Genomic DNA, 72,089 nt, shown 5'->3' on the forward strand with positions numbered 1-72,089 from the left:
TCTAATAAGCCAAGATAGAGTGTTTCAGAGAAACTGCTGTAGCAATAGTTTAATAAATTGACATAATTAGGGTACTCATTTTCTGGACTTTTCATTAATGTATTACATGTACACTGACAATAAAAGATACTTAGCAATAAGTACAAAAAAAAGGGCAAAAGCCAAACCCAAGTAATTCACAATTTAAAAAACTCTGTGGGCAACTTTAAATCACTCGATTTCATATTAAATTATGCATTTTACAAGATAAAATGAATTAACACACTTCTTTCTAAGAACATACGTATCAAAGTAATGTAGACCTGAAACAAAGGTGACCTGTAAGTCAGAACACTTTACAATGGGAATTTTAAAAAACACATCAGTGGAGAGATTTCTTCTGAGCCTTTTAGCTCACCGCAGAGTTATCTAAGAGTTTGGCTTATCACAATTAAAGACTACCTCTGATTCATCAGATAATTAGCTGTAGATGCAGTAAATTTTTTACAGCCCATGTGTAACCTTTTTTCTAAATATTTTTCATACTTGCCCCTTTATTCTCTGACCCAGGTATCCACATTTTCCACTTAGAAGGCATTTTTACTAACCTTTTAACTTCATCTAAGCCTCCAACCTGGTGTTTCCAGACGAATATTACTTGTCTGGATCTGTTTATAAATAGACTGACACATATCAGTAAACTACTGTTTCAACAGAGACAGACAGGTAAGAGATGAATGGATTCCTTGATGCTTGGTTTCCTTGATGCTTCAGTTGTCAAGGCTAATTATTTGTTTTAATTATTATGTTTTAGTTTGATTAAAGTTACTGGTGGATGGAGTAAATCGAAATGTTTTTAGTGTTGCTACACAAGTCTGTGTGGACTTCACATTAGTGTGACTCTCTCACCTAAGGTCCAAGCTCAACTATATATACATAGTCCACCTGAAGTGGTCAACCTTGACAATAAAGAACAAATAAAGTTCTAATTCATTTGTTATTTATTTTTGAGAACTCTGGCCTTTAGCTGCCTAACATTTTGTATGTATACAAGCCTAAGTTTAAAATAATAAAATTAACTTTCTTGGGTGGTTTATAGGATGATTCTCAATGTTACAGTCAGAGTTACACAAATTGTTCATCCAGATTTTAATCTCTTCTTTTATCCTCTATGTTGCTATTCAGGGATATCATATGAGGAATCTGGGTTTTAATCTGATAGGTTATTAGAAGACTAGAATTTCTTCAGGAGAGTTCAGAGGTGTGGTATCAACAGAAGTGTTCTCCCCTGTTTCACAAAGTAGTTAAAAATCATCTTCATTTCTGCCCGCCCCTTGAAACTAGACTGCAAAATTTCCACTGTTAAATTAATTTCCTGCTAGTAATGCTTTTATTTAGCTGCAAGAAACGTTATTTTAAAATATGAGCTTGGAAGCCTAGTTTACGACTCAAGCATGAGACATTTATTTGTGAGTTAGCACTGGCAGTAATGTGTTTTTGTGAATTTTTGTATCGTGAGGGCAGTGGGGAAGGGAAAAGCTGCTGAAGAATGACTGTTGCGCACACAAATGTCTGAATAGGGCCCCTCGGCCAAGCCCTTCTCACTCTCACAAGTAGACACTGCTCTGGCCTTTACTATTATTAGAATTATTGGTGGCAGCATCTCTCACCATCAGTTGGTGGGCTTCTGCGGGGCAGGGACCATGTACTCCCCTTGGCATCCTGGGCAACAGGCACGTACCTGACCGTGAACTGTGCACTGGAGTGTTTGAATGAGAGTGAATGGAGTGACTGGTGTAAGCAAAAGGATCACATTCATTGAGCTTTTCCGATAGTTTTAAAATTATTTAAGGGAAAATGAAGCAGTCTCTTATTTTTCACTTTTATCTTGTTAGCTAAACATCAGTGAATGGGTATGTGGTTTTGTTGGGTACCTGGTAAGGAAAAAATGTATATATCATAGGACTCTAGCTAATCATTGTCTTCTACGTGAAGGTCAGTTTGGAAAAGTGAAAATAAATTTCACCTGTTTGGGGAGGTGGAGCTGTTATTCTTTCTCTCCCTATAATTTCTGTATTCAAAAATCCCCTTAAGGGCCTCCCAGTGGCACAGCTGGTTGAGCGCAGCGCTGTGAAGCTGACCGCAGCCTCTGCAATGCGGGTTCAATTCCCAGCCGGCCAGGGAGATTCCCACATGGCGTGGCAGACCTCTCCTGTCTCGCCCACTGCTCCCCTCAGCAGTGCTTTCAGTCCCTCTGCCTGTTCTGCTCCCCACTCTGTCTCTGGTGAATCCTTTCACCCTCCCGTGCCTCTGACCTGTACCCCAATTCTTGTATAAAAATACATAAATCTTAAAAAAAAGACCTTAATTTTTCAAACTTAAACTATGTATTGCATAATAGAATGTCAAAGAGAAAACTAACACTGCTTTTTAGCCACTAAGATCTTAATATGAGCAGTAAATACTGGTAGCTTTTTGCTCAGGCCTTGAATTTATAAAGCACTGCAGAGTCCACTAGTAAGATCATTTGCATTATCTAATTTCAGCCACCAATTCAGAGACAGATGATCTTGTCATCTCCCTTGACAGATGAGCAGATGGAGACTCAAGTGAGCTAGGATCAAGAAATGTAGAGTGGGACCCACCCCATATAAGGTAACATCCCCTGAGTACCTGGCCTATACCAGGGAGATGAGTGAAGTGTCTGCTCTCCCATCACATCAATCTCCTATGGAGGTAGAATCTCCTTTTGGTTAGGGAACAGTGAAAAATCCCATACTGAGCAACCCCACAGTGGGTTCCCTCCACGGCCAGATGGTGGCAGACTGTGTGCACAAGATCTCTGAGCAGCCAGTCCATGGGCTTTGCCACCAGACTGTCTGCTCCAGCCTCCATAGTTAAGATTGCCTAGCACCGCCTGAGTTCATGTGCCTGAGGAATGTTTTATACCAATTATTTTTCAGTTATGTATAGACCTAAGTGATATACTCTATCTAAATGTAGATGCAAGATCATATGCATGCTTTCTTAAGACCTTTTTTTCTTTTCATTTTTCACCCTCCTATCACATTAGCTACAGCCTCCTCAACCCATAGTTTGTGTGTGTGTGTGTTTGTGTGCACATGCGCTATATAGCTCTCTGTATTATACACTTTTCTACATTTTGCTTTCTTCCTTGAGTAGTTCCTTCAGCAGTCTCTTTAGATCATCTGACAGAACTCCAATCTATCCTTTTTAATGAGTGCATATACATAATTTACCCAGCCATTCTCCTGCTGATAGGCATTCCTTCGTGCCCAGTCTCTTGGCCATTCTAAATTAGCACTGTAATAAACATCCCTAATACATATAACTTTACATATTGCAAATACAACTTGTTTTACAGAATAGATTCCCAGAAATCTCTGATTGCCTATTTTTAATTAATACATTGCCAGAATGCTTTCCTAAAAGCTTTCATAGCCCTCCTAGTAAAGCATGAGTAATAAATCCCTTTTTCTGACTCCCTTTTAGCTTTAGTTGGCTGATCTTTATATTTTTGTTACCAAGATGGATGTAAAACAAGACCTCATTGTTACTTCAACAGCACTTTCTGTACATAAATGATATTGTGTCTATTCACAAATTTCCGGCCATTTGATTTTGCTCTTAGGTCATCTGGCTACTCATATTTTTTGCCCATTTTCCATTTGGGCTGTTTGTCTTTTTCTTGTCAGTCTGTAAGATCTCTGTGTATTCGGGTTATGGCTGAAGAGTGTAAAACTCTCTGAGCCAAGAAGGCTAAAAGAAGGCTAACTACGCGGCTTCTCTCCCACCACACTGGAGGGGCAATTTAAATGAGCTTGGGGGTATGTTTAGCAGAACTGGGTAGGCTGTTATGCCCCGCAGCCACAGACTGCTAGTCTCGCTGTAGATAGTGAATCTGAACAGAAGACTGTAAATGGAGCCAGACTGCAGCTGTGTGTGGAGGACTGAGAAGGTGAGGCAGTTGCGTACCGTGCTGCCTTCCACTGGTTAAGACCTCCAAGAGCGAAGGCCTGCCAAAGCAGAGGATGTCCCTCTGCCGCCCTCAGAGGGGCAGCACTGTGCTGGCCAACAACTGTAGTGCTGCCTGTCCCTGGCGCAGATGAGGCCTTCCACCAATTCTAAAGGATTCAGACATCAGAATCAGAGCTTCTCACCCTTCTTTCCACGTTAACACTTCTAAGAGATGGCATCCATGTATGTGCCTCTTACTAGGACATTCCAGATTTGAAGAAACCAGAGACATCTTACAGGGAGGTAAAGCATGACAGTTATTGTCACCTTTGGTACTTTTACAAGAACATCAGTAATGATTATTCTCAGATTGTGACACAGGTAAGAGAGTCTTTAGGTTTTGTGCAATTTTTAATACCCAACTCAAGAATGCAAGGCCAAACTCTTGATATTATGCAAAAACTTTAAATCTCTTCTGATTTAGAAAACAGAGGTTCATTATATTATTCTCACCATGCTTATGTATATTCAGCAATAAAAAAAAGGGACCTCTGGAAAGATAAGATTCAAATGTAGAAGGAAATAAAATTCTATTTTAAAAAAAGTAAGTGTAGAAAATAATTTTAGTTAAAGTTTGGCCACAAAAAATATTTTTAAGACCAAAACCTTGTCTGTTTAATAACCATTTCACATAACCATTACAAGTTATTCTTAAAGGTGCTCTGAAACTCCCCTCTTCATCCCACCACTCCTACTTTGGGGACTTTAGCAACTTAATATACCCATAGGGGTAAATCTAGCCTTTATTTTATAAAGACCTTTTCTACTAATTGTCGTTATGAGTAATCATATCCAAATCAATGCATACTGTATCAGAAGATATGTACCTAGCTATTTCCTTTGTTAGAAAACAACTGGCATTTGTCTTTTTTGATAATTCTGGTAAATTTACTTTTTGTTTAATGTGAGAGATGAAGTTGAATGTCCTGCCTGATCCTGAGTGGACTTGCTTGATGGGAAAAACAGGATGAGGTTTAGAAAACTAGAATGCATCTGAAACAAGACTTACCAATTGAATTAAAAGCTCACACTAAATGCTGTTGTAATTATTATAACAACTTATTTTTCCTGTTGTTTATCTTCATTCATTCCAAGTGACATTAGTGAGATTCTGGAACTTTGTCATCTCCACTGCTACTGGTTCAAAACTTGACAGTATGAGTGGACACTGGTTGTCTTCATTGTGCATCTTCCCTCCATCTTGCCTTGATTTTCCCCTTGAAATAAATTCTCAGAAGAGCTCCAAGAGTCTGTCATATGTTCTCTTATTTTAAAGTTTCAAAGCAAACTTGCCTAGAATCACACATTTGCTCCTTTTTGAAGTTATTTCCCAAGGACAAACTTTACCTTTGTCTGTCACCCCTTGTTTGATAGGGTCCTGCAATGGCCAGTTGTTTTCCTAATAAAGAATTTTGTTGCTTCATACAGATCCCTTTAACACGTACTGTATTGAGTAAAGAAAGAAGCTATTACTCCTCTTTATTTTTCTAACTTAACGAAAAGTATTGACTAGGCTTTGTCAATGTGGCTGGGATGAGCAATACAGAAAACTAGTTTTATTTGTTTTATGACTCAAGCACCTATGAGAAGATCACAAAAAATGAACACCAAAAAGGACAGGTGCTAGTCAGTATTGCTAGTACCTATTTTAAGGCTGTTTGATTGAATTTCTCTTACTCGACTGCCTGTCCTCTGAATGTACTCCTAGTACTGCTGATGGTTCTTCAGAACTCAGGAGTCACTCTGCAGTGTCTCTACCAGAGCACTAGGGTTGGCTGGATACCCTGAAGCACTGACAGGGACCCGATGGCCGTCATGACATGGCCCACCATCTAATTTAAAGGTAAAAGTTTAGACAGCTGCTTTGTATATTGCTATTTCCTAAATTAAAAAAAAAAATTAATGGCCTGTACTGCCAGTTTTCTCATTAGCACATTGTTTTTAAAACAAAAAGATTTTCATCTTGAAAAAAGTTCCCTCATTGAAAGAAAGCTTGTCCTGCTGCTCCTAAAGTGAAGAAATCAGTTTTTCACTCCTGAAGCTTTACTTTCTGCTTGTTGTTCTGCCACGTTAAGGGAATGCATGATTCGTTCTTATTCCGAGAGAAATGACAGTAACTCTTTTTTTAAGGAGAGCAAAGAGTAGGTAAAATTGATTTATCTATACAGCGCTTACTTAGCTAGTTCTTCCCATTTAAGAAAATGTGTCTTCCCATTTTTAGCAAAGCACTTGCTAACTGGGGAACCATCTGATTTTGAAGAGAATTCCCAGTTAAGAAAAGAAAGCCTAGACATTCTAGACTTTCTCCGCTCCGCCCGCCCCGCCCCCCCCCCCCCCCGAATAAACAGTAAATACTGAAAAAGAAACTCAGGCACCTTATCCAAACTAACCATTGGAATTTTATCTGTTATCAAAGGAAGGTGAGGTTTCCTCTTGACCTACAGTCACAGAAGTTGCGCGTCTGAAATAAATTCTCAGCTGAGCACGGCGTGCGTATGTGTGTACACGTAACCCTGTCCTTACCTCTGCAGACGCTGCAGACAGAATGAGGAGTGACGAGCTGGCCGTGACCATGGACGAGACCCGCGGGCCGGAAGACGCTGCGGCTCTGGGCGGCCCGTGCGCGGGGCTGGCGCCGGCGCCTCCCGGCCGCCTGGGGGCGCCATACTCCGAGGCCTGGGGCTACTTTCACCTGGCGCCCGCGCGCCCGGGACACGCGGCGGGCCACTGGGCCACCTGTCGGCTCTGCGGCGAGCAGGTGAGCCGCGGCCCGGGCTTCCACGCGGGCACGCCGGCACTGTGGAAGCACCTGAGGAGCGCGCACGGGCGGGAGCTGGAGAAGAGCGCCGCCCGCCGCTCGCCGCCCGCCGGCCCCTGCCCGCCGCCGCCGGCCCCCGGCCCCGCCGCGGCCGCGGAGGGCGACTGGGCGCGCCTGCTGGAGCAGATGCGCGCCCTGGCCGTGCGCGGGAGCCTGCGCGAGCGCGAGCTGGCGCGACGCGAGGCGGCGGTGGAGCAGGGCGAGCGCGCCCTGGAGCGCAGGCGGAGGGCCCTGCAGGAGGAGGAGCGCGCGGTGGCCCAGGCCCGGCGGGAGCTGCAGGCCGAGAGGGAAGCGCTGCAGGCGCGGCTGCGGGAAGTGAGCCGCCGCGAAGGCGCCTTGGCCTTGGCGCTTGCCCCGCAGCAGACTCCGCTTAAAGAGGAGCCGGACGCGGAGAGGGATGGCTGCATCATCACGAAGGTCCTCCTGTAGGCTCCTGCACCCTGGTCCGTGTCTTCACCATCACCTGGGAGCAGAGTCTCGGGCCTCCTGCCGCCTCGCGTCATCAGGCTCTCCAAGTGCGAGGCTTCCAGCAGCTCTTGGGAAGCAAGAGTAGAACCCAAATTACGCTCTGGAGTTCGGGGCGCTTGGAGCACAGGCTCCAGTGACTGTAGGCTTTCCGTGGGCATCAGTGTCCCAGGTGGCTTTCCTCTGCCTTTGAGAATGAGAGTCCCGGCAGCCTGTCAACTAGATTTCATGGAGCCATAGCCCCTTATTCTGTGACTTTTAGAAGCTTCCTTATCCAGGGAGACTGGCACATCACGTGGCCATATACGAGCCCGGGCAGCCACGAAAATGAGGATAAAGCATTTTACCCTAAAAGAGAAGTTTACTCATTTCCTAATGAATGTTTGTCCAGTGCCAGGTTCCAAAAAGGGGACCGACATTCATTAGTTTCATGACAGCTTTTTACCCGTTATCCGTGCCTCATCAGGGCAGCCTGGGAGTACCCCTCTGTTGGCGCCCTTCCCGGGCTTGCCCAAGTGCACCCTTTCTTACCTCAGCCATGTTCTTTCCCACTTCAGACCCAGTGGCAGCTGTAGTGACACTTTCCTGTCTCACGCCTCTTGTAGCAGGACTAACAATATGTGACCTCATCCCCCTGTTGCTAGGAGTGGTGCTTCCTTTCACATGTGTCTCTACAGTCGTTACTTCTAGGCATCCCTCCCATCCTTGGCCAACTTTTCATCTCTGTTCTCACCCATTCCTCTTCCACCTTTACTGGGCCCTTCCTCTATTAATGTACCTCTTTTTCTGGCTCATTCCCTCCCTTTTCCCAGACACTCTCAGTAAAATTCAGTCCTCCTTGTACTGAAAAGACAGACTCCCCCAGCCCAGAAGCTGCTCACTGACAACCACCCAAGAAGAGCCTAGTTTGTACTTTCTCCTTATTCTTTATCCTGCATTCCATGGCCAGCAGGTCACACTACACTGGTTTCTAAGAAGCCACCACAGTCTCCCAATGGCCAAAGATGGTGATTTATTTTCAGCCTTCATTATGCTTAATTTCTCCTCTTTTGAAATTTCTCATTTGGTAGACAGAACTTACCTTTCCTCCAAAGAACCCCTTTTCCTGGTAGAACCCCTTCCTCCAAAGAACCCCTTTTCCTGGTTCCCAATTTTTCTTCAGGTTCTTTTTTCCCTCACTTTTTATTGAAAACTTTCAAGCATTCAGAAAAAGTTCAAAGGCAAGGACAATGACTATCCATATAGAACCTCCACTTAGAGGGAACTGTTAACATTTTATCATATTTACTTTTTCTTCACCCCATATGTGCATGACACTTCATCCTTAACTATTTCAGCTTCTATCTCTTAAGAACAAGGATATTGTTCTACATGTTGTGATATGACTATCATTTCTAAGAATATAATTGCCTAAGGTAGAATCCTTGCTCAAAAGTTCTCAATTGTCCCAACAGAATCTTTTTGTCTTTTCTAAAAAACAGGGTTTAATCAAGGTTCCTACATTACTTTTGATGTCTTTAGTCTCTTAGTTTGGAACAGCCCATAATTTTTTCCATGACACTTTTTGAAGAATCCCTGTCATCTGTCTTATAGAATGTCTTCTAGATTTGTTTGTTTTCTTAGGCCTATTTCTGACTCATCTATCTGTACAACCATAATAATCACCTCTGTGCCAATGACTCGTGACTACCTCCAGCCTTGACTGTCCTGTCTGGGTCTTTCCTTCATCCTTCATGTCTAATGCCCTGTTGCATGTCTCTTCTCTACTTCTATCTCCTGCTACGGAAGGTGTACGTCAACTCGGAGTCCCTGCTCTCCACCCAGTAACTAACACCGGTTGCTGAAAATGTAGCAGGCATATACTGTACATTTTGCATGTGTTGCCCTTATTCTCATAGCAGCTCTATGGAGAGGTATTAGTACTATACACATTTTACTACTAAGGAAACTGAGATAGAGGATTAAGCAGCAGATCACAGCTGATTAGTAGTAGTGGAGCTGAATACAGGCCTTACCTCCACAGGCCATGCTCCCAGCTGCTACATTGTCTCCTTTGTTAGCAGGAGCTGACACTTGTTTTCCTGCCCAGCTCCAACCCCATATAGAACAATCAGTGGCATTTCATGTACTGAGTATTTACCAAGTGTGCCAGGATTATGCTAAATGTGTTATAAGAATAATTGCATACCACATGGGAAGCCTATAAGGGTGCTTAAGCCCATTTTGTGGAGGATGAGACAAGTTTAGGGGAACAAAGTTCTTAGTACATAGCTACTTAGAGGCTAAGATTTGAATTCAGTCTCTTTGGCTCTTAGGTCCCTGGTTACTGAGTATATTTCTACAAAATATCACAACTTTCATCTGATGCCATATACCAAAAAGCTTAGGCCTCAATTATCTTTCATTGGGGGTTCATCTTCCTCATCCTTGTTTTCCCTCAATCCCCTTACCTGATGTTAAATTGGCCAAAGGAACTGTCCTAAGCCAACATTGATTATATCACTTTTCCTTCTCAAAGCATACCCGCTCCACACCCCCATCAAATTACCCATTAGCTATAAGCTTTGACTTTGCAGCTTACATTTAAAACCCCCACTCTGGTGCCAGTCTTATGTGTCCACTCCCCTACATCTAATGTAGCCTCCAGCCTAACAGACTCCTTATTCTTTCTCATGTGCCCTGGTCTTGCTACCTCTACGTCTATTGTTATCCTTCCCTCCACTAAGTCTCTGACCTCTGAGTATGAAAAATCCCACCCATTTTTCTAAGATCAAGCTCAAATTCAACTGTTTTTCATTAGAGATGATGCTTGTCTCTGCATCCTTAGCATTTTGCAACAAATCCCTTAAAAACAGAACCTTCCGGTATTAGATGGGGTTCTTGTTTTATCTCCCTTGCCAAACCTTGACCCCTTGAGGATTGTAATGGACTTCACTCATCTGACACCTACAGTGCCTTGCATATGATAATTGCTCAATAAATATTTAATGCACTGAACCCACACAATGAGTTTAAGAATTTTTATGGTACAGTTCAGATAATTATGGATTTATCTTTAATTCTGAGATTTTATAACAGAAATAAAAATAACCTAAAAAAGAAATAGCAGTAATAGTTTTTAAAAGCTGTTTAGTCAATAAAGATTTAGTTTGGTGTTAGTTATTGCGCTGATATCCAATCAACTACTCTAGCATGTCCTTATCAGGAATGGTTTTCTTAGAACTACCTTTTGTTTCACTACATGAATAACACAAATGCAATCTAGAAAGAAAAGGACTGTAGTCCTGTCACCTTGGTAAAACAACTATAAACATTTTAGTATATTCTTTTGTCTTTTGCAGTTTTTACCTTTTATAATAGTGTAAGTTACTTCCCTTAAGTACTGAAATTTAACTTCTTTATGTGGGTAAGCTGAGCTGGAAGATATGAATTGACTTTTTAGAATAAGAAAAAAATCATCTGTAAATGTCACTCTTCTATTTCACCAATTGTTAGAAACATTACAATAAATCAAAGATTTAGAATCTTAGCTGCTCCCTCAAGAAAGCTATTGGGGATCTAAATAGCCCGTTGAGGGAAACAACAGAACAGTTGGTGTGACCGATGACTGAGTGCTGGTGTGACAGTTAAGGGACTTTCTTTTATACACTTCTTCGTTGTAATTTTTCTATACCAAGAATGAATTATTTTAATAAAGTAAAAATTGGCATCTTGCAACGGAAAAATCCTCACCATCAGTATTTAGCTTCCTTAGTGAAAATAAACAAAATCTCTAATACAAGGACTGATATAATCCCACTTCCAGAAAAACCTAGAAAGAAATGTAACCGTTGTCTAGTCCACCTCCATCATATGGAAAGCTGTAAATTTGTGTGATGATTGGATCCTGTTGACTAGGAAAGCCAGGTGTTGATGTGGGAGGGTTTGATCAAGCTTGTAGAATCAGATGTGAATTAAAATCTAAGCTTTCCATCAGGTTAGGTGTCAACTTGGTAACCACCTTAACTTGTCTAAACCTACTTTCCTTATCAGTAAAATAAGGACAATATATACCTTATAGGGTTGTTTTAAGAACTAAGTAAGACATTTAGGCAAATTCTGACACATAGTTTAAACTCAAAAACTATTACCTTCTATTGCTCTTACCTGAATCGGAGCTTGAACCCAATTCAATGGGCTCCAAAAAGAGTAGGATGGGATGATTCCTGAGTAGCCGTATGTAAACTACAAAAGCTTGCCTAGTCATTTTTCATGCTAGAACTTTTTTCTATCAGAACATAAATTTTATACCTGATTTACCAAATGACTCGCTACAGTCAAAATTCAGTATGACCTGTGACTGTAATCTGACAAATCTTACAAGTAAATATATCAAAATAAATATCCACCTAAGTACTTTTCCATTCAAAGTTGTCACCTTGAAGTACTATATAATAATCTCTCCAGGAAAGATTGTTGTTGAAAGTGTTATACATTAAGCTTAAGTAAAGGGGGCCTCCCTGGTGGTGAAGGTGTTTGAGCGCAGCCCTGTGAAGCTGTCCGCAGCCTCTGCAGTGCTGGTTCGATCCCCACTGGCCTCGGAGCAACCCACATGGCGAGCAGACCTCTCTTGTCTCACCCGCTACTCCCCTCAGCAGTGTATTTTGTCAGTCTGCCTGTTCTGTTCCCCGCTCTGTCTCTGGTGAATCCTCTCACCCTCATGTGCATCTGGCCTATACCCCGGTTCTTGTATAAATAAAAAAAAAAAAAAGGTTAAGTAAAGGTAGCACAGTAATAATAGAGATTAAAGCTCACTTTAGTGGGTTTATGATGTGAATGAATTCAGATAGCACTGGGAGTCATTATATATATATATATATTTTTTTAATAGAGGCATGTTTTATTTATTTGTTTGCTTGCTTGTTTGTTTTGTTTATACAAGCAGTGGGTACAGTCAGAAGCGCGGGAGGGTGAGAGAACTCACCAGAGCCAGAGCGGGGAGCAGAGCAGGCAGAAGGACCGAAGTACACTGCTGAGGGGAGCAGCGGGTGGCAGGAGAGGTCTGCGCGCCATGTGGGACCCTCCTCCAGTGGCCGGGGAGCAGCCGGGGATCGAACCGGCCCTGCAGAGGCTGCGGGCAGCTTCGCAACCCAGTGCTCAACCGCTGCGCCACCAGGGAGGCCCAGTCATTATATATTTTAACAGTATTAAATGTTTCTTTTTATGAAAACCTTAATTATGACATTCTCTGAAATCTGATTTCACAGTATTAAAATAAAGGCTTTAAGGAAAAACATTAAAAGCTAATGAAAGTTTATTATTTCAGTATATACTCTCCTGGGTCTTTGATCAAGATAAGTAATGATCAGATGAATGAGTTGGCAACCTTCCTGGCCTCTGAACTCTACTAGTAATTGGAAGCTAAGCAACACATTATCACATGTTTAAGTACATCTAATAATATTCCACCAACTTCTCCCTGTCTTCTGCTTTCTAGGCAATGAATACTACGGCATTTTAATGAAGCTAGCTTTTCACTGAAAATTTCTGAAAGTCATTCTTGCTCAACAAAGAGAAGACATGGTATACCTCAATTCACATTGAGACTACTCCTCACCCTCCAGGGACTTTTTGATTTACATATACTTCACAATCTCTAATTTCCTATGACCTGATTGTTTTTTCTTTCTATACTTCAATAATCTACCTTTCAGATTTAAAATCTGCCTAAGCAGATGCTTGATATTGTTCTCAGTGAAATTGAGGAGGTACATAGCTAAATAAGGGGCTGCAGCTTCAGTAAGATTAACTGTTTTCTACATATCCTGAGTCCTAAAAAACATGACTAAAACTTTTTTGAAGGCAGAGCTTGTAAGATTCCCCTTAAAAGGTCTGGCTTAGAGACAGATCTGAAAATATTAAGAAAAAAAAAAAAAATCCCTCCTTACTCTGACCCAAAAACTTTGGCTCTGAAAAAGACTTTGAAATGAACAGAAACAGAATACCCTTTTTGGAACTAGTAAGTCTTCATGTGACTTCTTGGCTTTTACTTCCTACCAAATATCTAAAAATAAATTCAAACTCCAGGGCCTCCCTGGTGGCGCAGCAGTTGAGCACTGGGCAGTGAAGCTGCCATCAAGCCTCTGCAGCGCTGGTTTGATCCCCGGCCACCGGGCAAGAGTCCCACATGGTGCGCAGACCTCTCCTGCCACCCGCTGCTCCTCTCAGCAGTGTATCATCAGTCTGCCTGTACTGTTTCCCGCTCTGGCTCTGGTGAATTCTCTCACCCTCCCGAGCTTCTGACTGTACCCAGTGCTTGTATAAATAAATAAATAAATCTTAAAAAAAAAATTCAAACTCCAAAAATGCAAGCAACCTTGTGCGATTTGTTTACTACTGTATCCTGAGTGTCTAGACTAGTGTCTGGCCTGTGTTATGTGCTTCATGGCTATTTGCTGAATGAATGCATGCTATTGAAAGATACATATATGAAATTACCTAAAATCCAGCTCTTCTTGGAGTTCTTTCTGCAACCCCCCAGCTCCCACAGGGGCCTACTGGATCTTCCCATTATTTCTCCAGATGGCTCCATGTCCAAAATCAAACAGAATCCATCTCTCCTTTGAGGGTCACCTACAAAGTCCCTCTTCTATCTTCTACCAACTTCCTGTTCACTCTCTAATATTAAGAAATTCAGCTCCTCAGTCTTCTTGTCCACTTCCATCTCCTATCAATAGCTCAGGGATATAAGACAACCATCCAGATACTGACCCCATTTTCCTTAACTTCAATAGCCATCTTATTCCAGAATTCTACTCCTACAATGGTGCCCTTGTTTTTGCTAACACAGCATAATACAACTAGTAATCACTAATATTTGAGAGCTTATTAGACACAGGACACTGTGCTCAGACCTTATTTCATTTAAACTTTCTAAAACTCCATGAAGACAGTAAGTACAGAGCTTTAAATGTTTAAAGGTCACTCAGCTCAGGAATGGTAAAATGATAACACAAACCCAAGTGAGTCAAGACTTTTCAGCCAGTGCTCTTAACCACCCCACTGGGATGGAAAGAATAAAAATATAAACCCCTGCTTGGTCATTGTGTCATGTGGGCTTTCTGACCTTGAGAAAAAATAAAATCCTTCCTAACCCTCTAATTCATAAAATACCGGAAGGAATAAAGAAGATATTAAGTATCCAGCACAGTGTCTGACATACCACATTGTGTTCTATCCATCCTAACACTTATTGAATACCTCCTAAGCGTCTAATCCAGTGGCAGGTACTGAAGATACAGCAAAGTTCCTATCTTCATAGGTCTGTACAGTAGCTAGTGGGTGCTCAATAAATACCTGATAGATGGAACAAACCCTCCAGGTTTGCCAGCCTCCACTCTGCCTCGCCTCAATTAGTCTGTTATAAAGCAATCTAATGAGGGTCCTTTCCTGATTAAAATCCTTCAGGGGATATCCTCTTTGCCAAAGAGACAAAATCCATTTTTTTTTGACACAATATGCTAGAATGGCTGGAGTAGGTAAGTGGGTGGGTTCCCCTCACTACTGCCTACTGCCTCTTCTATTGGCAGTGAAACCGTTTCATTATGAAATCTATTTGGAAATATGAATTGTAAACCAGATCTGTGTAGACCTATTCTGGTAATGGCATGAAAAGCACAGTCACCATTTTGGCAACTTAACCCTTCCTTACCCCACCCCAAAACACACACACACTTGCAACTCCTAGGACAATGCCATGGGTTCTGTCAAATAATGAATCTTAGGATCATTTTTTTTAACTGTAAGACACAACTCATTAGTGGATTATATAATCAGTTCAGTCATTGGAATCAGTGATTTGGAAAACAAAAGTACGAGTGTATTATAAGAATAAGTATTGAGATCTAAAACCTGTTATATATACATAAAAACTCATAGACTGAGCTATGATATAAACTGTATTTCTTATTGTAGTTCACAGACAAAAAGGTTTGAAAGCCATTGCTTTAGAGGTTCTCTGTTCTCAGTTCCTTCCATAATTCCTGAGTCATAACAAATTCTCTTCGTATCAAGCCTCTTGCAGTGAAAACCCATTTTGCTTTTCACTTCTATGCCTCTACATGTCAGACATGATGCTAGGCATATAATCATGAGAAAAACCAAGGTCACAGCACTTCAGGATCTATACAGTTATACGAATCACACTAATTATAACTATGAATCAAAATAAGTTGTTTAAATAAAAAAGATACACATTTTTAAGACTCTATCAAAGCAATTAGTCCAAGGAGTATACTTGAAGAACTAGCAGAGAATTAAAGAATGTCAGAGTTAACTGTGGAAAAGGGCAGAGGAAAAGCCTTCCATGTATAGCAGAATGTATGTGGCCCTGAGTTGAGAGAAAGCATGGCATCCTTGAGGAACTGGAAGTAAGCCAGTATGCTACAGTCCAGAAAGTAAACAGGAGAATACAAGACAGCACTGGAAAAGTTGGAGTGGTTCAATCAGGCAGTGGTTCTTGTGGACCAGGATTTTGTTTTCTCTCCTCAGAGTAATGGAAAGCTATGAGAAGATTTAAACGGATGACAAAATAGGAGCTGTGAAGGCACTGAGTGCAGTGTGGAACACAGGCTTGAGGCAGTAAGGAGTGACTGTGGGGAATCCAGTTAGAAGACTAATAGATTACAGTCCCAGTGAGTGGTGACAGTGAATTCATCTACTACACTGAAAATTAGAGGGGAGAGGAGCAAGGGTGGTGGAGGGGGACATACAGGACTTCTCCTAGGTTTCTGGCTGGCACAACTGGATAAATGGTGCTGCTAGCTGAGAGAGTCAACTGGAAGACACCTGGGTTTAGTTCTAGATAAGTTGCATTTAGGGTGCCTTTGATTTGGGTATGTCTACTGGCTAAGACAGCCTGGAAGTCATAGGTAATAGATGGTAAATGAAACTGGGCATAAAAGAGAAGGCCTGAGATTAAGCCCTGAAGTCCTCACCAATTCGTGATGCTACATTTCTACTTATTGTAATTGTGTATGAATACAACACAATTATTCCTACTTTAAAGTTTAAACATAGGCTCCCTGGTGGCTCAAGGGGTTAAGATACAACCTATGAAGCTATCCATAGCCACTGCAGCACGAGTTTGATCCCTGGCCAAGGAGCAACTCATATGGCACAGCAGACCTCTCCTGACTCGCCTGCGGCTCCCCTCAGCTGTATATTTCTATCAATCTGCCTGTTCTGTTCCCCACTCTGTCTCTGGTGAATCCTCTCACCGCCACCCCGCCACCTCTGGCCTGTACCCCAGTTCTTGAATGCATAAATATTTTCAAAAAATAAAGCTTAAATATAGAAATAATAAAAAGTGAAAGTCTACTCACTCCTTGGGTAATTACAACTTGCTATGTGCCCTTAAAATGTTTTTAGTGGGTTTATATACACACATTTTCCCACAATCTGCTTTTCAAAATTAGCAATGTAGTGAGAATATTTTTCTGTATCCAGGTATAGACAGATCTATCTTACTCACCTGAATGACTACAAAGCCCTACACTGTAGGGCTGCATCACAATTTCATCAACCTGCCAGTCCCCAGATAGTTGAGTGATATGGCAAGCAGTTACTTGTCTATTTAATATCCATCATCCACCCTCTGCCTTGCTCACTGAACCCTGCTTTTATTCCAACATGTTCAGTCCCAGGTAATGGTTTTCTGATTGGCTTAAGCCAGCCGAGACTAACCTGTTGCCCATCTTTTCACTTCCCTTGCAGCTCTGTGGTCATGTTATCGGGTTCTGACTAATGACCCTAAGGAGAAGTCTGCTGTGAGAGTTTCTGAGTAAGCTTTTGTTTTCCTGATATAAGTAGGTAATAACGAAGTAACACTAATATTTTTCTTTCCCCTTTCTTTCTGCTTTGGACATGAATATGATGATAAGCCTTCCATAAGTCATTTTGCAACTGTAAGGGCATAAGCCAATACTAAGAATAGTTAAGCAGACAGAAAGTCAGGCCCTAATACACATAGAAAAGATACATAAACACTGGCTCATTTTAAAGAATCCAAATATATATCCACTTGGGAGTCTGAAAAAAATAAATGAAATGGTTGGATCAAAGATTCGGAGCAGTGGTTGATGGCGCAGAGGTTGAGCACTAGGCTGCAAAGCTGCCCGCAGCTTCTGCAGCACCATTTTGATCCCCAGCCGCCCGCGAGGGTCCCACATGGCGCGACAGACCTCTCCTGCCGAGCTCACTGCTCCCCTCAGCAGTGTATTTCATCAGTCTGCTTGTACTGTTCCCCACTCTGGCTCTGGTGAATTCGCTCACCTTCCCGCGCTTCTGACTGTACCCAGTGCTTGTATAAATAAATAAATCTTAAATTTAAAAAAAAAAGATTCAGAGCACAGATATGAGTGAGTTGTACAAAAATAAGAAGCACACTTAAAACAAGATGATAGGAAAACTATTTTTCACTATTCTTGTGAGTACCTTTAGGTGTTGGGCCCAGAAAAATTTTCTGGCTCCCTGCCAAGCACAGCCCTCTGTTCTGTAGCTTGATAAATGGCCTTTGTACACAATCTCTGACACCTCTTGCTTCCCCAGTTTGAGATTTCTATCTTCTCCCCTGATTGTTGAAAATATGCCAAGTATGAGATTATCTTTTACATGAAAACTTGGAAGATGTTTCATTTGGGTGAGCTAAATAAAAATAGAATAAAAAAGGAAGCATCAGTAGTATAACTTTTTAAAGCAGAAAGAAAATTCCTCTCTTTTTGAGAGTAAGTGCTTTGTAGCTATTTAATTCTAGAAAACAATTTCTATTATTTCACATTCTGATGTTGATGGTTTCTTGTGTTCTCAATTTTATCAGCTTCTCATGTTCTGACAAAATATAAGACGTTAGATTTCTTGAAATTCAGCAACTTGTAGTTCCACTTAAACATATGAAAATTATTAATACATTTAAACTGTGAGAAAATTGTAATTTAAAATATTAGACACAAAACAGTTTTATGTATAATCCAAATTGTCCATAATTCACACCTATGCTTTGAAACAAATAGAATCTCACGTGTATACTACATTTTTACAATTTACAGAATGTTTTCATATACGTTTTCTCATTTTCAAGACAGATATGTGAAAGTCTTATTTCACAGATGGAAATAGACCCAGACATTATTCAATGTTTGAACCATTATATAATATAGCCCTGAGACTTTAAATCTGCAAAGGGTTTTAATAATGTAAATATCACATATATTTTAGTTCTATCACCATTTTCAAGTCTCTATTTCCTTAACAAAACAGAAATGAGAAAAGTTTCCCCCAATCTAATAACAGAAATGGAAAATATTATATAGGCAGTAGCATAGTAATCCAATGAATGAGATTTATCCAGAAGCCAAGTCCACTTTAGAGGTCCTATATTGTTATCTATGTTCAAGGCACCAGTACCAAAACAACATTTAAGAGAATAATCTATTTTAAAGAAAATTATGCAGGACATGCCTGCTGCCTCCAAGATCAATGTTTACCTATATATAAATTCTAAAGGACCAAGAAATATACAGAAAATACTTTGCCCAGATTTGGAGTTATAGGGCCTGATTACCCCAGCTGAGCCTTATAAGAACCTGGCAACTCATTTGGCCCTAGGTAATATTTATTTTTGATAATATGTTTATATTTCTTTCCCCACCCCTTTACCTTCCTAAGTACCCTGTACCAGTTAGACTAGAAATTCCAATAGATAGCCTTCTTTCTGAATTATCTTCCCTACTGTATAATTTTTTTCAGAATTTTCCTTTCCTTATTTCTAAATCTTAAAAGACAGTTCTTTATAGTAGATGGGGGAGCTATAGCTTATATTCACTGCCTGAAAAGGGCCAGTTCCAGCATTAATTTCCTAGCAAAAAGCAGAGAGAAAAGAAAAGTTGAACAGAGCATGGTGATAACTGGCAGAGCAGTGACACCTGCACTTAGAAGGCTGCATTGCAGTTCTCTAATACTTTGAGGTTATCCTTTTGTTCTTAGTCAGCCAATTTAAAGAGGAAAATTCTGACTGGTCCTGAGTTCAAAGCAGACCATTATGTTTATATCATTGGTTCAATGAATCACTCTATTTGATGTTATAATACTTTTATTGCATTTGAGGTCATTTCAATAAATATCTTGAGTTTGAGGCCTTGGCTAGGTAATCCTTTTGCACTAGAAATCAGTTTTTCTGGCACAACTCCATTGCCAGCAATGGGATTTATCAAAACTACAAATGTCAACACGTTGAATATTTCAATACTGTATTCAATTGTTCATATCTAAATATTTCAGCTATGAAACAAACCAAATGTAAACGCTTAGTATATAGTACAAATCAACATATTCTTCACAGAAGAAAATAATGAAAGACTAATTTTCTACATGTCACCTGTTCATTAGTTCTTCAATAAAGTTACTTAGGTAATTTCCAGGACAAAAAAAATTTATGCACCTCTACCCATGTTTTTCCAACTTTTTTTTATCTAGTGCTAAAGGGCATAAATAAGGATGCACACAGTTTGAATTATTTTTACAACTTTGATGTTTCGTCTGTTGTGCATCTTGCAGTAATGAATATATGGCGACAAGGACAAATGTACATTTAAGTCATTAGTAGTTACATGAATTTTGCTTATATGGCTAGTTGCTTATATGGGTCTGGTAAATGACAAGATAAAATAAGGTTTGATAAGCTTAAGTCCACTCACAGCATGACTTGATATAGTCATTATTCATGAGTTTTAAAAAATAGTTTTTAAAAGCTGCAAACCATACTTTATTACACATTTCTGACTCATGAGGGGGTAAAGTGTGACACAGTTCCTTTGTGCCACTGACTTTTGGAGAGTAAAGTTCTGCAGTAAAATAAGAGTCTCCATACTCTTTAAAAAAAAAAAAAAAAGAAAAAACTTGAATGTGTTCTATGAGTGATTTTCACTCTATTGTCCCTTTAACCCAAGGCACAGTCCCTGGTACATCTTTTTGAGGTTTAGTTTCTGGAAAGTTTTCAGCAAACCTCTCTCGTGCTTTTTCCCAGTTCTTTTTGCTCTTGTTCTGGAGAAGGTGAATGTCTTCAATTGAGGATGGTTTGCCTGTCCCCAAGCCTGCATGTGTTCGCCGAAGCTGAAGCTGGATCTGTTACCAAAAGTTGAGCAGAAGACTTACTGTAGAGTCTAAACACACTGAAATCTGCTGTGTCAAGGCTATGTGTCCAGTTTCTGTACCCATAAACTTGATACTTCTAACAGGAATTCTTTGATTTTAAAAAAGATTGCTGCAAGTGAAAAACCTAACAAATACATCAAATACATACAGGAGTATATATGTCATTACACTTGAAACCTAAAGTCATTTTTCTATAGCCTTGCCTGTCAATAAGAACACCTGATGCCAGAGAAAGGAGAGTGCTCCTTAAATAGCAATCACCAAATTTCACTGAGATGATAATCTATAATCCCACTGTAAACAGAATTAAAGGAAAAGAGATATTTAAACCAACTTTCTTAGTCTTACCTAAATGAGCGAACAGATAGGTTAAACAGTGAGTCATAAAAAGAGGTTGACTTATTTTCCTAATAGGAGGGTAGAATTTCTCATTATTTTAAGAACCATTAAAAGCTACCAGTTACTGAGTGCCTAATATATGTCAGGCACAATGCTAGGAGTTTTAGATTTACAACATCTCTAAAAAACAATTTCATCATCCTCATTTTTACATAAAAAAAAACTGAAGTTTATACTTGCCCTATGTCACATGGCTAGTTAAGTGATAACAGCACATTCTAACTACAAAAATTATGTCCTCCTCATTGTATCTCAATGAAAATGAGAAAGTTTACATTAAATTCACATGGATCCGTGCATTACATATTTAGGTACAAAGAAATTATCAAGGAAATTCTTCAGTCATGTTACTTTGGAAGGTTTTCGTAAAAGATAATCTCAATTTCCACTAAACCATGACACTACAGAAAAACCTCTGTATAATTTTAGACATTCTTTTATTGTTTGTGATGTGAGATTCTTGAACATGAAACAGAATCCCCAGTTAATAATCTGCCTATTTGTAAACACTGATTGATACCACACTGTTTAGTGCCAGACATAGTAAAGAAGTTACTAAAAAAAACTAAAAGACACAGAAGAACTTTTGGCTTAGAAAATAGCACTATCCTGTTGTGTTTATACACAATACACACACACACACACTCTCTCTCTCTCTCATCTCTCTCTCTCTCTAATGGTGAACATAACAAATGGAGTAATCAAGTCTACTTTTGTTTGCTACTTGATTCTGAGTACTGAAAGGCAATGCCTGGCATACAGTAGGTGCACAGCAAGTATCTTCTGTAAGAATATGGAATAAAAGAAATCACAAGTCTTACCGGAGTTTTCATTCCTCCACCATCCTTTCCTAGGCCCTCTCCTTTTTTCCAACCCATCTTCTCCAACATCTTCCGACCTTTGTTGCTATCAGTAATTTCACTTTAAAGAAAAGTTAGATAAGTGTTGATTTCTAAAGACCATTTAAGACATATATATACATATATAAAAATTAATGAATTAAGAAAAAGTAATATAACTACTTTGGAAAATTAACTAATAATATAAACTAGTAATGTAACTACTTTGGTATTACCTAATAAAGTTGAAGATACACAAATTTCATGACCACATATACTAGTTAACAAAAAAGCATGTACATGTACAGTAAAAAGACAGATGTTTTTACAACAAATCTAACATTTATAAATTGTAAACAACCCAGATGCCCATCAGTGATAAAAAGAATTTACAATGATAAACTGTAGCAGTCATAAGAGATTATTATATAGCAATGAATAAAAATATACAAACAAAAGATTATAGAATAGATACAAAATAAATACTAAATTATTCCATTTCAATTATTTCTTAAAATTTAAAATTAGTGAAATCAATCAGTTGCTGTTGGAAGTCAAGTAAATAGTAACCATTGGTGAAGAACGAAGAATAGTAATTATAAGGTTGCACTAAGAGGGTAAGCTTAAGGTGTTCCTGACTATTTTCTATTTTTTGACAATAATTTGTATTTGGCTATGTTTTAATCTTATATTACTGATATTAACATAACTGTACTTTTCTGTACATGCTATACATTAAAAACGTTAAAATGAAATAAAATCTGACTATTTACATTTTACTCTCTGATTTATATTCTGCTTAAGGGAATTTTAATTTTGTTCTATCACATAGTCTTTACAGTTCTACAAAACATTTTTTTAGATATAACTGACATATTAGTTTTTTAGGTATATATGACATACAACAAAATTTAGTTTTTGTATATATTTTTAAATGTTAAATTAGCTTTACAATTAAAAAAACCGACCATGGCCTCTGTGTGGTTCAGGGATCAAAATCTCAGCACTATCAAGCTATGGCCAGCCACTGCAGCATATATTCAATTCCTGGCCAGGGAGCTAAACCACATGGTGCAGCGGACCTCTCTTGTCTCACCTGCTACTCCCCTCAGCAGTGTATTTCAGTAGATCCACCTGTTCTGCTCCCCACTCTGTCTCTGGTGAATCCTCTCATCCCCTGCACCTCTGGCCTACACCCCAGTTCTTGTATACATAAATAAATCTTTAAAAAATAAATTAAAAAAACAAAAAGAATGTCAGACCAGTATCATATCACTTTTGTCTTTAACTCCAATGCAATATTCATATTCTCCAGCAATTATTTAAAAAATATTAAACTTCTAAAAATATTTGTCATATTGCTTAGTCTATTTACTATACAGTACCATATTATATATTAAATATCTAATATGTACTATACCTGACTCCAACAATTTATAAGAAGCACCTTTATGTGATGTGCCATTATGCAAAAACTGCTACCATGTATCTTTTAAAAAATTATATCCATATATTATGTCTTAGAATCAGTAAAATACATTTAATCAAAAATTTATAATTAGTTGTCAGCTTCATATGAAAATTTAAACTTTAATTAAATGTAGAATTTATATTCCAAGAAAAAAATGTAGCCAATTGTAAAAATATGGTCACATTGTAGGTCTCAAAATAACATTTTCATATTTATCATAGGTACTTTACCAAGAGAAAACTAAGTTAAACAGTATTTTAGCAGTTGTGTACTAAAATAAACTCACAAAATACTTGTCCATACCAATTTTTACTGGCCAGGCTTTCAGATAGCTATTGATAGTATATGAAAGTATGCTCACTCGGCTGGTGACTAAATGTTAGCTATGCATATATACATGTGTTCCAAGTATGTATACTCTCACATATTTAGCAATTTTCTAAGGAGTAGAATGCTATTAAAAGGAAAGTATGAGGGCCTCCCGGGTGGCGCAGTGGTTGAGCACTGGGTTGGAAGCTGCCCGTGGCCTCTGCAGCGCTGGTTCGATCCCTGGTTGCTCCCCGGCCACCAGAGGAGGGTCCCACATGGTGCGCAGACCTCTCCTGCCGCCCGCTGCTCCCCTCAGCAGTGTACTTCGGTCCTTCTGCCTGCTCTGCTCCCCGCTCTGGCTCTGGTGAATTCTCTCACCCTCCCGCGCTTCTGACTGTACCCACTGCTTGTATAAATAAATAAATAAATCTTTAAAAAAAAAAAAAAAGTGTCAATTGGTTATTTTAAAAAAAAAAAAAAGGAACGTATAAAAAAAAAGTATAAAAAGAAATAATGTAGTCTAACTTTTTCTGAATCATTTCTTTCAAGGAAACCTATCAGAATATTCAGCCCTATAAGTCAGATTACTCTATGAATGTGATTATATATGAAGAATGTTCTAAGCAATTAAAATTTAATACTTACGAATGAACAGATGCTGGAGCATCATCTCTTTGGAAAATTCCTTCACTTCCAATCTGCTCCCTACGTTTTCCAGCTCTATCTTTATATTTTGGATTCTTCAGTGCCTTTTCATCTTCATAGTCTGTATTCTTTATAAACATGAAATATTCATTGAGGAAAACAAAGCTGATAAATAAAAATGTAATGTCTGTATATCTGCCTTACTTAGCAAATATGGTTCAATTTAGTCTCTATTAAACAATGAATTAAAACAAGCCATAGGAAATTAAGATAATTATATTATTGAATATGCTATTTTAATTCTACCCACTTTTAAATGTTGATATTATTTCACATTGTACTACAACATAAATTGTATATAAAACATAATATATATCACATGTAAGTTATAAAAGGTAATCATAAGATAGTATGATAAAAATATTTTTTGACTTAATGCTGTATACTCATTCTCAAATGAACTTTCAGTATTGAAAGAAATATCAGAACCACTGGGATTAGAAGAAAATCTATTACTCTTTTTCTCTAAGGAACTGAACACTCCACAGGACCGAAAATACTCTGACACTGTTCCTTAGAAGTGAAAAATGTAAAAAGTCTTTTAAGAATGAATAAAAAGCAAACACTCTTTTACTCTGGCAATAAGAAAATTTCTGGCATCAATACATCTCCACATGATTAATCAGTCACTCAACAAGTACCACTATATACATACTATATACAGTATATACTGTATACACAAGTACTACTGTATCCACACCAGGTGACAGAATGCAAAGAAATTTGTAATCTTAGAGGGCAGACACACATAATCTTTAGCATGTTACAGTATGACTGCTTCAACAATAAAAGTATACACAAGATGTGGCAGTTGCAGAGAGAAGAGGTAGTCAATTCAGCGTGGGTCTTCAGAGAAAGCTTCTCTTCCCCTTGTTAGTACTTGCTGATCTTTATTTAAAAAGTACGATATTCATCCACAGAGATGCTAGGGACTGCTAGAGCAATTCAAGAAAAGTACCACAGATGTTTTTACTTAATTTTGTTTTAAACAGAGAAGAAAGATACAGAACCACCAACTCATGTGGGTTTTTCCCCCAGAAAATGATACAGAATTTAAAAGTTTTAAGAAAAAAACTTTCTATTCCCTCCTTATGTTTTATTTTGCTCTCAAAGTAGGCCATTTTTTTCTATTATGGTTGCTTTCAGTACAATAGTAACAACAAAAAATAAACTTTTGCATAAAAATGTTATTTTGTAGCATCTTTATATATCTTCATGAAATGTAAAAAGCACCAAATACACTTCAGATACAGATCCTATCTAGTTTTGTCATTTAGCAGCCAATTAATCCTTAACTCAGAAGTTATTAATTACTTTTCTGGTCAATTTATAGGATTAAATGGTAACATTTTTAGTAACCTTACTGAGGTTTAATTAACACACAATAAGTTACACAAAGTATGCAATTAGATACTCATGAGAGTTATCTATTTGATGGCATGAAACCATGACAATCAAGAATAATAAATATATCATCCTTCTTTGTAATCTGTCTCCGCAGACCTTCCCTGCGCATCCTTACCCTCCTGTGTCCAGTATTAATAGCTCATGCATTTTGTATGGCTAAACAGTACTGACTATACAGACAGATCATAGCTTCCTCATCCATTCACGACAGACACAATTGTTTTCCAGTTTTTGAATATGAGGGGGAAAAAGCTGCTATGAATGCCTGTTTACTAGTCTTCATTTTATTTAAAATAATTTATTTTCATTTATTTATGAACAATGGGGTATAGGCCAGAGGTGGGGGGGGGGGTGAGAGGGAGCAGAGAGAAGATTCACCAAAGACAGAGTGGGGGAGCAGAACAGGTGGATCTACTGGAATACACTGCTGAAGTAAGTAGCGGGCAAGATAGAAGAGGTCTGCTGTGCCATGAGGATCAGCTCCCTGGCCAGGGATTGAACTTGTGCTGCAGTGGCTGCCAATAGCTTCATAGTGCTGAGACTTAATCCACTGCACCACCAGGGAGGCCTCCAATAGTATCATTTTAATGCAACTTTTAAAAAAACAGAAATGGCCGAATAGCCATTTTTCTATTCCAACCTCAACAACTGAGATAAAAAGTAAAGAATAGAAATTACATGTGTATGTAATTACATACATAATATCAAAAACATTCTAAATAGTTCTCTTATATGTATATATAAATTGTGTACATTTAAAGGCATTTTTACCGAAAACCATTATGTACTGTTTAACACATGTAATAATATTTAAATCCTTACCTGCAAACCATATTTCACTCGTATTTTCTTTAGTTCTTTTCTTCTCTCCAATTCTTTTTCCTCCTTACTCAGTGTTGGGCCAACTAAAAGAAAAAGGTTAGTATGATTTTAAAAATAAATCCATACAATCTATTAGATATTAGATTGTGTAAAACGTGCAGCCATTATGGAAAGTAATCTGAATTTACCTAAAAAAATTTAAAAGGCAATACCATATGACCCAGTCTTCTCATTCTTGGGCATCAAGCCAAATAACATGAAACAGCAACTTAAAAAACTACACACTCTCCAATGTTTATTGCAATACCATCTCTAATAGCTGGGAAATAGAAGCAACCTAAATGCCCATGGAAAGAAGCCTGGATTAAGAAGGTGTGATGTATACACAATATGGAATACTATTCAGTCATAAGGACAGATGAATGCTGCCATTTATAGCAAAATGAAAGGGGTTCAAGGAAATTATGAGTAGTATAACACGTCAAAATGACAAAGACAAATGCTGAATATTTACACAGCACCTGATTCAACAAAGTCAAACACTTACAAAAACTAGCAGATAGTAATAAACGAAGTAAGGTTCTGAGGCAGAGTAAGAGGAGAGGGAGAAGAGTTAAGGAATGCAATGAATGGTGGTGGGTAAAAATAAACTACAGAAAAGCAAAAATTTTATACTGCAATTTAATAATACAAAAAAGTATTTTTACTAATCTGAAGATTAACCAAGAGTTCAATTAAACATTAATATGAAAGTTTCTTGATTGTGATGATGTCCTCTCAGCATTTTTGGTAACTAAATTTACTTGGAATCTACCACACCCCAAAGAATACAGGGATATTGCATTATAAATACCAAAAGAGTGAATATTTAATTTCTCAACATGATCATTTTAAGTGCAGAAATAAACTGTGTTCCAGGAACACAGGCATGTGCCAAAGAAAAATCACAGAACCCAAGATTCATGTTATTACGTAACATAGCAAACTCATTTTCAATATCTAGTATCAGAAAACAAAATATATATATAATGAAAGTGTGTAATTGGTATTTGGGTGAAAAACTAAAATGAAAAAAATTACTTCTTACTAGTTCAAATTATCTACTTAAATTTTAAGAATACTAATCTGGGTAGGTTGAAAGCAAGGTAACAATCTACAATGTTATTACAGAAAATAATGGTATATTACAAATAATATATCAATATAAACTACAAGACAGCAAACACATTAACAATAACTCTTAATACCTTAGCCTACCATTTTTTAATGTTAATATTATGACAATGTTTAACTAGATGACTTTTTTTATCAGTAAATAGCTATCAGAAGAAAACCAATCTTTATTATAGTTGTCATAATTATTCTTTCGTTGATTTTTTTATTGAATTAATGATGGGTGACAACAGTGTATGTCAGTTGTATAGTTTCTCATCTTAGCACATATTATACATATATTACACCATGACAAAACACCAAATAAACGCACAATTATCATTTACCCACCAATCAATCAACCCCCTGTATCTGTTACCCATCACCAGCCTGCCCCTTCCCATCTGGTAACCACCATTCTATTGTCTGTTCATTTGTTCACTTGCTGTTTCTTGTTTTGTTTGTTTATTTACTATGTTTCTTTACGTGCCACAAATGAGTACAATCATATGGAATTTGTCTTTCTCCTTCTTATTTCACTTGACATAATCCTCTCAAGGGCCATTCATTTTGTCACAAATGGCAAGAATTCATATTTTTCATGGCTGAGTAGTATTCCACTGTGTACAGCGATAACTTCTTTATCCAAATATCCATTATTTGGCACTTTTAAGTTGATTACAAATACTCTTTTAAGGAACATTTACCCACCATTATAGTGTTGCTTCAAAAGCCTACTAAACTTGATTAGTTCATAAACAGAGCTAGTGAGTATCTTACCTGATCAAAAAATAAACAATACTATAAGAACCAATAGCTAATAGAAAAAGCAACTCAGTCATAATCTAATAACCTAGATCTCAAACTTCAACTACATGTCATTTCTTAGATTCTTTTTATAATACTCACTGAACCATAAATGTATCTCAAAACACTGTTTTATCAATTACACATGAAGCTGATAGCTGATACTTTTTTAGAACACTCAGTGAATTGGAGAGAAAAGTTATGTCCACAAACAACAATATGTCTCACATACCAAAAGATTCATCCTTTTTATCAAGGCGAAGGTGAGCTCTAACCTGTCCTGGTTCACAACCATCACAGGTATCACTGCCAGGGTGAATGTGAAAGGATAACACAGTCTCTCCTATTTTCACTTCATCTCCATGCTCAAGTACATAAGGGTCACATTTAGTTTTTGGCTAAAGGAAAAAAATTACAAAATAGAAATCCAAGACAGTTATAGACTGCTACTATAAGTAATAACTGATAATTAAAAAAAAAAATACATAAAATGGTTCTCGGTAAGACACACATAGGCACATACATGCATTCATTTCTACAATTTCATGAATAATTCATAATGTTCTACTAGTGAAGCAGCAGCTAGCTGAACTGAACAACTTCTAACTTTTATATTATCAAAACACATAATCTGCATATCCTCCATGCCCAATTTTATCATGGTAACATGCAACAACACAAACTTCATAACATCTAGTATTAAAATAATCATAGTAAAAAGATGGACTGTTGAGAAGTGGATGAGTGCATCATATTTCCCTTTTTCCATCTTTTCTCTTGATAGTTCAGTTTCATTTCACTTTTTTATTGTCACAGTCTAAAAATAAGGCCTCCCTTCCATATATTTTCTTATTATATGTCAAGTACTTTTCTACATATTGGGAATAGAAGAGTCAACTGGATAGACATTAGACATAGCTCCTGCCTTCAAGGAGCAAATTTCCATTAAAATAATTTTGAAAACACAGAAGTTGCTATAAATATGTTCACTCTGATTAGCTTTTAAATGCATTTAGTGCTCAAAATAAGGTATAGACACACAATTAGAAGTCAAAACTCAACAGTGAAGCTCCACTGAAATGAGGATTTCCAGCCTTTCTTGGAACTGTCTTCCAAATAACACATCTGGGCTTCAATAACACTGATCTGAACCAAATAATCAATATAATAAACATGTCCTTTATGAACAAAATATTTCAGTTCAGCTTTTTAAAATAATGTCCAATTAATTTGCGCGTGCGCGCGTACACATACACACACACTCACCTGAAGAATTTGTTTTCCATTAACAATGGTACCATTTTGACTGCCTTGATCCACAAGGACATAACTTTGTAGGTCGTGGTCAAAATAAATTTCTGCATGAAACTAAAAAAAAGGTGATCAAATAATTGCAAAGTATTATACATTTTTTAAAACCCATTGATAACAATTTCCTATGTAAGGATGCAGATTTTAATCTGACAACTTTTATTAGTTTTAATACTCTTTCCTGAATATAGTAGTATTAAATACTTCTGGTAGAAATATAGAGGCGGGCCTTCCTGGTGGCACAGCAGTTGAGCGCTGGGTTGCAAAGCTGCCCACAGCCTCTGCAGCACCGGTTCGATCCCCAGCTGCCGAGCAAGGGTCCCACTTGGGACGCAGACTTCTCCTGCCGCCCGCTGCTCCCTTCAGCAGTGTATTTCGTCACTCTGCCTGTTCTGCTCTCCGCCCTGGCTCTGGTGAATTCTCTCACCCTCCTGTGCTTCTGACTGTACCCACTGCTTGTATAAATAAATCAATCTTTAAAAAAAATAAAATAAAAAGAAATATAGAGGCTACGGGAAAAAAAGATTATTTATAATTGTATTCATAACTACCATTAATGATTTAGTGTGTATCCTACCTTTCTTTTTTTTTTAATGATTTATTTATTTATGCATACAAGAACTGGGGTACATGCCAGATGCACGGGAGGGTGAGGGATTCACCAGAGACAGAGTGGGGAGCAGAACAGGCAGATCTACTGAAATACACTGCTGAGGGGAGCAGCGGGCGAGACAGGAGAGGTCTGTTGCACCATGTGAAATTCTCGCTGGCCGGCCAGGCCAGGATTGAACCCATGCTGCAGAGGCTGCGGACAGCTTCACAGCACTGCGCTCAACCGACTGCGCCACCAGGGGAGGCCCTCTACGTTTTTAATGCAGTTGAGGCTATACTATATATAATTTGAAATTTGTTCAAAGTATTTTTCTATATCATTAAGAGTTCTTAATAGAAATGGTGAAACACGTAACTTCTCAGAGCTTTCCACATTTTCAACACTTAAGATTAGCGATGCCCTCCTTGTTCCACAGTACTTTGCTTATGTAACACTTATGTGAAGTTAGTGCAATGTCAATGTCACTGTCTTAGCTCACTTTTCTTTACCACTTGGCACACAATACAGTGATGCATACATATATTGGTCATGTACTCAATACATGTCTATTTAACTGGAGAAAGAGCTGCAGAGACATTTGATTTAAAATTTCAAACAATATACTGTTGATGGTAATGTAAAATGGCATAGTTTGGTTCCCCAAAAGGTTAAAGAGAGAGAGTTACCATATAACCCAGCAGCCCTAGAAATATGTCAAGGGAAATGAAAGCACACATTCAAACAAAAACTTGTACACAAAAGTTCATAACAGTATTAACAACCTCAAAGTGGAAAAAATTTAAATGAATGTCAGGTAACACATTAGCTAAACAAAATATGGCATATGCACACAAGGAAATATTATTACTGGACAATAAAAAGAAATGAAGTACTGACACATGTTACAATAAGGATGAATCCTAGAGGCCATGTTAAGTGAAAAAGTTCATTACAAAAGACTACATATCACATGATTTCACTTTTATGAAATATGCAGAATAGGCAAATTTAAAGAAACAGTAGACTGACAGCTGCCTACGCCTATGAGGACTGAGAGGAAATGAGAAGTGACTTCTAATGAAATGAGAAGTGACTTCTAATGAATATGGCATTATTTTGATGAAATGTTTCAAAATTAACTCTCTGAATACTTAAAAATATTTGTATTTTGTACTTTCAATGGATAAAGTATACATGGTAAGGACACTGTAGCTCAGTAACATTGTTTTTAGAAAAATTCATAAACTTAATAAAAATATTTCAAACATACAAAATACAGTGAATTTGTCTACCCATGACCTAGTTTTAATAAATTTTGCCACATTTGCCTTAAATCATCTACCAATGGGGACCTCACTCTGATCCAGTTGATGGATCCTTTCAGAGGTTTGATGCTTATTCAATCACAGTGAATCGCTTTATACTACTACCACATATGTATGTATCCATAACAAATATGTAAGTTTATTTTGCCTGGTTTGGAATGTGATAAAAATGTGAATCATATATTATTAATTTTTATTGCAATATAGTGTACACAGGAAATTCACAGGTACTTAAACATAGTTTGGCAAATTTTGATAAATATATGGTACTATTTATGTTCTTTCTATGTGTCTTCTTTGGCTTAACCCTGTATTGTTAAGGTATGCCCAGCTAATTATGCACAGCTGTACCATTTTGCTGAACGGCAATCTACTATATGTCTATACTACATCTTCTGATGATAGACATCAGGCTTCTTCCCAGGTTTTCCTACCTATTAAAATGTTGTTATGTAGATTCTTGTACATAGCAACCTTCCTGAAAATAATGCAGGTGTTTCTCTAAGGTACATACTGAAGAATAAAATTGCTAAGCTATGGTATTTGCAAATCTTATACTTTATAGATAACGCCATATCATCTCTCAAAGTGGCTGTACCAATTTAGATTCCACAACACTCACTAAGAATTTTTGTTTTTCTCTCTATCTTTAAATAACACTTGATATTACCAGAATTTTTAATATTTGCAAGCTCAATAGATATGGAATTAAATTGCATTATTGTGATTTTAACTCGCACTTCCCAAATTACTACTGAGGCTAACCTTTCCTTGTATTTATTAAACATTACTTATTCAAAGATTTGTTATAAATTATGTTCCCAAATGAAGTTGATAATAAATGATTAATGAAAACTAACACTTTGCTTTACTTGTGTTTCTTAAATTACTAGGAAAGCTGGTTTTTATATATTAACCATGGTGTTTCCTTCATTATGAATTACTTATTTATATCCTTAATATATGATTCCCATTTTTATCACATTTCAAACCAGTGAAACTCATGAAATGAATCTGCATGAGTTTTTAAAATATAAGGGACATATATTTTGTCATATTTGACTAACTGTCCTAAGTCTGTCTTTTAATTTGTCTCAACATATAAAGGGCTTCAAAGTTAAAAGTATTCAAAATTTTCTTGCCCTCGTTTTTTTCCCTTTTTTTTTTTTTTGTGGGACCCTCGCTGGTGGCCGGAGAACAAACCGGCGCTGCAGAGGCTGTGGGCAGCCTCGCAGCCCAGCGCTCAACAACTGCACAACCAGGGGAGACCCTCCATTTTTTTTAAAACTTAGAATGTCTTCTATTCAGTGATTGTTTTTTCCCCCTAATATTACATGATATGGGATTTTTTTTCTTCTACTTCTATCTGGATATATATGATATATAACAAACTGATTTAATATACTTAATTCATTATCTACTCCACCATTGAACATATAAGTTTAAAAAGAAAGAAGCAGAAATGGCACCCGGTAACTGTCTAAATTTTAGACTGGGGGGTGGAGGTCTTCTTTATTACTTAAGTTACAGTCTGAGTCTTCTTTGGAAGCAGGAGAATCAAAGTTCATAGGAAAGTAAAAAAGCAAGATAATTTGGTCAGAGTTAAAATTATGAGGATTTCCTCCGCTTTGAATGAATACAAAGTAAAATGGGGATGATAAAAGATCTAAAATAAATAAATAAAAAGGTAACAACTATGGTGGAGAGAGAACAGAAAATATGGTAAATAAAATTAATAAAAAATATATAGTCTCAGTAGCTAAACTTTATGGTTCTTCTATAACTTCAGTTGTAACTTTGATCATACTGTTTGTTTTAAAAACTCAATTGCTCTTTTTCCTGAAAAAGATATTCAAAGAGGAAAGCTGCAAAGGAGACCGTTGGGTGGCAGAAAATAGATTGCTCTAGGGTTGTAAAATATTTGGACTCAAAGCAACCATTCATCTATTAGAGTGGCTTGAACCCAGGCCTGATTCATTTTTGAACTGTTACAATACCTAATATATTTATTTCACTCAATAAATATTTATTAAATAGCTAGTTTATGCAAACTGTGATAAAGAATTTTTATCCACAAGCATTGGAATAAACAAATTCATATTGCTTGTCATTGTCATTACTATACTTACTATCAACGTTTCTATTAAATTGGAATAAAGGAGGCTTTCCACCATACTGATCTATAAAATTGTATCAAGGAGACTAAGTCTGAAAAATCAAAAAGCTTACCTTACTGACACCAACTTCAGGGATTCGGAGAGTATGCTCCATATCTTTTTCTCTGTAGATTTAAGTAAAATGTTTTTTAACAATTTTTGAAGTATATATGAGTACTTACACTGATATGGAAAGAAATTTTTAAAAAGATTATGTTAAAATGCAAGTCTCTATCACAGCAAGTCCAGTTTCCTTAATCTTACTCTAAATTTCCTATCTGAAACAAAGTTTCAAAATTACTTTTATTCTCTGGTACATCTACCTCAGGCTAATAAACCACCAATAGGCATAAAATAACTTTGGTACTAACATCAATCACTATTCAGATCTTTTAACTTAGATGTAAAAGAAGAATAGTGGGCCTCCCTGTTGGTGCAGTGGGTTGAGCATAGTGCTGTGAAGCTGTCTGCAGCCTCTGCAGGGCCATTTCAATTCCCAGCCGGCCAGGGAGATACCCAAATGGCGCAGCAGACCTCTCCTGTCTCGCCTGCTGCTCCCCTCAGCAGTGTATTTCAGTCAGTCTACCTGTTCTGTTCCCCGCTCGGTCTCTGGTGAATCCTCTCATCTTCCCGGGCCTCTGGCCTGTACCCCAGTTCTTGTACAAAATAAAAATCATAAAAAAAAAATAATAAATTAAAATAAAAATAAAAGTAGAATAGTATTCTTCAAGAATTTAAAATTAAGACAGTCTATAGAATCTGAATTAAGGATAAATTACCTTTCCCATTGAAAAGAAAGGAAATTATCCTACCTCTCTCCCAAGCTGGTTAAAAGTTACAAAGGGATAAAAGAAAAGCAGCACAGAAGGAAGTCAATACTGGGTTTAGTTTAATGAACAGACCTAAAAAGGGCAGAGCAAAGGGTAAGAAAATGACAAAAAACTCCTTTGTCTCTTTGCCTAGGCAATTCCTTTTTTGGGACTATGAAGTCACATTGACTTTTTTAATTGACTTCCAAAAACAGGGGACAAAAGATGTGTCAAGATGTAGCTTGAGTGCAGGAGGGATGCCCTTTTCTGCCTTTTCAATAAGTACCTTGCACATCTGACAACAAATCAAGAAATGTACAAATCACTGTAATTATAAATCGTAAAGCAAACATTTTTTTACCTTCCAATCGTAGCAGGGTTTACAGCTGTAATGATAAAAAGTGATCCTGTCTGCAACACCGGTGATCTAATAACAATTACTCTAATACATGGGGGCCAAATTTTTTCTTCATCTGTAAAGAAATAAGTGGGTAAATAGTCTCATTCATTTACAATATGCCATTAAAACAGTTTTTAAAAATCGGGCCTCGGGCCTCCCCGGTGACGCAGCGGTTGAGCGCTGGGTTGCGAAGCTGCCCGCAGCCTCTGCGGCGCAGGTTCGATCCCCGGCTGCTCCCCGGCCACCGGAGGAGGGTCCCACATGGCGCGCAGACCTCTCCTGCCGCCCGCTGCTCCCCTCAGCAGTGTACTTCAGTCCTTCTGCCTGCTCTGCTCCCCGCTCTGGCTCTGGTGAATTCTCTCACCCTCCCGCGCTTCTGACTGTACCCAGTGCATGTATAAACAAAACAAACAAACAAACAAATAAATAAATAAAAATCGGGCCTCCCTGGTGGCGCAAGGGTTAAGATGCAACCCATGAAGTTATCTGCAGCCACTGCAGCATGAGTTCGATTCCCAGCCAGCCAGGGAGCAACCCACACGATGCAGCAGACCTCTCCTGACTCGCCCACTGCTCCCCTCATCAGTGTACTTTAGTCAATCTGCCTTCTGCCTGTTCTGTTCCCCACTGTCTCTGGTGAATTCTCTCACCCCCACCCCCCACACGTCTGGCCTGTATCCCAGCTCTTGTATGCATAAATAAATAAATCTTAAAAAAAAAAAAGTCTTTAAAAATCAGCTTACATTTTGGCAGATACGTTGAGTTATTAACATTTTTAACTGTATTGCTCTTTTACAATGACTAGACTGTATTATTTATATAAAATTAAAGAAGGGTTATTTACTCACCTTCATCCTCAGTATCTTCTGCAGTTACATTGTCTTCACTGGTAGTATCTTCATCATAACTGTCTTCAGTCTGAGAGTCTGTAATTTCACCTTCTTCTGGCTCACTATCAGTCTCTATGATTTTCTCATCTTTAAACAAATTTGAATTATAGATGTTTTCATTAAGAGGAGATTCTATAGTTTTTCCAGTAACTGGAATAGTGAGTTTAGGAGGACTATTTTTGTAATGACTATCTGTTTTGATCTTCTTTTTCACATTTGCAAAATCTTCTCCCTCACCGCAGTTCACGTGTTCAACACTGGATGCTTTTTGATCTTCTGAATTCACATCCTGGAAAGGGGTAGGTAAGGAGACAGGGGAGAATAATCTTAGATATGAGCAACTTATAATGTTTAATCTTAAGTGTTTCAATGAATTAGTGAAGATACATGTGCAGTGAAATAAACAATAGCTATTTTCTGTACCCATTCTTCCTCTCATATTCCCTTTCTTGGTTAATGATTTTATCATCCACTTACCATCCAAATAAAAAATGTTATGTGATCTTGGACATTCCCTAGAATAACACTATTATAAAATAACCCACAAGGAATCAGTCATCAAATGCCATAAACTATACTTATAATTTATCTGAAATCGCTTTCCTTATCTATTTTCATTGTCCCAACAGTCCCTGTTGAGACCCTTATCACATATTGCCTAGACTAATGTTATTCAATAAAAATATCATGCAAGCCATATTTATTCTTTAACATTTTCTAGTAGTCACATTAAAAAGTTAAAAAGCTAAAAAAGAGGTGAAATTCATTTTATTAATTTAACCCAGTACTTAAAAAATAGTATCGACTATGCATGAAATATTTTCTGCACTTAAGTTTTCAAAATCAAGTTTAGTTTACACTTACAAATCATCTTAATTAGAACCAGCTGTATTTCAAGTGCTCAACAGTCACACGTAGCCAGCAGCAATTTTAAAGGACACTACAGGTCTAGAAAAAGCATCTACCCTAAATTCTCATTTTTAACTTTTAACCAATTATCAATCAACACCTCCCCGGTAGTGTAGTGGGTTGAGCGCAGTGCTGTGAAGCTGTCCGCAGCCTCTGCAGCGCGGGTTCGATTCCCAGACGGCCAGGGAGATACCTACATAGTGCAGCAGACCTCTCCTGTCTCGCCCACTGCTCCCCTCAGAAGTGTACTTCAGTCAATCTAACTGTTCTGGTCCCTGCTCTGTCTCTGGTGAATTTTCTCACCTTCCCGTGCCTTTGGCCTGTACCCCAGTTCTTGTATCAATAAATCTTTTTAAAAAATTATCAGTCAAAACACATTAAATACATAATTGGCTATTATAGCATAAATTTAAAGATCCAAATGTATTTCAGTAGATCTGACTGTTCTGCTCCCCACTCTGTCTCTGGTGAATCCTCTCACCCTCCACACCTCTGGCCTATAGGCCTATACCCCAGTTTTTCTATGCATAAATAAATAAATCTTTAAAAAAAAATCATTTGAAGATCCCTATACATTCTTTTCTCATTACCAGGGAGAAGAGCTTTCACAACTTATCCTTTTAAACAGTTCAACCACTAAGTAACAGGTAGGAGTCATTAAAACAGGTCTTAAAAGCAAACAGAACTGTTTTGGCACTTTAATCAAATAATGGTCTATTTTTAGGTATTGTCAGTGAAAATAAACACGGTCAAATTAGAGAAGAAAAAATAAATCCAACAGAATACCAATTCCATATGCAAGCTTCAGTGTTAAACATTTTAAACAATTTTTCTTGGTAAAGAAGAGAAAAACAAGAGACGAAAGTTCACAAGAGTCAAATACTTGCTACAGTTACACAACTGAATACAACAAATAAGCCTCCTTGTCTTGACTATAAACCATCAAATTTATCTGTCTAGAGCACTGAGAACATTCTCTGTATTTTCCTTCTTTCAATTTAACATTGTATCATAAGCACTGTTAAAATGCCCCCAGTCTTTATAACTCTGTTAAGGTCTACATGATACTTTTTCAATTAAATGTACTATCGTTTTCTTAACCAATATCTTGGGGGCATCTTAACTCTTGGTTTTCTTCTTCTTACACATATAACTATATACCACTTTTTTTTTTTTAAAGATTTATTTATTTATTTATACAAGCACTGGGTACAGTCAGAAGCACCGGAGGGTGAGAGAATTCACCAGAGCCAGAGCGGGGAGCAGAGCAGGCAGAAGGACCGAAGTACACTGCTGAGGGGAGCAGCGGGCGGCAGGAGAGGTCTGCGCGCCATGTGGGACCCTCCTCTGGATCGAACCTGCGCCGCAGAGGCTGCGGGCAGCTTCGCAACCCAGCACACCTAAAGGCATTTTTCTTTCTTTGGATTTGTAAAAAAAAAGAAATACTAGAAATGATACTTTCCCATAAAATACACATATTTTTATGCTTATTGTACAGCTAATAATGTGTTTTCCAACAAGATACCAATTCATACTCCTAAAAAATGTGTACCCACTGTATATTTGTCAACAATGGATTTTTTTTTAATATCTGCTAGTAGGTAAGAGATTGCTCAGCATGACCAAGAAAGTTAAACTTTCATCACATCTATTCACAAATTGTTTTTTATTTTATTGTGAATTGTGCACTGACAACTTATCAACTGAGAGTCTAAATGTTCTAAATTATGTAACACAAGAGTATTTTATCTGCCCTAAATTTACCTCCTTGTACTTTTTCATTCCCATGTTTGGCCCGATTGAATGCTGTTTCAGAGATTCTAGTATCGTATCTTTTTTTTTTTTTTTTTTTTTTTTGTGGGATCCTCACTGGCGGCCAGGGAATGAACCAGCGCTGCAGAGGCTGCAGACAGCCTTGCAGCCCAACGCTCAACCGCTGCGCCAAGAGGGGAGGCCCTAGTATCTTGTTAACTTAATGGTTATGTTTGAAATATAGTCACTGATTTTCAGCTTCTCACATATTTTGGCTTAATTATGGTACCACCAGTACATAAAGCTTAAAAATTATGAAGACATTACCTTGTCCTCATGTGTTGTGGAAGAATCTGGATCCTTTCTTTTCTTCTTCAATTTTTTATCTTTGCTTTGCTTTGTACCACAAGACTGATAAGGTTGTAAATCTACTCGAGAATGAAATTGATAGCGACCACTTTCTACATCGCAGTAGTAATAAATTCCAGTGGAAGGATCATAATATAGTTGATTTTCCTTTCAAAAATAAGAAAACAAGTTCTATTCATGTGAGATGAAATAAAATAGAAAATTAAACTTAATAGAAGTTGTCTAATCAAATACAATAAATGTTTCTTTTAAAAATTGTAGTATTTTCTGAAGATAATGAATTAGGTAACAGAATGAAGAATGTTTGCAATTTCCCAAAATACTTTACCAATCAATATCTTCTCTAATTTTCCTCATGTGAAAAATGAATACATTTAAATACTAAATTAAGTCATAGTAAATTAAATTGACAATACTTGACTAATATTTAGCTTAAAGAAGCAGTAGTTTCATATGGTTCAACTTAAGACCATAATAAAAAAAAATGGTAAGAAACCTTTTAGAAGTCATGGAAATTGCATCAGAAAAAGCTAAGCATATAAAAGCAATTCCAGACTCATCATCCTTAAGATTAGGCAATAATGGTATAGTACTATAAATCCTCAAACCTTCTTCTCAATGTCATAAAACAAAGATTTGCCTTTTTTTTTTTAAAGATTTATTTTTTATTTATACAATAGCTGGGGTATAGGCCAGAGGCGCAGGAGGGTGAGAGGATTCACCAGAGACAGAGTGGGTAGCAGGACAGGCAGAAAGACTGAAAGCATTGCTGAGGGGAGCAGCGGGCGAGACAGGAGAGGTCCGCCGCGCCATTTGGGTTTCTCCCCGGCCAGCTGGGAATCGAACCTGTGCTGCAGAGGCTGCGGACAGCTTCACAGTGCCGTGCTTGGCCCACAAATATTTACCTTTTAATGTTCATGACTAAAAGCCCTGAGGAAAATCTTGAAAATAAAGTTAAGCTCACAAATACCACAAAATAAGGTTCAATAGAAAGAAACCAATAAACAAGTGCCTTTGTACTAATTAACTTTATAGTAAGTAACTAAATAAGACTTACAAGTAAAACAGTTATTCAAAAATAGATCTCGGGCTTCCCTGGTGGCACAAGGGGTTAAGCACAGCACTATGAAGCAATCTGAAGCCTATGCAGCATGAGTCTGATCCCCGGCGGCCAGGGAGCAACCCACATGGCAAAGTAGCCCTCTCCTGCTTGCCCGCCACTCCCCTCAGCAGTGTATTCAGTCAGTCTGCCTGTTCTGTTCCCTACTCTGTCTCTGGTAAATCCTCGCACTCCTTCATCTCTGGCCTGTACCCCAGCTCTTAAATGCATAAATAATCTTAAAAAAAAATAGATCTCAGCATATTATGGATAAAACTAGAAATATAAAGTTATATAACATCTACATTTATTAAATACTGGCCAGAACTCTTGAACCACAACTTAAAAAAAAAAAAAACCACATACACACACACACACACACACACACGCTTTTATATTTTTTTTTTATTTACAACATAAATCCATGCAGACCAGATCTGAAAACATACTATTTTAGATTAAGTGATCAAACTTTACTGAAAAAGAATAATTTATTTTTCTAACTGTTGATAATATTGCAATTTACTTTCTTTAATATATTTTGCAGTTTTCCCTTAACTAAAACATCAAATGGAAGCTTTCCAATCTTTATATGTAGTGACAGAAATACAACTTGAGATAGTGCTAGAAATAGAACTTTCATAACTCAAATCTTTTTGTCTGTTATGTTCTTCATTCCAACATATATAGACATTTCCAAAAATGTAAGAATAAGCTTATTTAAAATAAAAGCTAGCACAATGAAAATGGTACACTAAGGAAGTCTCTAATTACTAAGACACAGCATACAGAATGTAATTAACCACACAAAAACATTAATTCAAAAAGATACTTGCACTCCTATGTTTACTGCAGCACTACAATAGCTAAGATTTGGAAACAACTCATATCCTCAAAAACTGATGACTGGAGGGCCTCCCCGGTGGCACAGCGGTTGAGCGCTGGGTTGCGAAGCTGCCCGCAGCCTCTGCCGCGCCGGTTCGATCCCCGGCTGCTCCCCGGCCACCGGAGGAGGGTCCCACATGGCGCGCAGACCTCTCCTGCCGCCCGCTGCTCCCCTCAGCAGTGTACTTCGGTCCTTCTGCCTACTCTGCTCCCCGCTCTGGCTCTGGTGAATTCTCTCGCCCTCCCGCGCTTCTGATTGTACCCAGTGCTTGTATAAATAAATAAATAAATAAATAAATAAATAAATCTTTAAAAAAAAAAACAAAAAACAGATGACTGGATCAAGATGTGGTGTACATACACAATGGAATACTATTCAGCAATCAAAAAAAGATAAACTCAATCACAGCAACATGTATGGTGCTAGAAGGGATCATGCTCAGTGAAATAAGACAGAAGGAAAAAGAAAAATACTAAATGGTTTCACTTATAGGAGGAATGTAGGGGAACCAAGTAAGGAGCCGGGGGCGAAAAAAATAACAACAACAAAAAAAAAACTAGCAGACAATCATAAATAAGAAACATTCTATGAGGGAGGGAGAGGAAAAGGGTCAGAACAGGGGAGATAAGAGCGCAAGGGCCTATGGTGTATGTTCAAGGGTGAATTGGTGGTGGAAATTTTACGGGGAAAACGTAATTATGTAAAAGATACAACTAAAAATATATATATTTAATAAAAAATAAAAGAATGTATGTCTGGAGGAAAGACAGGAAAAAAAGGAAGAAATAACAAAAAAGTCGGGCCTCCCCAGTGGCACAGCGTTTGAGGGCTGGGTTGCGAAGCTGCCCACAGCCTCTGCATCTCCGGTTTGATCCCCGGCCGCCCGTGAGGGTCCCACATGGCGCGCAGATCTCTCCTGCTGTGCCCAGTGCTCCCCTCAGCAGTGTACTTCGTCAGTCTGCCTGTTTTGCTCCCCGCTCTGGCTCTGGTGAATTCTCTCACCCTCCTGCACTTGACTGTACCCAGTGCTTGTATAAAAAAATAAATAAATCTGTTTTAAAAAAATAACAAAAAAGTCATATATTTGGAGACTCTGTACTGTCTTAGAAACCAAATAAGTAATAGCTACCCTCTTTGATAGTGAGAGTTTAAACATGAATTCTCTGGGTATTAATTCACAATGTCAATTAGAATAATCATGGGGATGATCTCATATGATCTGGCCCTCAAGAACTGCAAAATATAGTGCCCAAAAGTGGCGCATACGCTCATCATTCCTAACTAATAATAAACAAGCTACAGAAAATTAAAAAGGAGACTCCCTCTGAGGTCTCAGATGGATTCATAAAGATATTAGTATTTGAAATAATTTTTTTTAAATCTCATCCCAGGGCCTCCCAGGTGGTGCAGCAGTTGAGCGCTGGGTTGCGAAGCTGCCCGCAGCCTCTACAGCGCCGGTTCGATCCCCAGCTGCTCCCCGGCCACTGGAGGAGGGTCCCACATGGCGCGCAGACCTTGCCTGCTGCCCGCTGCTCCCCTCAGCAGTGTATTTCGTCGGTGTGCCTGTTCTGTTCCCTGCTCTGTCTCTGGTGAATCCTCTCACCCTCCCACACATCTGTCCTGTACCCCGGTTCTGGTATAAATAAATAAATCTTTAAAAAAAAAAAAGTCTTGAGATACTTACAGAATCATAATAGAAGCCAGTGCTATGGTCAAAATACAGTCCAGTACTTTCATCGTAACTAAATCCAGTCTGTGATACAGCAGCTTCTGCTGCAGCTCTCAAGCTTTCAGCTAATGATGAACCTTCTAAGGATGTATCTTCCGTTGCTAGCACAGATGCTGACTCCTAGGTAAGATACATTCATGTCAAATAAGACAAAAACAACCTTATATTGATTTTAAAAATCAGCAGAATTTGAAACAATAAACTTAAAGTCTATTTTAAATAAGACTTCTATTTCTGCAATGGAAAGTGATGGCTATTGATTACAATCTGATCCACTTTAAAGAATATTTACTAATATGTCCGTTAATTCAATTCTGACCCAGTTCTGAAGGCACTAAAAGTAGGTGAACATTGCTCAAAAATAAATGCATATTACCATCAGGAAAAATACACAAAATACAGAATCTTAAATAGACAAATAACCTAGATTCTTCAATAATTATAGGTTCAAAGGGGAAAAGCTTTTTGAAGAGAGGAGAAGAAAACTAGATTATGTGAGATAATTCATACATTAAGCAGGTGCACTGCATGAATCTTACTGAGATCCTGATTCAAATAAATGTATAAAATTTGTATAAAATTTATAAAAATGTATAAAAATGTATAAATAATGTATAAATAATGTATAAAATTGTATACAAATGTATAAAATGTATAAAATTGTATACAAATGTATAAAATTCAAACAAATTTATAAAATAGTCAGAAATATCAACTGTGAGAGGATATTTGATATGACACATTTAAAAAAACAGGTTTCTAAAATTTTTTGGTTTGGTTATAATATACAAATTTACTTTTTTGTACAAAACAAATTTTGTTGATGTATATCATAAATTTTTGGAGCCCCCCAAAAAAGGAAAACAATTAAGGATACAAACTAGTTCTAATTTTTGTTTCTTAAAAATTGTAATATGGGCCTCCCGTGGTGGCACAGCGGTTGAGCGCTGGGCTGCAAAGCTGCCTGCAGCCTCTGCAGCACCGGTTCGACCCCCGGCCACCAGTGAGGGTCCCACATGGTGTGCAGACCTCTCCTGCCACCCACTGCTCCCCTCAGCAGTGTACTTCGTCAGTCTGTCTGTTCTGCTCCCCGCTTTGGCTCTGGTGAATTCTCTCACCCTCCCACGCTTCTGACTGTACCCAGTGCTTGTATAAATAAATAAATAAATAAATAAATAAAATTTGTAATATTCACTGAATAATTATATACCAAATGTTTACAACCCTTGTATATGCTGTGATAGACCGAAGAAGTCTACTTTTTACATAACAAAGAACAAGTCTCGGGCATGAACAGTTTCATATTTAGCATTTTATACCTGTGAATTTGAAGAAAAAGGGTCCTCTTGTCCACATTTTACATTTTCCGTTACATTAGTACCAGCGTAAGCATCATTTTGTATTTCTGACTGGTCTTTATAATTAAAAGCAGAATCTTCAATATCCTGATCTTGCTGAACTGAGAGTTCAGTCACTTTATTTGGAAGACTGACATCTTTATAGTATGTCTGGTAATAATAATCTGTAGCGAAATAAATTGGTATCATTAGAATAGTGAATATGAGGACTTAATTACAAAACACTGACACTGAACACAAAACAATGCACATTGCAAGTAAATCATATTTTTGTAACTGTACACATTTAAAAGATTAAAAAGAATGGTGCATAAAAATGCATCTTTGATTCATATTTAGAGTTGTCAAGTTGAAAAAAGAAAAAAGGAGGTAAGTAGATTTGGACTTTCAACAGCAAAAGTAAAAAAGAAAACAATACAACACGTAGATATGTAATATAAATACCACTGCTGTGTTTAGCAATTTCACTATATTATGTACTGAATAAAACAATACAGGGGCCTCCCTGGTGGCACAAGGGGTTAAGTCTCAGCACTACGAAGCTATGTGCTGCAGTAGCTGCAGAGTTCAATGCCCCGCCAGGAAGCTAACCCACATGGTGCAGAAGATCTCTCCTGTTGCGCTGGCTGCTCCACTCAGCAGTGTATTTCATTAGATCAGGCTGTTCTGCTCCCCACTCTGTCTCTAGTGAATCTTCTCAGCCCCCCTCCGCACCTCTGGGCTGTACCCCAGCTCTTGTATGCATAAATAAATCTTAAAAAAAATAAAACAGTGCTAAGCTTAATAGGAAAGACCTTTCTTGTGATCCCTATTTATTAAAGCTCAGTTGTTTGGCTACTTTGCCTCTTGATATAATGCCACCAATGAGGCTATGGTGGAGGGCCACCACTGCCACAAGTGCCTAAGAGACCGTACTGAATACAATGCTAAATGAAATGCATCAACAAGAAAACAAGTTACAAGAACAAGAACAGTCAGCTATTAGAGTGAATGGCTCATGAAATGAAAAATTATTCAGTGAAAACGGCAGCATGTAGTGTAAGAAGGAAAATTTATTTCTGCCTTTCCACCAGAAGGAAAAAATACTCAGAAAAATACCAAACCACAGGGAAGTCAACATACAACATTATTTAGCTTGATGTCCACTTCAAATGTAAAGAAAGCTCCATAGTAGTAGTAAAAAAAAAAAAAAAAAAAAGCTCCATAGTAGTATGTTATGACTGTAACTGAATTAAGCTATCTTTATTATAAGCTGAATACCTGAGCTTGACCAAGGAGGGTGGTTCTCTGTTTGCACTTCTACATCAGACTTTTTATTATCTTCATTTTTCCCACAATGGAGTATTTTACTGAGTTCTTCCACCTGAAAGAAAACAAGATTTTAAGAAAAATAAATCATATAGCAATCTATAATATAAGCACAATCCTCCAAAATTACAGGAATTATTTATCATGCTAAAAGTTTTAGGAAAGTACTAGTAACAGTGAGTTTCCTTTTCAGAAAAACTAAAATTACTACAATCAACTTTCTTTTACCTTTACACTTACAAAGATGTTTTTATTCTTACGCTTTCTTACTAATCCTCAATATAACCTCTCCAAAACCCAGATCAACTAAATTAAGTAATAGGACTTTGTGAACAGGAGCCTTTATTTCTAACAACTAAGAATATTTTATACTAACATTTTAGCCCTCCAGTAGTTCTCCCTAAGAATTATAAAAATAAACAACATATTCCCATTTATTGAATAAGTTATCTAGTACAATTGTGTCCATTTGGCATTAAGTATACACTGAATATATTAATGTCACTCACATGCTCTAATGTAGTTTACTTTTTCTTTTAATAGTGTTATGTTTAAATAGCTGCAGCAGAACTAACAGGTGACTGCCTCAGAGAGGCATCTGTCCTCTCTGTGCCTCACTGAAATCAATTGAAAGGATGCTATGGAAGCATGCTTTTACAAGAGCAAGAGTATGGAAATACCCATAAGCAAAAGAGGGCCAGCCTGATCAATATACCTCAGTTGGACAGAATCTTGATGTGAAACAATATCTATTAGACAAATGAAATGAACTAAAAAACAAGTTTCTAAATAATTCTTTAAAGATTTAGAGCACTTAAAAGAAAAAGGTGATTGACAGTAATAATATACAGATTCCTAGGCACTTAATAAATTATCATATCTGGAGCCACCCTGGTGGCACAGGCAGTTGAGCGCAGCACTGAGAAGCTGCTCGCAGCCTCTGCAGTGCCGGTTCGATCCCCCCCGGCCTTGAAGCAACCCACATGGCGAGGCAGACTTCTCCAGTCTCGCCCGCTACTCCCCTCAGCAGTGTATTTCGTCAGTGTGCCTGTTCTGATCCCCGCTGTCTCTGGTGAATCCTCTCAGCCTCCTGCACATCTGGCCTGTACCCCTGTTCTTGTATAAATAAAATAAATCTTTAAAATAAATAATCATACCTGCTGCTTTTATCTATCAGGGCTATAACTAGGGTGAAGCAAGCAAGGCACTGAGGAAGCACTTTAACTTTCAGCTTCATGCAACTATAATGTTTGTACCTGAGAATAAGGGTCCCAAAAAATATGTGCCCTAGACTACTTACTGCCCAGTCCTGGCTCATTTATTTAATATCTGCTACATGCTAGGCACCATTTGGCACTTTAGATAATATCCCATTAAGTCTTGCAACCTCTTTACAGGTTAGTTGTCCTAATCCCCATTTTACATCTGAGAAACCTGGATAAGTTGCTCAGGATTTTCTTTTTTCTTTTTCTTAAAGATTTATTTATTTATTTATTTATTTATTTATTTATTTATTTATTTATTTATTTATTTATTTATTTATATAAGCACTGGGTACAGTCAGAAGCACGGGAGGGTGAGAGAATTCACCAGAGCCAGAGCGGGGAACAGAAAGGGCAGGCTGACGAAATACACTGCTGAGGGGAGCAGCGGGCACCGGAGGAGAAGTCTGTCGCACCATGTGGGACCCCCACCAGCAGCTGGGATTGAACCGGTGCTGCAGAGGCTGCAGGCAGCTTCACAGCCCAGTGCTCAACCGCTGCGCCACTAGGGGAGGCCCTCAAGATTTTCTTTTGATTTTCTATAGCGACTCCAAAGTCACTATACACACACGTACACATATTTACGTATATCTGTATATATGTGTGTGTGCATATATATATATATATATATTTTTTTTAGGGTCTCTAAAAAAGCAGTACTTTAACAATTTAAAATTATGAAAGTTTTTTAAAAGGCTGTCATAGTTTGCTATCCTTCCACCACAATATTCTGACCATATCTATAGTTTCTCAGCCATTGTCTTTACCTATGCATTGAAGTGGTTCAAGAACTAGTTGTTGAGGGCCTTCCCCGTGGCGCAGCGGTTGAGCGCTGGGTTGCGAACCTGCCCGCAGCCTCTGCAGCGCCGGTTCGATCCCCGGCTGCTCCCCAGCCACCAGAGGAAGGTCCCACATGGCGCGCAGACCTCTCCTGCCACCCGCTGCTCCCCTCAGCAGTGTACTTCGGTCCTTCTGCCTGCTCTGCTCCCCGCTCTGGCTCTGGTGAATTCTCTCACCCTCCCGCGCTTCTGACTGTACCCAGTGCATGTATAAACAAAAACAAACAAATAAATAAATAAACATGCCTCTATAAAAAAAAAATTAAAAAAAAAGAACTAGTTGTTGAGTAAACAATACAAATTATCTATGTCATAGTGAGGACACAACTCACTGCCTTTCAGCAATTATTTTCATAAATCATTTTACAGCAAAGTGCAATAAAGTAGGATGACATTTTAGTATTCAGCCTATTTACATGGTTTCAAGAAATGCACCAACACTGTTACATTATTACAAAGGACTAGACGACAGTTTAATTGAAATTAATAATATGTGGAAATAACTAGTCAGGAGAGTGTGCAACTGCCCAGCAAATCAAACTGGAAAAAAAATATACTATTTAAAAATAAAATTATGGCCGCTTAAATATTTGCCCTTACTGTGGTTCATGAAAATGAAGTTAGCTACTTGGCACCTTTAACAAAGACAATTACATCTTCCTTGTCAGAAAACTGAAGATAAAGGCCCAGAATAACCACCTTACACATGTATACAGTTCAAGTTTGTAAACTGTAAAAATTCTTTCACGCTTAATTTGATTTATCCTGTGGGGTACTAGCACATTCTCATTTTATGGGCCACTGAGACCGTATGCGTTCACATAGTGATAGATGGAATTCTGGTTCAAGTCAGGCGCTTCAGCAAACTCGAAAAGTGATCCTGAATAAAATATTATAAAAGTGCAGACTGCCAATGGCACGTTCCAAGTGAAAATGAAGAAAACCTACCTAAAGTGTTTCGTGCTATTCATGTCAGCCCTAACTGCAGCTCCCGCATTTAACTAAATGGAGTAATCCGAACTCTTAAGGCTTGCCCCAAATACACTTAAAATCTCCTCGCACTGAACTTTGCTTCCTTTCAAGTGCACTACAGAGAAGTGCTGGGTCCCTGCCAGGGGTCCTTGGGAAGCAATCAGAGGCTTCAAACGTCTCCCTAGCCTGGCCGGGGCCAGGGGCTGGACGCGGACTGCACACCTGGGTGCGGAGCTCCTGGTTGTTGCTCTCTGCGCTCTGGTACAGCCTCTCCGTGTGATGCAGCAGCTTCTCGATCTCCCGCACCTGCCGCTTGCAGCTCCGCAGCTCGCGTTCCAACTTCTCCACCTTCCGCCTCAGCTGGGCCAGCTCAGGCTCGGGGGAGGCGGGTGGCGACACAGACGACGACGGCGCCTCGGAGGCCATGGGGTCTGGCGCGAAGCGGCCCGTGGGCTGCGCTCAGGCTGAGGCGGACTCCGGAGAGACCAGAAGCCACGGGAGCGCGCGGGCAGCGAAAGGCGGCCTCATACTCGCCCGGCCGCGGCGGTCCCAAGCCATGACGACCCGAAGCTGTCGCTGTAGCCGAGAGAAACCGCAGGCGTCAGGCGAGAGGACGGAGGATGGGCTCGGCCCAATCCCACCGACTTTGAAACAGGAAAACTTTATTAGCAACTACCTTCCCCAGCGACCGCTGAGACAGCCGCTGGAGCGCTGCTGGAGTGCGAGGACCAGAGAAGGAAGGGCCAGAGACTCTGGGGCCGTTTGTCTGCTGAACCGGAAATGATGGCGCTGGGTGGTGGGCGGGGCCGTGACGGAAAGGGACGCGACGGCAAGAGGCAAGGGCCCCACGGCGCACATGCGCACTTTCTGCGAACTGGGCGCGGGGTGGTAGGACTGCGCGTGGAGAGCTGATAGGAAAGGGTCTCCAAGGCTTGCAGAAATAGGGAAGCCCTCAGACTTCTGCTCTTGCCAGCTTTCAAAAAATTTTTTTTTCAAACTTTGCACAGAATGCACTTTCTGGCCCTTTGTGCTCTTTAAATTTTATTAATATTTTTTTGTTGTTTATTTTATTTTATTTAATAATAAATTTTATTTTTATATTCCCCATACAATTGCAACCCCCCCCATTTTGACCCCAATCCCTCTCCTCCCGCCCCCCACCCCCCAAAAAAGTGTCTCTGGTTCATAGTTTTTTGTTGATTTTGATTTTCACTTTCTTATAGTTATTCATTTTCCTGGTCCGTTATTTAAGTTTTCTAGATTCCTGCTATGAGTGAGACCATCCGGTATTTTTCTTTTTCTTTCTGGCTTATTTCGCTGAGCATGATCCCTTCCAGCGCCATCCATGTTGCTGCAAATTGCATGTGTTTATCTTTTTTGAATGCTGAGTAATATTCCATGGTGTATATGTACCACATCTTCTTGATCCAGTCATCTATTTTTGGGCATTTGGGTTGTTTCCAAGGCTTAGCTATTGTAAACAGTGCTGCTATAAACATAGGGGTGCAGGTGTTCTTTGGAATTGAATGACTTGCTTTACCATGCATTTATAATACTAGGTACGTCTGGTGACTACAGTTTCACAGCTCTATTTGTATATGAACAATTGTGCACTCACCACCTCAGCTTTGTACTATTCACCATTATTAAATTGATCCCCCCAACCCATTGCTTCCCCTTTTCTCTCCCCTCTGGTAACCACAGTATTTTTATGAGTGTAAGAGTTATTTTTGTCGTATTTTGTTTGTTGCTTCATTTATATTACACGAGTGAAACCACCTACTATTTTTCTCTGACTTTGACTTACTTTTGCTTATCGTTTTCCTTTAAGTTTCATACATCTTGTCCCAGAGGGCAAGACTTCAACTTTATAATAGATGAGTAATATTCCATTGAATGTATATACTTCAACTTCTTTATCGAGCATTCCATCAATAGGCATTCAGGTTGTTTCTGCATCTTGGTTATTGTGGATAGTGTTGTAATAAGCACAGGGTGCACATATCTTTTCAAATTAGTGTTTTCATAGAGTTTTGATAAACACCAAGAGTGAAATTTTGGATCATATGATTTTTTTCTATTTTCAGCTTTTTAAGGAATCTTCATACCATTTTCCATAGAGTACACCAACTTACATAACCACCAAATGTTACTTTTTCTTCACATTCTAGCCAACACTTGTTTCAGACCATCTCACAGATGCAAGGTGATACCTCACTGCAGTTTTAATTTCCTAACCCTTCATTTTATACATGAGTCTCCAAGAAATTATTTGCATAGTTTATAGAGAGTGTGCCAAACTAAGGCTAGACCATAGTGTCCTGATGTTCTGCTTACTCTATCATTCTACCTTTTCCAATAGTTTAGGGGTCTGAAAAAAGAAAGAAATTTCAGGTCTCCTTGATGACGCAAGGGGTTGAGTCACAGCACTATAAAGCTGTCTGCAGCCACTGCAGCAGGAGTTCAATCCCCAGCCAGGGAGCAACCCACATGGTGCAGCAGACCTCTCCTGTCTCACCCACTGCTCCCCTCAGCAGTGTATTTTAGTCAATCCACCTGTTCTGTTCCCCACTCTGTCTCTGGTGAATCCTCTCACCCCCTACACCCTATACCCCAGTTCTTGTATGCATAAATAAATAAATCTTAAAAAAAAGAAATTTCATTAAGTCTGATTTGCAGAGAGGACCCCCTGATAGGAAGATAAGCTGCAAGATTTTGTGGAAGCAGGAAAAATTTTTAGATTCTGCTAGCTCTCTGGGCCCCAGTTGAGAAGGCACAGTAGTATCAGCGAGTTCTGAATATGCTTTGCTCCTTTTTTCACAATAACCAAGTTGAAAACACTCAGACTGACATCCACAATACAACCCCAAACAGATTTGCTTTTTCTTTCACCAGTCCTTCGTGGTCTGCAACACAAATGCCCCTTGCTCAGAAGTAGGTGAACTTGACCATGGGTCAAGACACCCTGCTTCATGGGGAAAACTTGTTTATTATTTCCACCACAGATTCACATAACCCTTCCTTCTTTTTTTTTTTTAAGTTGTTTTTTTTTTTAAGATTTATTTATTTTTATACAAGAGCTGGGGTACAGGCCAGAGTTGTGAGGGGGGTGAGAAGATTCACAAGAGACAGAGTGGGGAACAGAACAGGCAGATTGACTGAAATACACTGCTGAGGGGAGAAGTGGGGGAGACAGGAGAGGTCTGCTGCACCATGTGGGATTCTCGCCAGCCAGCCGGGATCAAACCCACACTGCAGAGGCTGCGGACAGCTTCATAGCAAGGCGCTCAACCCGCTGCACCACTGGGAGGCCCAACCCTTCCATTCTTTTTTTTTTTTTTAAGATTTATTTATTAATTTTTTTTAGACAAGAACCAGGGTACAGACTAGATGCACAGGAGGGTGAGAGGATCCACCAGAGACAGAGCAGGGAACAGAACAGACAGACTGACGAAATACCCTGCTGAGGGGAGCAGCGGGTGAGACAGGAGAGGTCTGCCCCATCATGTGGGACCCTCACCGGCCAGCCCAGATCGAACTGGCGCTGCAGAGGCTGCAGACAGCTTCACAACACTGAGCTCAACCACCTCTGCCACCAGGGTAGTCTCCCAACCCTTCCATTCTTAACCCAAAGTGTCAGAAGCAACCTCTGTGGCCATAGCTTCTCATAAAAGTTAAGAATTTTGTGTTCATGGTCCACCTTAATGAGTTTCTGGCAGCTAGTGATGGGGAAAGGGCTGTTTAGCTTCATGTTGAAATAGTCAACTGCCTCTCAGCCAATATGAAAAACAGCTTTACTCATTAATTTTAGAATCAATAAATTTATTAGCTTTTACATGACACATTACTTATTTATCTTAAAGATAATCAATGTAAGCTTTGGTCCACTGAGTGAAGGGATGTGCCAGAACAGTGGACCAGTTCAGAGCATAAGTCTCAAGTAGGCTTAGAATTTCTGCTTCCTTTCTTGTATTTCTGCCATAGTTAAGAAAAGGACATATCCAGTCATGTCTGCATGTCCAAGATGGAGGATAAAAGATACATGGAACAAGTGTGTTTTAGTTAAGATCCTTCAAATAAGCCCAGGAAAGATCAGAGGCCCCGGGAAACCTTCAGACAGTTAACAATTCCACAGACAATAATGTCACTCAGAGGCTTGTAAGAATTAATAAATGATGGTTGTTGGAAGCCAATGAGTTCGGATGATTCTGAATGTAGTAATAACTGGTACTCAACTTGATCTAGAACTATTCCAGGAACCCTGAGTTTGAGCAGGCTGGGGTCTAAGTACCTAAGATATTATTATATTCCAAAACAGAAGACAAATGTCAATTAAATAAAACCTAATTTATATCTGGTTTCTTTTAGTGTATCATCAATTCTATATTTAATGGACATTTGCCTGTCATAATTTGTTAGATCCAGTGGGTAGCCAGCTTCCTCCTATTCTGTTCGATATCACACAAGAATATCTGGGGAGCCATAGCCTTTCAATAATCCTGATTTATTGCTCCCTATTACTTTTGGTCAACAGACCATTACCTATTCCTTGCCCCTGGAGGCCCAAGGAAGAATGGGTGGGTGTAACACTAAAAAACTTGTGTGATGGTAAGGGAAGGAAGCCAAAGGAAACTAGGCAGCACTTCTATTCCACCTCCAACTAAAATACAGTTTACACCTTTATCAATTTTAATGAGTAAAAAATATACTACATTGGGCATTCCTGGTGGCGCATTCCTGGTGGCACAAGGGGTTAAGACACAACCTAAGAAGATTACTGCAGACACTGCAGCACGAGTTCAATCCCCAGCCAGGGAGAAACCCACATGGTGCAGCAGACCCCTCCTTACTCGCCTGCTGCTCCCCTCAGCAGTATTTCAGTCATTCTGCCTGTTCTGTTCCCCACTCTGTCTCTGGTGAATCCTCTCACCCCTCTCACCTCTGGCATGTACCCCCATTCTTGTATGCATAAATAAAGCTTTTTAAATATATATATATTATATATACACTACATTGTAAATTTTTCCAAGATTCGCTCCCTCCCTTCACACACTTTTAATATTTAAAATACTGCCTCACAAGAAGAGTCTGTCTCCACTGGACAGATTCTAGGTCTTCAAGATGCAAAATCAATACTTAACACTAGAGCATTATTTTTTCAAATGCTGTGGTAAAAATATTTTTTAAGTTCCAATCCCTGTGGACTGATACCTTTATAAAATACAACAAAATGTGTGTGTAGATGTGAGAAGAAAGAACAAAGGATGCAAGAAGGGTTGTTGTGTAGGATGAAATTGTTCCCCTTTAACAAATTTCAAGAGAATAACTTAAAATTTGTAGTTAAAAATTACTTCTAAATTTGAATGGTGCTTCTTTCAATGCAACTGGTCCATTTAGGTTATTAGTATGAAAATTGGGTAAAAAACACAAAAGCTAGCAATCGTGCATTACTGCTTGCCTTTCAGATGACCAACAGCATAAGTGGGAAGGCATCTCATTATTTCTTGTAAAATCATTCAAGCTACTCTATGTTGAATTAAGTCTAATTGACCATGGTGAGAGCATAGGCAATATCTTTAAACTGAGCCTGTAAAAAACTTTTACTCAAAGTATTAAATTTATTTTTCTCAAGCTTCCAAAGTTCCTGGGGCTTAATACACTTATGGATTCAAGTTTAAAGAATTTTTATCACAGATGTTAGTTATCAACCTGACAGTCATTCTCCCTTATTCCATACAGGAGAACCCAAGTGTACTGCTACCCTGAGAACAGGGTAGCAGTAACTTAACTGAAAGTCTCTATTTCTCACACTTCCTTGCAGCTGGGTGACCATGTAACATTGTTTTTGACCAACCAGGTTAAGTAGAAGCCCGGAGGCAAGGTTCCTGGGAAAGCTACTGCTTTCTAATTAAAAAGAAAAGATTCAGGCTTTTACCTGCCCTTCTGTCTTCTTATTCTCCCTACCTAGAAAGCAGTTCTATTGGAGATAGAGTAGCCAGATTGTGACCAAGAAGCAACCATGAAGAGGAGCACACTCTAAGGAAAGCTAAGCAAAAGAATGGAAGTATTCTGGGGTATTGATTCCATGAACTGCCTAGCTCTAAACTTCCCCTTAAATGAGAAAAGTGAACCCCTTTTGATTAAGTCACTGTAGTTGGATTTCTCGTTCATTCCAATTCAAGTAGTGCCTAAGAGACATAGTCAAGTGTGGTTGCCCATCTGCTTTGTCAGATGTTTAATTTTAATACCTGAATTCTTAAATGAATAATTTCTACATTCTTCTCTAGACATACTTTATAAAAGTTTCAAACTCCAAGAATAATTGCTGATAAAATTACTCTCAATTTAAGAACTTCTGACTTTTTGATGTCATTTCGATTAGCCATGGATGATTTGAGAATATGCAGGATTTTTTCTTAAGCATCTTTTTTTCTTCCTCTACATAACTGTTTGGAAAAACTTCTAGCTAAGAAACATTTCAGTTGGCTCATAAATGGAAGTTTTATTTCAATCTTTTCTTCAGAAGTCAAGTATCAATTGATTGTCAAGCCTCCTTAAATTAATATCTTAAAATTTACTAGGAATTTGGAAGAAAAAAAAAAACTTTGTGGATGTTTTCTAAACAGTGTGGTGACATGAAAATATACCTACTATGTTTTGAAGTTTTTGGCTTTCCTGCTTCCATTTGATAAGTATTAATCAAGAAGTGATTATATAGGGGCCTCCCTGGTGGCGCAAGGGGTTAAACACTGCACTGTGAAGCAATCTGCAGCCTCTGCAGCATGTATTCGATCTCTCCGGCTGGCCAGAGAGCAACCTAGATGGCGCAGCAGACCTCTCCTGTCTCACCTGCTGCTCCCCTCAGCAGTGTATTTCAGTCAGTATGTCTGTTCTGTTCCCCACTCTGTCTCTGGTGAGTCCTCTCACCCCCGCATCTCTGACCTGTACCCCAGTACTTGTATGCATAAATAAATAAATCTTTTTAAAAAAGGAAGTGATATAGAGAAGTTGTAACTATGTTAGAAAGAGGGGGCTAACTGGTTGATTTGGGGGGGGGGCAGTGCTGGGGGTGCATGTGCATGCTACATAGGTTCATTTGCAAATTACAACTTGTTATATTTGCAGATAACCGTTCGATTCAGGCTTTCACAAATGAGTGGTAAATTGTGAGCCTGAAACTGCTCTAAAAAATAATCTATTTAAAAAATGAATAGTACAGGGAATACCTATGTACTGAGTACCACTAGCACGCTCCCAAGGTAGCAAGTTTTCAGTATATGCTTGCTGAATTAAATGGAAAGAACATAAAGTGCACAAGAGCCCTGAGTTATTTATAGACAGATGGCTAGAATGGTGTAGAGTTGTGGAATTCACAGAATTTTATGAGCTGAAAAAATTATGTGACACATTGGTGATGTGTAATTACTCCCTGATCTCACTGCTTCTCAGCATGAGATATGATCAGCATATACCCAGCAAGAATGCAGCAGCCACTTTGCTAAGTCCTGGCTCGACTTCATAGTCCCAAGTTTCCTTTTTCTTCTTAATTCTCCTATCCTTCTTAATCATCAATACAACTGCTCCAGGTGACCATAACCATCGACAGGAATGTCCCAGACTCTGAGGGTGCAGTGATGGTGAAAGTAGGTTCAATTGTCATTTACAGTCCAGTAAGAAATCAACAAATAAAAGTATAATTATAAAATGAGATTACTAGCATGAGAACTGTATCTTCCATTAAATGCAACTTATTCCATAGAATCATAAGTTTAGAAATGTAATAGAGGTTGTCCTCCCCTGGTGGTGTAGGCAGTTGAGCACAGCACTGTGAAGCTGTCCGCAGCCTCTGCAGCACTGGTTCAATCCCGGCTGGCCTGCGAGGGTCCCACATGGTGCGGCAGACCTCTCCTGTCGCGCCTGCTGCTCCCCTCAGCAGTGTATTTCATCAGTCTGCCTGTTCTGTTCCCCACTCTGTCTCTGGAGAATCCTCTCACCCTCCGACGCATCTGGCCTGTACCCCAGTTCTTGTATAAACAAATAAATTTAAAAAAAAATAGAAAATGTAATAGAGGTTAGATTTAATGGACAAAAGTGCTAAAAAGTGCTAAAAATGATCAGAGGAAACAGGGTAAAGGAAGTATCCTTAGAGAAGGCAAGGAGTGACAGGAAGGGAAGGGTTTTCCTAAGATCAGAAGAAACAACAGAATGGGCAAGTGAGGAAGCTGTGTTTATTTTTATTGTTATAGCAGTTATTTATTATTTTGTTTAATGAATGCCTATATAGTACGTGTTTTGTGCCAGGCATTGTTCAAATCACTTTTCAAAAATAATTCATTTATGTTCTAGGCATTAATTTAAGCACTTTGAAGATACTAACTTATTTGACAATCATCACAATCCTGTGGGATAGGTACTAAGGTTATCATCATTATCTCCAGATAAGGAAATTGAAACCTAGAGATTAAGTGACTTGTCTAAGATAACACAGCCAGTAAGAGTCAGAGCCAGGATTCAAATTCAGACAATCTGTTTCCAGAGGTAGTTCTGTTGTGCCCAATGTCCACCAGTGCAGCCCCCAAGGACACACAGACAGCCAATGCAAGAACACAAAGGAGTTTACTATGGGCTCGAGTCCGGGCTCACAACACGCACCACTGCAACAGCAGAGGTCGAGAGCCCTGAACAAAGGAAGCAGGGGTCTTTTTTGGGGTCGCAAGCAGGTGCGAATTTTGAAACAGTCTGGCCATTACTCATTGGCTATTACAAAGGCATTTTGGCGCGCTCAGCCATAGTTTCAAACTGATTGGACAGTTAGAGATGCTGTCCCATTTGTGGATAAGACTGTCCTCATTGGCGGCTGGGGTGGTCTGCTCTTTCGTCACCAGGTGGGGTGAGGGTCGTGACTGTTGAAACTATCTCCGGAATGCGGCTGTTTGCATTTCATTATCACCATAATCTTGAGTCATAAATTGAATGTGATACATAAGGCACTAATATATATACATAATATATGAATTGTAATTAATTTGCTAATTCGTTATTAAAGTCTTCCACAAAACAGATATTTTCATAATGTATATGTCACATTTGTAAGCAGAATTATATTTTAAGCGCAAAATCAGGATTGCTAATAAAATAAGTATATATGGAATCATACTTGAAAGATTTTAAAGATGATTAGGGCAAAATGTCTTGCCCTAACTCATTAATAAGAACTCATTAATACCTCCCAGTTATGAAAATCATTCTATTAATTATCTCTACCTATATTTCAAATCAATGAAAGGCCAAATGTAAAAGTATTTTATATATATTTTAAACTATAGAAATTAACTTTTTAAAAAATTTATTTTTATATATTTATGCATACAAGAACTGGGATGTAGGCCAGAGATGTAGGGGTTGAGAGGATTCATTGGAGACAGTGGGGAGCAGAATAGGTGGATCTACTGAAATACACTGCTTAGGGAAGCAGCGGATGAATTAGAAGAAGTCTGAGGCTCCATGTGGGTTAGCTCCCTAGCCTTAGATCCAACTCCTGCTGCAGTGCCTGGCAATAGTTTGATAGAGCTGAGACTTTAACCACTGCACCACCAGGAAGGCCCTAGAAATGTCACTTATAATGACTTGCTTTGTATCCTCTAACAGAGAAACTATAATATTCATTTGTATATAATATTAATAGACATATATATTCATGCACTCAAAGGGTTTTTTTCTCAAAAGTTATATATTATTCTGTCCAGGTTGGTTGCCATGGGAAGTGGGATTGCTGTCCTGACTAACTTCTTTCTACTGAAACCAAATAACATGAACAAATTACACAAACACATTTTGACCAGAAGGTGGCAATACAACATTGATATTTCCAAAATGTTGCAGGCACCTTACATAACTCCAGTAAGTATTTGTATATCCAAGTAGCCAAAATATTGTCTAAGTTCTTATCATCTAGTTCCTGTGCTTGATGGTCTTCCAGGATGAAGGAATAAGAGGACTGTTCTCACCTATGATGAGTCACCTCCACTCCCATTCCATCCCTGCTCTGGAGGAGTCCTGCTAAGACAAGGGGTGACAGGGACATAGCAGGATTAAGTCTGCTATTGGAAAAGCACAGTATCTGGGAGCAAATTCATTTAGCTAAAAAATATGTTCTCATCATGGGGCATTATTGGAGAATAGTAATGAAATTAATCTTTAAAATCCACATTTAACTATATTATATACATAGAAGAATTACTAGGATATTTTGTTAGCTTGTTAATGAAGTTTTTCTTATACCGATTTTACTAACCTACTAATGTGATTTCTTCTTTTTATTCTTCATTCCAGGAATGACAAAGAAATATTGGGAGAAAGTAGTATTGTTATAGGACAGGGAGAGGGGCAGCCCATGGGGACCACCCTGTTACAGTATAACCTTGAATTTGGTTCCCCGCACACTCCATTCCAAGCAATCAAAAGACCCTGAAAATGGCTCCCTTTAATTCTATCTAGAACAGACTGAACTTGGGGTTATTACAGTTAAGATTATCGCAAGGGAGTAGAGAAATTGGATTCAACTCCAATTACAAGCACAAGTGGGGATTTAACATCTATGTACTAACAAATTGAATAATAAAAAGAAATGGACAAATTCTTAGAATCATATAAACTTCCAATATTGAATCATGAAGAAATAGCTTAAACAGATTAAAAGTTTTCCCAAAAACGAAAGTCTAGAATCAGGTAACTTCACTAGTGAATTTAACAAAACTTTCAAAGATTTAATACCTATCCTTTACTAACTCTTCCCAAAAAAATCCAACAAGAAGAAATGCTTCCAAACACATTTTATGGCCAACATTGTCCTGATTCCAAAACCATACAAGGACATCACACAAAAAAGAAAACTATAGACCAACATCTCTGGGGGGAGGGGGAGAACCAAAACAAGAGGGGATCTATAAACAAAGAACAGGTATGGGGTGGGGGCAGGGAGCCTAACCAAAGGAGGCAGCTGGGAGTATGGTTTGCATATGAAAAGCACACTCACAAAGCAAGATTGACATCTCTGGAAATTAACAATATGAAAGAAATGGGCAATGTTCCCTAGTTCTGCAAGGTCCCATGGAATGTCAAAGATGTCAAAACATCACAACATATAGAAAGTTATTTAAAACATGATTAATACATGATACTTTTCTTCTAGTTTCTAAAATATTTATGTAAATGAACCAAGTACCTCAAGAAATTAGAAAGTAATGAAGTTGCAAGATTATCTGATTTCATCTAATAAAATGGATAACATTTGATTAGTTCTTCTTGTGCTAAGCACTTTAAATACACAATTGTATTTAATCTATATATTTGCATATTTAAAAAATTTTTTTTGAAGATTTATTTATTCATGCATACAAGAACCGGGTACAGGCCAGATGTGCAGGAGGGTGAGAGGACCCACCAGAGACAGTGGGGAACAGAACAGGCAGATTGACTGCAATACACTGCTGAGGGGAGCAGCTGGCGAGACAGGAGAGGTTTGCTGCACTATGTGGGAGTCTAGCGGCCTGCTGGGATCAAACCTGCACTGCAGAGGCTGCTGACAGCTTCACAGGGCTATGCTCAAATGCCTGAGCCACCAGGTGAGGCCCCTCTATTTGCATCTTGATTGTAGTGGTGTTTATACAATGTATTAAAAGGCCTCAGACTTACACAAAGCCCAACAAAAAAGAGGGGGGGGGGTCCATGCAAATGCTGATGAAATTTGAGTAACAAATGATAGTTTAATTACAGTATTTTGCCAGTTTCCTGATTTGGATAATGCACTGTAGTTATGCAAGGATGTCATCATTAGGGTAAAGTAGGTGATGGACACTTGGGACCTCACTTTACTATCCCTTCAACTTCTTGTAAAACTACAAATAGTTCAAACAAAAAGTTAAAAGGTCTCTGAGGCCTTTGAAACTAATCTGTAAAATGATTCCTGATTTTACACAGAAGGAAGTTGAAGTTTGGAGATGTTAAGTAAACAGCTTGGCTTAAGGTCTGTCAGAGAATTAGTGACAGTGTGATTTCAAACTGGAGTTATGTACTATCAACCTCCAGTTAATGTAATCTTCAGATAAAATAGTAATTCCTGTTACTCATAGGCTGTTTCTAGTTACAAGATAACCTGAAAAAGTATGTAAATAAGTTCAATTTCACTAGAGTGCTTGAAAGTTAAAATCACTTTTAACTTTCTGTTAAAAGTGCTGGGTCTGTAACTAGAAAAAAATGAAATGATGACATTCCATTTTATGAACTTCTTTCAGCAAAGACATATAAAATGCCAATTTTTCTTTTTTTTCATATTATCTGGGTAAGCACCAGCTATCAGATTGATAGCTTATATAAAGATTTTATTCATTTACCAAGAAAAATCTTAGAACTGAATCATAAATATGACAATGCATTTATTTTGACCGACTCAGTCCTCTCTAATGACAAAGAAATTGGCAACATATTTCCAGAATTCTAATACTATCATAGGTAGATGAATCATAGCATTTTTATGACACACTTGTTAGAAACCTTTTCACTTCATTTAGTCTTAATTACAGTGGCAGTCTTCAGCACTAGATCAATTGAGCAGTCATATCTGATCTCAAGGTCTATAAAATGTCAGAAACACTTGGTAATCAGAGAGCCAGTTCTTTTTCTTTAATAAAGTATGAGCGTTTAGAATATAATCCATAAAGTATGAGTCAATGATCTCCACAGTTTTATTAGCCACTGTGTGTCATTTTCCAAATGCTCTCACTTGCTTTCACCTTGGTTATTTCTTTTCTCTGGTTTAGTGTGTCATGGTCTTATTGGACTCTTGATAACTGGGTAGCATAGGCCCTCATAATCCAGGAGGCCTGAGGCAGGTGATGTCTTAGCGAGATATGAGGCTATGCTCTGGCCAGGTTAAAGGACAAGAAGGATGTTCTTTTCAGCAAATCATTTCTATAGTCCTCACTTTCTTGCTCTGAAACGTCTTTACAGGGTAGGTTTTTCTGTAACAAGAAGGGGAATGGTGACCCAGAGTGACTAAGGGTAACTGATGAGAACTGTCACCAACTTCACCTGACTTGCCTGCCAACCAGCAGTGAGGAAGGCCAGTAGAGGTTGATTTCCTCAGCCAGTGACTAAAAATAAGCTTTTTAGAATAGGCATTATGTTATCTAGGTAAAGTATCACACAGATGAACTGATTATCATTTGAGGAGTGAGAGGGGAAGAAAAACTAGTGAGAAGTCATTAGCATTTTTGAGCATTCTGATGAACTCCCCTGCTGCAAAGTTATCTTACTTTTTGTCTCAGTCCTGTTGTTAGGTCCCTTCGTGGTCGCCAAATCTGTTAAAGGACAGGGAGAGGGGCAGCCCAAACCCTGCAAACCTGCCTATTGTCTATTGTAAATGGGTTCTGCCATCCGCCGCATCAACACAAAACATATGAGACTTTAATGGGAAGGAACTTTAATAAAAACTAGGAAACAATACAGGTAAGGCAAAGAGTCTAGTTTCTAAATGAAGCACCCAAAGTTACCCATCCCCTCGTGGGTAAAACTCCATCCATATGGGATCGGCCCAGAGCAAGGCCCCAAAGCCTGCCACAAGTCTAAAGCATCTTCCAGTGGGGACCCACAGAAAAGAGTCAGAAACAACCAAACAAGCCCGGAAGGAAAAGAGCAAAATCAACATCAAGATAAAAGCTGCCACTGTCACCTCCCCATGGGTCTCACCCACATCTGTGTCACCCCGTCCACGACCAAAAGACAAGCGCAGCTTCTTCACGTGTCTCTAGGCTCCATCCTGCCTCTTTCCTCAGTCTCTTCTACAACTTCTCCTCTTCCTACTCAGCTCCACCCTTCCTTGGGTGGGGCAGGGAACCTGGAACCTCCCCCTTTCCTGGGGACCACCCTGTTACAATGTGGCTGATTTCAACTTTATCAGTGTATCTTTACCATTGACATGGGGTTTGACGGTGTGGAAAGACCTATTAATCAATGATTTTACTCAAATACTAAGTGTCATACAATGAGCTTGGTCATTTCAAAATTTCTAATATATTCTCAGATAAATTTTCCTTATCAAAAGGGCAAAACAGGTTTAATGAATAAGTGCAATTTCTTTATTGTATTCCACACGATTTCGTTAAGGATACAAGAAAGCTCTTATGGAAACAGTTGCCAGGTAACTCTTCTAGATCATAGTGAAGTTAAGGGCTGCTTCAATCACTCAGGACACTGGGCCTTTTGGTAAGTGATGGGCCTCAAGCTAATAAGGTAGCTAAGGCCAAGAAACAAGATCTTAGCTGACTGGATAATAAATTTAGAGCTGTAAACTACATCCAAGTCCTGTCTTCTATTTAAACCAACTCCTAATTTTGTGTTCAAGCTCTCAGTTTTAGGTGTAAACTTTACAAATTGTGCAGGAGTCTTTGTTAATATCCCATATTTTGTGTCCATTAGTATATATTGTCAGTTAGTGGATGAAATATATTTGCCATTACTTGAAACAGTGTGCCCAGTCATATAGCACTATGGTGAGCGGACAAGTTACAAAGATGCATGGAATACCAATTGGCGTCAATAAATACAGCCTGGGGCCTCCCCAGTGTAGCAGCGGTTGAGCGCTGGGTTGCGAAGCTGCCTGCAGCCTCTGCGGCGCCGGTTCGATCCCCGGCTGCTCCCCGGCCACCGGAGGAGGGTCCCACATGGCGCGCAGACCTCTCCTGCCGCCCGCTGCTCCCCTCAGCAGTGTACCTCGGTCCTTCTGCCTGCTCTGCTCCCCGCTCTGGCTCTGGTGAATTCTCTCACCCTCCTGCACTTCTGACTGTACCCAGTGCATGTATAAACGAAACAAACAAACAAACAAATAAATACATAAATAAAAAGCATGCCTCTATAAAAAAAAAAATAAATAAATAAATAAATAAATAAATACAGCCTGGCCAACAATATTGGGGCCGCAGGAAGAAAAATATTTTTCTCTTTTTAGGGACTCTGTCTAGTTTGAACACTTTAAGTGCTTGAGAGACTATGAAAAACACAGTAACCGGGGCTGTGGCTGAGATGTGGGTCTCTCCACCACACATTCCCTCAGCCAACCAGTTGTTCTTAGCAGCACACACACTGCATTCTCTCCACTTTATCCAAGTGTCTCGCATGGAGAAAAACATTTTCTTCTCAATTTCAGACCCTGCTGCAAGTCTTCCTGTGTCCTTGGAGTTCAATCACACAATAAAAAGCAGATGCAAATGGAATCAATAATTACCAAAATCATCAGAATCCAAAGGACTGCAATAATGAGTGTTCTTTTACAAATAACCAGCTACAGAGGTTAGCAAATGAGTGTATCGGAATCCCAACAATACTGTCAGAACTTTAAATAACCTCATCCTTCTTTCACTCATGTTTGCTCACCCTGCTTTCCTCCATTAAAAGTCCCAACAACCTTCTTTATCATTTTGCCAACATTAAATATATACATATATTGTGGCAAAACATCAGGACTGAAATTATTTTCTGATATGTGAGATACTGAGTGAAATGTCAATTGTTGCAATTTACTAAAGGTGGAATTTTCCTGTTCCTAGGAATGAAATAAAATTGAATGAATGTGTGAACAAAGGAGCAGCTAAGTACACCTATGGTTTATCTCATGGTATCGAGTACTATTCAATCATTAACAATAAACCTGTCTATTCTACTTAGCGAACAGGCTGATCTCCTTCCCAAGCTGGTGAGAAAGTGGTATATTGCTATTCATCTGTAGTTAAGTATAACTCTTTTGCAACTGGAGATATCTCATCCATTTCTGTTACAGCTTAGCTTGCTACTAACCTACAAAATATGCATAGATAAATCTTTCTTTACACAATAGATATTTTCTTGTGTTAAAGTATGTGACAGGCCTCCCCGGTGGCTTGGCAGTTGAGCGCTGGGTTGCGAAGCTGCCCGCGGCCTCTGCAGCACCGGTTCAATCCCCAGCTGCTCCCCGGCCACCGGAGGAGGGTCCCACATGGCGCGCAGACCTCTCCTGCCACCCGCTGCTCCCCTCAGCAGTGTACTTCGGTCCTTCTGCCTGCTCTGCTCCCTGCTCTGGCTCTGGTGAATTCTTTCACCCTCCCACGCTTCTGACTATACCCAGTGCTTGTATAAATAAAGAAATAAATCTTTAAAAAAATAAAAATAAAAGTATTTGACAATTTGTTTCTTCACTGAATTGCATTAAAATTTAATCTAGTTCATTGATTATTTTTCAAATGGCAATTTATTTAAACAATTTTAACTCAAAAATTTTTCTAATATTAAACTATTTATCAAGGACTGATCACATGTCATTTTCTTGATAGTGGGAAGGACACAATAAAATGTAAAATATGATAACTGTTCTCCAATAGCTTAAAATCGAACTATGAAAGCAAGACATAGAGACTTTAAACAATTTGTAACTATGGTTGGAAAGTAATGATTAAGTGCAGACAAAGTATTAAAAGGAAGGGATTAATCAGAAAAAATAGTATCCTAGTTAGACTTAAATGACAGAGAATATTTAAATAAAAGGGGAATGAAATGGGGAGGGTAACATATAGGCAATGAGCTAGCTTGTAGTGTTGTATTGGAACCAGATTTATCTAGAGGTGGGGGAGACTGTTCAACACAAAAGCCCCTCATAATGTACAGAGTGATTTACCCAATATATTAATTTCCTACTGCTGCTGTAACAGATTACCAAAAAGACTTGAAACAACATGAATGTACTATCTTATAGTTCTGTAAGTTATAAGTCTGATATGGGCCCCACAGTATGAAAGTAAAGGTGTCTGCAGAGCTAAGTTCTTTCCTGGAGACTCCAGAGTACAATCTAGTTCTTGTCTTTTCCAGCTTGCCGAGGCCTTCTCCAATCCGTGGCTTGTGTGCCCTTCCTCCATCTTCAGCATTACATCTCTCCAACTGTTACGGAGCAACCCCAATATAAAACGGGTTGCCTGGCTGTGGGTCCTCACCCGCGCGCTTAAAAGGGACTTATTAATACTCCACTACAGGCACACACAAAAGGTTAATAAAGGTTTATTTACAAGGGAAAGGGAATTAAGGAAATGTACAACTCAGGGAGAAAAGAGGGAAATAAAGTCTTTAATGCGTCCTACCCCATCCGCCGACCTGGAAACCCAAAGGTACTCTCAGAGCTGGCCAAATGCTGCGAGCTGGTGGGGAGCCAAAATGGGGGAACCCCTCCAAAGCCCATGTGTCTGGTTTTATACCAAACCTGGCTGCTTAACCCCACCCTCAGGTCCCAGCAACCTTCCTTTTGGTGGTGATGGGATTTGTAGTTCCCAGTGTCTTTGGCTTTGGTCTGGAGTGGGGGTAGAGTCCACAAAGCCTGTATGGAATTAGCTTTAGGACATCCTTTTCCCCCTAACACAACTAATGTTCCTTAGTCACATCTTTCTGTCTCCACAGGCAGGAAAGCCTCTCCTTGTTTAATGATTCATTGTTTACATTGGGCTTACCTGGACAACCCAGGTTATGCTCCCATTATCAGGGTCCTCAGCCTTAATCACACCTGCAAAGCTGCTTTCATCACTTAAGGTACCATATTTACAGGTGTTAGGGATTAGGATGTGGGCCGCTGTGGGGGCTTGGAGGTTGGAGTGAAGTGTAGTTCTCTCCACCACATCCCTTTATAATTTTCTTTTTTTAAAAGATTTATTTGTGCATACAAGAACTGGGGTGTAGGCAAGAGGTATGGGGGGGATAGGATTCACCAGAGACAGAGTGGGGAACAGAACAGGCAGATCTACTGAAATACACTGCTAAGAGGAGCAGCAGGCAAGGCAGGAGAGGTCTGCTGTGCCATGTGGGTCAACTCCCTGGCTGGGGATGCAACTCTTGAGGCAGTGGCTGGGATTGCTTGATAGCACTGTGTCTTTAACCCCTGTCCCACCAGGGAGGCCCTAAAGTAATTCTCTTAAGAATTCATTCATATTCAAATGTAAATTTCAAATGGTAAATGATGTGTGAAAAAATCCCCTCCCTCCTTCTTGCAAAGCTCCCTATTCTTCAGACAACCAATGTTTAACAGATTCTTAAAAATAAAGGGAGTTTCAGACATCTAGAATTTTAAAATGTACTTGTTGCTGTGATTTCAATGGGGATTATGTCACAATGGTTTCATTGACTAAGGGCTTTCTTATTAAAAGCTAACTCTTAGTAAACCGTCTTTTTTCACACTGAGGATGAGATACTGATAATATCTGACCCTGCAGGCAAAACATACATGATGATGCTGGTAGTGGTGGTGTAGAGGCTGGAAAGACACAGGGCAGGTTTTCTGATCTAGCAGACCAGCTAAAGGAGAAGTCAGAGTTCTCAGTGGCTTTTTGCAGGTCTTTTATTGGGATTTGCCCGGTACACAGCAGGCAGGTACACAGCCTCCCAGCCCCCAGCAAGTCTTCGCTCTATCTGGGCTCTCCGGCATTCTTCTCGGCTTCTGCTGGCATCCCCATGATGCTGCCCTTATAAACAGTCTCTCAGCCCAGGTGTACCCACTCCAGGTGCCCGCCATCAGGCATGCATTCAGGACCACAGGGTTCCCTCGTCTATCCTAATGGCGGGAGGGCGGAAAAGCCTGATACTTTTTCTTTACCCTACAGGTGGGCAAAGAGAGACCCCTGGGGAGGTTTGCAGAATAAAGGAAAGGCATAGGGAGAAAAAAAAAACACTGACAAAAGCTATGGGCTGCGCTCACTTCTTTCCTGGTTCCAGGAAGCATCAACCTGGCTCCAACTCAGCAAGGAAGGGAACTGTGGCAAGAGGGCTGTGATGCCCAGAAATGGCTGCTAAGGGCATCTTCGGAACACAGTGCAATTCCTGACCTGCTCCACAAACAGTTCCAACCCATGCTCAGCCCTCAGAGCAGCACAGGGCTACCATCACAAAGAGGTCTGCCCAGAGAAACTGCATTGTTGAAATCAGGGCTTCTGCAGCGTAAGGTAAAAAGTATCAAGCTTTTCTGCCCTCCTGCCATTAGGATTGATGATGGATGCTTGCGGTCCCGAATGCATGCCTGATGGCGGGCACCTGGAGTAGGGAGTGGGCATAGGTAGATGGGATTCACCTGGGCTCATACTGTGCTTATAAGGGCAGCGTCATGGGGCTGCCAGGAGATCAGAGAACCACCAGAGAACGCCGGAGAATCCAGACAGAGTGAAGACTTACTGGGGGCTGGGAGGCCCCAGCCCCCCAATACCCCTGCCTGCTGTGTGCCTGGTAAATCCTAGTAAAAGCCTGAAAAGCCACCGAGGGCTCCAGGACTCACTCCTCCTTCACCCCATCTGCTCGGGTCATAGAAAACCTGCTCTGGCCCCTCCTGCCCCTACAGCTTCTCAAAGTGTGGCCCCTGGATCACTATTGACATCATTTAGGGACCTTGTTAAAAATACAAATCCTGAGGCCCCACAAAATACCACCAAATCAGAAACTCTGGAAATCATTCTAAAGCCAGCTACAGTTGAAAAGTTGCTGGTTTAAATTAACATTTTCTCCTCATCCCTGGTGAGAATACTCACCTGGAGAAGGGGATCAGGGAGGCAGGAAACTGGTGAAAAATATTCCCAGGTCCCACCTTACACTTACTGAATCAAAATATTCTGTGGAAAAACCTTGGAATCTACCTCCGGACAATTCAGAAATTGACTTAAATAAGTATCAGATTCAGGATGTTAGAAAAACTAAATTGCCTTTCTTCCTGGATATATCTGTTTCTTTTTTCCCAGAAGCAAACATCCAAGCTGAACTCAAACAAGATTCTTTCAAATCACCTAATGAATAGCAAATGACCGGTTCAGGGAGGAATTGGACCCACAGCCCGAAGCTCAGCTGCCTGGGGGTCCTCATCTCAGAACCCTACTCTGACAGTGATCAGAATAAGGAAGGACAGAACCTTGGACTGCTTTGCTGACACCCACTCCCATAATAAATAAATAGGTGATCCCCTAAAGCTCACTATTGTCACGAAGAAGCAGGCAACCCTAAGGAGTATGACTGGAGACCATGACTAACAGCAGAAGTAAAGGGGGAATTTGAGAAGTTGGTGTTGCTTATTGTCCTCGGTGACAGGAGATAGCTCCAGGGAGAGAAGTGTTATGACTTCCTCCATTGAGTCATATCCTGCTGGTGTGGAGTGGTTGCATCACTCTTTAGATACTAAAAGGCAGAGAACTTTTCAGGGCCCAACTCTACTTCTAACTCCCTCACCAGGTGATCAACTGCAAGTAGAAGCCTTGAGATCTTAGAGCATACTGGGTAAGCACCATGCTTTGAAAGCTCTTTGAGAAGCAATATTCTGACAAAGTCCTAAGGGCTTCCAGTTTGTCTAGAGAAGCAAAGGGAGAGGGTGACAGTGAAGAAGACCCACAGGGGCTCATACCAGATGGTGGTGACTGCTGCTGGGAAATAACTTTATTCATCCTACATACTGTGACATAATCAGTCTCCAGCAGTTTGCTTCCAAGTTGAGCTCTGTTTAAGAGTCAGGGGCCTCCCTGGTGGCGCAAGGGGTTAAGACACAGCACTATGAAGCTATCCCCAGCCACTGCAGCACAAATTCCATCCCCAGCCAGGGAGGTGACCCACATGGCGCAGCAGACCTCTCCTGATTCACCCACTGCTCCCCTCAGCAGTGTATTTCAGTCAATCCACCTGTTCTGTTCCCCACTCTTTCTCTGGTGAATCCTCTTACCCCCCACACCTTTGGCCTGTACCTCTATTCTTATATGCATAAATGAATAAATATTAAAAAAAAAAAGTCAATCCCCTGCTTTCTGGTCTCAAGTATGTGACCAGAAAGGCCATAGGGTTGAAAACAGCACTGCACTCTTGGACACACATGAGTAGTTAAGGGCAATATTGCAGCAAGAGAAGGGTCCACAACTCATAAAATCAGCCAGTGTTTCTGAACAGCCATTGCCAGAGTGTTTCCTTTTCATTGCACTGCTCAGCAATAGTCTTCAGCTGGGAAGTCTAGAGACCTGTTTGTTCTAGGCATTCTATCACAGTCAGCTCTGTTTAATAGCAGACAGGAAAAAAAGATATGAGGGGGTTTGCGGGGTGCAGTTTAGACACGAATGTAAGGGAATGTAAGGACTCTGGTGGAGGCAGCTGATGTGTGATCATTTCAAAAGGAGGAATACAAATGGAATCTCAGCCTCCTGCTGAGGTGAATTAGAATTTTGCTTTACAAATGGACTTAATATATCTTAGGCCATTTTGTTTGTTTTTTAAAGACTTTATTTATGCATGATACCGGAATTGTCAGGCCTAGTCTCCCAGCCAGGAACGGATCCCAGGCTGCAGGGCAGCGCTGAGCCCCAGCCGCTAGACCCCCACGGGTTGGTGTCTCACGAAGCCGCAGCAGGAACTTCGCAGATGCTCAGGCAAGCAAGCGAGAAGAGGCAGGTTTGTTTAGAAGAAAAAGTTTATTGAGGAGAAAAAGAGCAGAAATAAAGTGGGACTCCCAGGCCAGGGAACCAGGCCTGGGAGGGGCAAGGAAGCCAAAGTGGAGTCGTGTCTTAGGGAATATATACCTTTTTTCCCTCATTATTCTAAAGCTGCCCCAGTCTCTTTGTGATTGGTTAGTTCTCGGTTGTCTCACTTAATTTGCTACTAAGTGCAGGATCTTCACATTTCTTATCTAACAGCTTTCTATTTTCCCATTTGTTGCATCTTTAAATTTATGGCCCAGTCTTCTGGATGGGCATCCCTGCATTGAAGTTAAACAGCTGCCCTTCTAATGTGACCATAAATTAAACCACTCTCCATTTCTCCAATCTCCGCCTCCCTTTACCACCTGAAGGAAACCAGGACCAGCGTTAACAATGTTGTCCTTGGTCCTGGCATGTTTGTTTTTCCTAATGGAATTGGTTATATTTCTTTGGTTGTCCTTATCTCTGAAGCCTCCCTAAATTCTTCAGAGGTCCCCTCCTGCACTGTCCCTAAAACTGCCTAATAATCCTAGCTTGCCCTGTCTCATGCATATAAGAACTGGGGTACAGGCCCTCGGTGTGGTGGGTGAGAGGATTCACCAGAGACAGAGTGGGGAACAGAATAGGCAGACTGACTGAAATACACTGCTGAGAGAAGCAGTGGGTGAGACAGGCGAGGTCTGCTGTGCCATGTGGGTTGCTCCCTGGCAGGGGATCTAACTTGTGCTAAGTGGCCGTGTATTGCTTCATAGGTTGTGTCTTAAACCCTTGCACTACCAGGGAGGCCCCTCTTAGGCCATTTTTAAAAATCCATTATTTCTAGGTGATTTTGTCCTGGGACCAAAGAATATGTTCTCAAATTGAACACAGCCCCTCCAATGCAGCATTCAGATAAGAAATGCCTAAGGGTCTCACCTCAGGCTCAGGATCACCTCAGGTTTTCCCAGTACTTCTAGGTGGACAAGGAATGGGGTCATTTTTGGTATTATACCTTCATTGCCTCATTTTACCACATTTTATACACAGAAAACTAAAAATATAGACATCTGACTAAAAAGAAAAAAGGGTGGCTCCATCTAAAATGAGTATAAACTCCACAAGGACAAGGATTTTTGTCAGTTGTATTACACTGTTATGGACCAAATATTTGTATCTCTCCCCACTTCTCCCCACCCCGTGCACACCAAATTCTTATGTTGAAAGCCTAAATACCAAGCCTAAAGAACCTCTTCGCCCCTTCCACCATATGAGGTTACAGTGAAAGGACGGCCATCTATGAAGCAGGAAACGGGTCCTCACCAGATTTTGAATCCACTGCCACTTACATTTTAGAGTTCCTAGCCTCCAGCTATGAGGGAAAAAAGTCCATTCTTTGTAAATTACTTGGTTAAAGGTATTTTGTTACAGTAGCCCAAACAGACTAAGACATCCCTAAGTAGAGCGCCCAGAACTCGCTGCCAGCACACAGGACTTGCTCTACAGGCATGGATCATATAAAGAAAGATGACACACTGGACAGGAGCAGAAACCCGTGCTCCTCAAGGTCATTGATAAAGGTCTATATTGGGCTTTGTCCTCCATTTAATACCTGCTTCATTTGACATACCAAGAAGGTTCAAGTAATGGCTACATCATTCATCCATTTGTTTGGGTTGCATGAGATTTGTCTTATTTTTCATGTATCTTGCTTTGTCACTACACCAATATGTTGTTGTTGTTGTTGTTTTGCAGGTGTTTAAAGTAACATTTATTTTTTTAAAGTTAACATGTGCATAACAGGAAAACTAAAAAGCACAAGAAGCAAAGAACAATGTCATCCATAATTACAAGCAGTTTACTTTGACACGTCCTCTGAGGTCCTGTGTTAATTTCTACATAACTAAGCATTCACTTTTATGTAATTAAGATTGTACAGTTATATGTAGCATGCTTTCCCACACACTATGAATATTTACCATTTCCAAGTTCCAAAGCGATACAAGTATTTTGATAACCAAGAATACACACACCAACTCAATCTGGAAGAAAAAAAAAGTGATTCTGCCTTTCTTGGCAACAAAAATTTCAACAAAAGACAAAAATGGCAACATGCCTCTAGATAAAGATACTGGCAGAATTACAACCAAAATACTGCATTCCCCTAATGTTCAATTAAAAATGAGACATAAAGCAACAGAATAAACAAAGTATAATGCTTCTAAGGTAATTCATTATCCAATCTATCCTGTTA

General features: G+C 39.2%; 2 protein-coding genes across 2 annotated transcripts; one reads left to right on the forward strand and one right to left on the reverse strand.

The window, feature by feature from the left end:
• Positions 1–6,531: 6,531 nt before the first annotated feature.
• ZBED3 (zinc finger BED-type containing 3) lies at positions 6,532–7,264 on the forward strand (the record flags this gene model as incomplete). Its single annotated transcript, XM_084233474.1, has 1 exon — positions 6,532–7,264. The coding sequence occupies exon 1, from the start codon at positions 6,563–6,565 to the stop codon at positions 7,262–7,264; it is 702 nt and encodes a 233-aa protein (XP_084089600.1). The 5' UTR covers positions 6,532–6,562.
• A 12,864-nt stretch (positions 7,265–20,128) lies between these two features.
• On the reverse strand, positions 20,129–48,791 carry AGGF1 (angiogenic factor with G-patch and FHA domains 1; the record flags this gene model as incomplete). The annotated part of the gene is made up of 14 exons (XM_084233079.1): positions 20,129–20,458; positions 21,709–21,808; positions 24,152–24,279; positions 26,441–26,523; positions 28,632–28,797; positions 29,666–29,767; positions 33,857–33,908; positions 34,954–35,065; positions 35,841–36,171; positions 38,871–39,059; positions 42,582–42,746; positions 43,946–44,148; positions 45,245–45,347; positions 48,588–48,791. The coding sequence occupies 14 exons, from the start codon at positions 48,789–48,791 to the stop codon at positions 20,258–20,260; spliced, it is 2,139 nt and encodes a 712-aa protein (XP_084089205.1). The 3' UTR covers positions 20,129–20,257.
• Positions 48,792–72,089: the final 23,298 nt, after the last annotated feature.

The sequence above is a fragment of the Talpa europaea genome, assembly GCF_964194135.1.
Source record: "Talpa europaea genome assembly, chromosome: 5".
Lineage (NCBI taxonomy): Eukaryota > Metazoa > Chordata > Mammalia > Eulipotyphla > Talpidae > Talpa > Talpa europaea.